Raw genomic sequence first — 72089 nt, 5'->3', positions numbered from 1 at the left:
GCACAACAATCTCCACCCTGATTAAAATAAACACATTCTAAGAATTTCCATGTACCATGCATCAATATGTTAAGAAATGCTCGTGTATAATCACCACACACTCTGTATCAATATTAGCCAATGCCCACACATAAACAACATACACTTTGCATCAATACTAACTAATGTCTACGTATAAACACCACACACCCTACATTAATATTAGCCTAGGTTCATGCATAAAAACACCATACACCCTGCACCAAAGCTATCCAATGCACATGTATAATCATAACACACCTTACATTAATATTAGCCAATGTACGTGTATAAAATTACTATACACCTTACATCAAAGCTAACCAATGCTCGTGTATAATAAGAACACACCTTGCATCAATATTAGTTAGTGCCCATGTATAAAATTAATGCTAGAAAAATATATTCTACCATTCACAATCTGCCCAACCAGGAGCTACCATGTGTCATAGTCCTCTGTAAGACCCGTAAAAATTAAATAATTAATTAATTAATTAATTAATAAGTGTAGGTAGTGGGAGCCTTTAAGGCATTAATTATTGATTTATATGATGTGGAAAAGTACTAGCTTAAGTGGTTGAGAGTACTTTGATTGTTTAAGAGGACTTGGGTTCAAGTTTTATGTATGCCAATTGTGTGTTATTTAATTTATTATTATTTTTAATAATATGCTTGATCATGTTGAGTGATAATATAATCATAGAATTATATTAAATATCATGAAACATTATTTGGTTGAATGGTTGTGCATTGAATTGGCATTGACATGGTCATGAGTCCAAACCTTGGTTATTCTAAATTAAACTTTCCTTTTTGCTAAAATTAGTTTTGGCATGAAGGTGAAAGTGTGGAGAAAACCCTAGATGAATGAGTAGCCAAGGGAGGCAAGACACCATTAAAAGACAAATTGTGAGAGAATAGAGGGGTTTGGAGGCTGGATTTTTGAGAGCATTGTAAGGTGCACGAAATTAAGAAAAAATAATGATTAGTAAGTGAATTAGAGGAGCTAAATTGAGGTGGTGCTAAGGAGACCATTGGTGATCAAAGGGGGAACTCTAGCATTTGCGTTTTTAAGCAAGGAAACTAGGTTAGGGGAGCTTTACACGTTAATTTTATGTTTAATTCTTATTGGTATGATAATTAGAGTACCTTACACGTTAACTTGATTTTAAATTTGATTGGCATTGCTAAATAGGGTAATTTCATGTGTTGATTATTTTAAGTCTGATTGACATGCTAAGTATGGTATGATTATTTATGAATTGTTATATTCCATTTAAAGTTTGTGGTTTTGGAAATTTCCAGAATTAGTATGGTTGGCAATGAATTGCCGCTAGATGATCCTTTTCTTTCTAGGCCATTTAGGGTTCCTGCAGAGGAACCACCTACCAAAAATAGTGTAAAAATAGCCTGTTTGACCAACGTTGACCGCCCTTGCCCAGAGTTGACTGGTTGACCAGTGTTGACTCATTGACTGTCCAGTGAGAGACTGCCACGTGTCAGAGCAGTCTCTCTCTCAAGCCAGAATTCTCTTTCCGCAATTAGGGTTTGGCTGCCGTGAGGGTTGCCGCAAGGGGCGTTTCCCAGGTTCCGATGGTGGCCAGTGGTTCTCCAATGGAGAATGTGTTCTACTTGCGTATTTGATATATTGCATTTTTCCAGTAATGTGGTTCGTGGAAGAGATGCAAGTTAACAGCGAAGCATTGGTGAATGTGGTTGACACAGGGGCTGGCTGCGAGAATCGTTTGAATGAGTGCAGGCAATGTGTGTCACGAGCAGAGGTGGTTTCCGAAGGTCGCAAGATGTTAATGGCAGATTTACGATGTTAATTTTGGCTCGTTCATGGACGTTGTGGTGCTTCAATGTTCTCGACTTATGCAGGTTCACGAACTCGAGTATGGAAGAGTGATGGAGGCAATGGAGTCGAAGAAGATGGAGGAGTGATGGAGGCAATGGAGTCGAAGAAGATAGAGACGCGTCGGAGGTGCGGGAGAGGGAGGCGCAATGAAGAAGATGGTACGGCAAGACGCGTAGAGAGGGAAAGGGAGGCGCGAATAGGACGATGCAGTCCGCTGTCCCGACGAGTGATTTAGATTAGGGTTAGGGTTTTGGTTGTGTGAAGGAGAGAGAGAGTGATGAGGTGTCATGTTTTGGTTGGTTATTTTAGTGAGTGGAAGATTGAAGACGTGACTTATTTTCATTGGTTAATCTAGTAAGTGGAGGATTGCCACGTGGCGAAATTTGGTGGACTAGAGTTTAAGTGACATTAGGGGTGCAACTTAGTAAAAAGAAGGGGTGCAGAACAGAAATAGAAAGTCCAATTATAGAAGGGGGTGTAAACCTAAAAACAGGGGATGCAGTTAGCTCCAGAAATATTCTTTTTTCAGAAATAGATAATCCAATTGGAAAAGGGGGTGCAAACATGAAAATTGGGAGTGCATTTAGTACCTGAACTATTCCTCTCCAAAATTTTGATTTTGGGACTTAAATTATGAATTAAAAGATTCATTATTTACACTCTTAAGGACCTAAATTAAATTACAGTTGCATTATAATCCTCAAAGATGTCCAATAATATAGTATGCCACTAAATATAATTTTTAAGCAAAAAAAATAATATTAAATTCTCAAAATTTAATTATTTAATGTGAGCAAAGGTTCGACTCATCATACCCTCCAAGCGGTTTGGAATCGGGCAGCGCCTGGCGATACGTGTCCCCCGCGAGGTGATTTTACTACAGTAGTATTGGTGTTCTTGATTCTGTGGGCATGATCTACAAGGCTTATGGTGATGCTTCAAAGGTGGGATTGTTGGTGTTCCTTGAGTTGTGGCTCAGAACGTATCCCTTGAGTTGTGGCTCGGGATAGGGGTTAAAGCACGTGGTATTGCTTGAGTTGTGGCTCGGAATAACATCTCTTGAGTTGTGATTTGACCCTACCAAGCCCAATTGCACCTTCAAGCCCAAGCCCAAGCCCATTAAAAGGCCCAATTACAAGATCAATGATGAAAAAGATTCAAAAGGGCCTCCCATTAAATGATCACAAAATCAATGGGCTTCTCACATTCTTTACATGGGCCAAAGAGATCATAAAGACTTGAAGAAGTGCATGTAAATCTAGTAGTGTAGATTTAAATTGGGCCATTGTTTGGGCTTTGCTTTCCAATAATACATAAGACATGAAAGGAACATAGGATGGGTTCAAATTGGGCTCGGCCCAATTGTCTTCATACATGGTCGAAATTATCAAGACAAGAAGGCTCCTTTGCTTCATAGTTTGACTAAGGTTGGTCATCACATCTAAAGGCTAAGAATCTTTCTTGTTCTTCAAGCCAAGATCCAAGGGGCGTGATCTTGTCTCCTTCTCCAAGCTTGATCTAAGGGCCAAGATCAAGGCCCACTCCATCCAATGGCTCGAGATGACGGATGAACACGAGGAACTCTTGAATTATGGCTCGGGTTGGCGAGTGTTGCCAATGTGAGTGTGCTGGTAGTGGCCAGTACAGACAGGTCCAGATAGATTGCCCTCCTCAGTAGTTGACTGATGAGTTTGGTAGTCTTGGGACGTTGCGAACTATGTTCATATTTGGGAACTCCACCTGACGTTACAATGTATGATCTGTAACATGGTTTCCCACACGTGTTCTATCGGTTGTGGTCGATAGGTATGACAACAAGTCACCTTGAGGTAATCACTAGAAGATGTAGAACACGAATAACCTGGTTGTGGCTAGGTGGTATGAATTAAAAGGGATGGAATTCGTTTGGGATGAATGTGTTGCCTATATATATGTGTTATATGTGTGTATGCCATTTTATATGGTTTATCTGTGAAGCTCACCCTATCTGCTTGTGATTGACAATGATCGTGTATGCGATACACGTGAGTAGATGATGTTGATGTAGGTGGTTCTGGTGGAGCTTAGCGGCGGAGAAATGATAGCTCGAGAGTTTTATCTTTGTATTATTTTATGTTTGGAAAAATAATTTGTAAAGGCTTGTGGCTTGTTTGATAAAACTTCATTATTTTATTTTGGGATTTCAGAGTACTTTAGTTATTTAATAAAGTTTTAAATTCCCGCATTTTTAGGAAATGATGCTTTAATAAATGAAGTTGACATAATATTTCTTTACTTTTTATTTAAAATCCGTAATATCTTGACGAGATGTTACATTTGGTATCAGAGCAATGGTTTTCAAAAGATTTTTGGACCTTGGGGAGTGAGCTTGACGTGTTTCGGTTGTAACTTGTGTGTTATAGTTAAGTTCTAGTGCTTAACTCTATATGTCTAAGCTTAGTAACAGTGTCCTTGTTGGGTTTTGTTGAGCAGGCAAGAAATGTTGCCTGTGAGGCTTAGAAAAAAAATGACGCTCTTACCGGGTTTTGGTGAATAGGTAAGGGTGAGGCTCTTTTCGGGTTTTGTTGAACAGACAAGAGTTGTGTTTGTGAGGCTCAGGGAAAACAACACTCTTACTGGGTTTTGGTGAGCAGGTAAGGGGTGGGCTCTTGCCGGGTGTTGGTGAGCAGGCAAGGGTTGTTGTTTGTGAGTCTCAGGGTAGGCAACGCTCTTACCGGGTTTTGGTGAGCAAGTAAGGGTGATACTTTTGCTGAGTTTTGATGAGCAAGCAAGAGTTGTTGCTTACGGGTCTTAGTAGAAGCAACACTCTTACTAGGTTTTGGTGAGCAGGTAAGGGTGGTACTCTTGCTAGGTTTTGGTGAGCAGGCAAGGATAGTTACTTATAAGACCTAAGGAAGTAATGCTCTTACCGGGTTTTGGCGGGCAGGTAAGGGGTATTACTTGTCTTTCCTGATGTGTTGATGCGCAAGGGGAAAGGTTCTTTCCAAGAAGCGTTGGTGCGCTAGAAAGGAACTTGTGAAATGGAAGTATTAAGAATAGAAATTGTCTTGGTAGAGTGATGAGGGTGCACACTCATGACTATATCTGAGATAGTTTCCTTTCTTAATTCTAAAGGTTTTGGTAAAAGAGAGAAAAGTGATAGGTTGAGTTTGTCTCCTATACCTTTCTTGTTAGGTTTGTGTTTGTTTTGTGATATGTGTGTGTTATCTGTAGTGGTTGACTACAGAATAAGGGTCAAACTTGATATGTTGTTTTGTAAGGGTCGGGTATGACCTTTTAGAAAATCTCTTGATCAAAGAGGTGAGTACGCATAAGGATATCTCGGTGGACAAGGAAAAATAAGTTGGTTTGTTCAAGCCTAAGAAGTGAAGTCGAAACTCAAAATCAATGCGTTTGGCGAAGGGATTTTCAAGGATAAGTTCTTATGTCTAACACTACAAGTTTGGTAAGAGGAATTGAATTTAAAAGTTAGAACAAGGAGAGGTGTCAGCGCATGTGTGTGCAGTAGAGTAGAAGAGTTAAATTGATACTATAACTTAATATATGGATAAGGTCGGAAGGAAAAGTGGGGAAACATATAAGGTGAAGGCTAAAATAAAAGGGTAGGGACCAGGAAGGGAGAATTTCAAGATAAAGGAAGTTGAAACTCCAAAATCTAGAGAAAAACCACTATCTTGTCTAAAGACAATTAGAGAGTAACATTATGTGAAAATTTGTACAAACCATTCTCCCATGCCTTTTGACCCTAAGTACCCTTACACTTTTCAAAACAATAATTTGACCAAAATCTAACAACACTCTATTACAAAAGTATAAGAAAAGTCAAATACAAGCTTTTAAAGTGTCTTTGACTGAGGCAAGAAACACCATGGACTTAGAGTCCATTATGTAGTCACCGACACCCACTTCCTAACTTATCCTAGGAGATGTGGGACTTTCCAAGATGTATTATTTTCATCATCCCAACAAAGTTAACTATGTTTTAGGTCCTTAAATTATAACACACTTTGGTTTTCATAAGAAATGCATAGATGCAATCCTCCTTGTCCAATAATGTTAGCAATTTTTTGGCATGACAAATGACGAATCATGCTGACCTTTAAGTTGCTAACCAAAAAAGAACTTGTGGCGTGATTTGTTGTTTGTCACGTCTAAAAGTAGTCTACGTTGTGGGACAAAAATGACTTCATCCATGCATTTCTAAAGTATGGGGACTTAATAGGATCTAAGTTTGAGATAGGGACGAAAACCAAATTCGAGTTATGGTTTAATATGGAAAAAAACATAGTTAAACCAAAATTTTATATATGATTCTTTCTTAGGGATGAACTTACTTGATCAAGAATTATAGTCTCAAAGTCACATTTATGATATAAAGTTAAATATAGTGAATTTTTTAGTTAATTGTAATTCACGCATCCAAAATATGATGTTAACACGAGTTATTTCTTACATTTGTTATGAGAACCCCAATTTGTAGAAAACAAATTTCCTTTTAAAACCTAATTTCCTCAATCATCTTCCTTTCCCCCCTAAATCTCTAACTTATCTATACTCTTTTTGAAGATCCACTACCACAGGAGTGATCTATGCAAAGAAATCTATCAAAGCCCCTGATAAATTTCTCCTTTAAGCGAGTTTGCATTTCTACTCTTTTCTATTGAGCATGTTTTCTTCGCATGCATGTCCATTTTTGGTTGCATTTTGCCTCTCCTTGTTGTTGATGAAAATCCCTTTGGTAGAGGTTCCAAAGTTGTGTTTTTATAGTCATTTAGGTGTTTCTGTTATGAAAATAGAGTGATTTCTTTATGTGAAGTTGTTTAGAGGAAACAAGCAAGTGTTAGGCAAAGTTTATAAGGTTTAAGGTTTAGGATTTAGGGTAAGGAAGAGATTTTGGGTCTGTATTGTGAAGTTCCCAAGTGGGGGTGAGATTGTCCGATTTGATATGTTGAGTGATGGTTGATGTTGTTACGTTATGAAATTGGTATGAAAGTAGTGATGTTGGATGAGTAGAAACTTTATTGATTGATTGTGTGACTAAGTGATTTCTTTGGGTAGATTGATAGAGTGTCTCTGATGTAGTGAGATGATTATACTTATGACTCTATTATTATATGAAAGGTACTACTTAAAGAGAATAGAATAATAAATAATCCCATTAAAACTTTACCTAGTATCTTGTTTTCTTTTGAAATGATGACATATGTGATTTGTTGATGAGCCATTATTTTCTCTTATTTTCTTACCTTTTCGTATCCATCTTGATAGATGTTTAGTACTTAATTATTTATTGTTAGTGTCTTTTCATATATTGGGCTTCATTGGGCCAATAATTCGAATTTTTACTAATTTGGATTTCTTGGTCTAATTTCATTTCTTAATTATTTTTAGGTTTTAGGCTTCAATACTTCATTTTAGGTTGGAGAGTAGGGTGCCACGTCAGTGCTACATCTGCTCCACATCAGCTTGCTTTTCCACGTCAACATTAGTAATGGACCAACTCCTATTTTAGCCCAATGCAAAGTTTTTTAATTTTGATGCTGAGAGTGACATTTTTGTAATCAATTAGGTGTAGAATGATGTTACCACATTTTCTTAGGACTTTAGGGTGTTTTGAGAAAGTATTCTTCTTGATTCTACATTATCTCCCACATTGGAATAACACCCATTGTTGGGTTTTCACGTTTTCTTCTTCATTCTATGTAGCACCCTAGTCCGATATTACTTGGTAAAACAATTATAATTAAAAAATAAAATTTAACTCTTTTGATACTATTCATAAGCGCGGGAAAATTTAAAATTTTAAAAACGTATAAAATAACATTACCTCATAATTTATTAAATACAAATCCAAAATCTATAAATCACTTAAAGGAAATATAAAATATATCAAATCATGTATCTTTAATAGGATTTCCCAAGCTAGCCCTCACTCCAGCTCTATGTCTCGCTATCATAACCTGAAAGAACATATGTTTCCATGTGACTCTTCACATGATCATCGCCAAACACAAGTAAAAAGGGTGAGCTCAACAGAATAAAATATGAATAATCCACATCATCACCTCACCCAAAAGCAATAACTTCGCTTAGCAAGACTCACAACTTAGAGACCTTGTCACATAACGTACATATGTAGCCATAGTCTCCTAACCTATATGAGACTAGCACATCCAATGCACATACTCGATCATGGTCTAAGGGATTTCATATGCTTCCACAGACCTGTCCACTCGTGGTATAACTCTACGAACCTCCTCTTTCGTAGTCCAACTCTACGAACCTCCCCACTCGTAGTCCAGCCTCTACAAACCTCTTCGCTCATAATCCAACATAATTGAACACATCCTATTATAAACATCCTCGCTTATAACATCCTCAAGTGTGAGTATGAAACATACAAACCTCCCCGCTCGTATTCCCACACAAGAGTACATTCGATATGAACCTCCCCATCTGTATTAATCACACGTTTCCAGCTCCATTATGAACCTTCCCGCTCGTAATTCATCCAAGCATATCCCAGACCAAGACTCCACAATTGGCCATGCAAACCACACCACAAACGCACCATGCCACTACATTATCGCTTGGTGTAGCCAGGCGAAGTCACAATGTGGACCACCTAGCGGTCCCCTAATGTCGTCGGGCACCACACTTCATAAGCTACTCCTATTTGAAGCTATCGCATGGAGGTCCAATCTGCCCCGCTAGGCGCCAAACTAGTAGTGTGACTTTACTAGTTTAAACTCATTAAGTCAAATTCTAATACACCAATCATTACAGGCACCTCAAAATATCAAATGGCAAATTCATACAATTCGACATACCTAAACTTTACACTTATAACACATCATGTACCTCAATCATATATATTCACATGCACTTACCAATTCTAACCATGCCCACACTTAACTTAGACAAGGAACACCACATGTTCATACAAAACTTTCAAAAATAACAACTAAATACTACATACACTCAGGCAATGTCATATCTTACCCAAAACAACACCTGCACATTCTATTTATTCCAATGCTTCATACCAATATTAAAAGTCATCACTACATGATCATGCAATCATACATAGACTCACATTACTAGCAACTTGAATTTAACAAGATTTTACCCAAACTTCTTAGAGACTTCAAAACTAGCATCCCCTTGAGACTCATAAGTCATGTAACTCATACCATCATCTCAAACAAAACCTCTTATAATCATTTTATTCCTATGACTCAACTAAATCAAGTTTAGTGTTATTCCATGTTCACCAATAACACATTAGACACACCACTATATAATTCTGCACATTTTATCTTCATACCATTTTCATGATACTAAAGGAACCCTAATAGGACCCCCAACTTGCTGCCAAACACAACCAATCAAAAAGGTTGTTGGACACTAGCTATCGCTTGGCGGCAAGCATGTACCACCATGTGGTGTATCAGTTTTTAGGAAAACCATTCGCATTGAACCCAGAATTAGGCTTCACGCATCATGCATCACCTAATGGCCAAGAACCCCACCAGGCAATTTTTGGGCAGAAGCCCATAAACACGAATTCAACACAAAAAATGAAAGAAAAGAGGCACCCCCAATGTCATACATGTATAGAACAGTTATTTCAAAATTAAAACAAGTAGTGCAACTCTCTTTACATGGAATTCATGCTCCTAACGCAATCCTAGTGATCTTCTTTGCCCCAAAAAACTTAACCCTTATCTCCAACTCCCAAGGATCCTTTCCAACACTTAAACCTCTCTTTTACGTCACCAATTCACTAATTTGCAGTATTGTCTTTATTGCTACACAAATAACCCTTTGTGTTCTCCCTAACTCCACTCTCTCCCTTAAATTTTCAATCCAAAAATATAATTAATTAAAAAGATGAATTTAACTTAAATGGTCATCAATTTTGGCATTTACATGGTGATTTCAGCTCCTTAATGGTTATATATTTGCCCTTCTAACTTCTCTGAAGACGGATAGGGTTTCCTAATCATCTATAAATGTAGCAAAAATGATTTAAGCGTAAAAAGGACTATATCACGCTAGCCAAGGTTCAAACTCACATTCACCCAATTCTCAAGCATATGCACAACCAACAAGCCATTACATGTTTTATAACATTTCTTGTACACATACAATTATAATGCCACATCACATACTCATGCATACATACATAATAAAATAATAATTAAATATTCCACTAATGGCATATACAAAACTTGAACCCAAGTCATCTTAACAACACCTAAAACACTCAACCACTTAGGTTATCACTATTTCTTGTTATAATTAGCCATTTAATTCCTTTAGGTGTATCCTCCATCCACAATTATTATAATTAAATATTTATTTATATTTAATTTTCTCGGGTCTTACATTCTACACATTGAAGTATAGACTTTTCATTTTTTTGCACTTTGCATCTTGCTTAAGTTCCTTCTCTTCACTATGGTGATATATATTTGTTTACCTCTGCTTTGTAATTTCATTCCATGGCTTGCTAATTCAATGTATTGACTTCTTGAAAGAAATGCAATGAAGCTTTGAGGTTCTGTTTGGTATTTTCATTTTTGTTCTCTCTTTATCCCGATTCTATGTTGAATAGATAATCTTGTTCTGTTTATGCTTAATTTATAGATTTGGTATATGTTTTCTTGGTTGAGTTTTGTTCATGCTTAATGAATGTAACTTGACTATCACAAATTAATGGATGTATGAACTGCTTAATTGCGTATTGAAATAAGTTGTTAACCTTCATTTAGTGGGATTTGAACGAGTGGATTGACAAAGAGCAGAAACCTATTTTCATGAACCATGATAAGTGGAATTACATTTGAATTCAAGGAGTCAATACTATTTTAACCTCATTTTAATTGAACCTTTTTAACTGTGTTTTTGAATTGTATTTCTGTGTTTTATGAATCTGCCAACCCCCCTCCCCTTTGTGTTGCATCTGGAATCTTTGATTAAAAACATTGGTCACTAGGAGACAACCTTAGGATCACTTCTTGAGTACTACATTTAAACTGTTTTATTTGGTTGGTATGACCTCAATCATTTCTGTCTTGGACAAATTGTGATTGATATTTAGATGGAAAAGAGATTTAACTAAAGCTAGATGAAAATACCTTAAATTGCACTGAAATTTAGTTTTTGATGCATCACCGTGGGCGGAAAATAATCTCCATTGGGCACCACCACAAAATTTGGGAACAAGAAGTTGTAGGGGCCTCACTCTCTATCTTGTTGGGAATCTATAAAATTTGAAGTTTTTTTATGATGTCTCCATCCCCAAGTATAGCTTCTACAAATGGTTATCAGACTAGATTAAAGTTTGTAAAGTTTGAACTATCTTCCAAAGTGTTTATGAGAAGACCAAAATAATTTTGTAGTATTATACCTAGGTTGATTAGGTCTTAAGCCGAGTATCAATTAAAGTCCAAGTTTTTTTCTTAAATGTAGTGTTAAATATTTTTATTTAGTCTTAAGTTTTACAAAAAGTTATAGTTGAGGGCCTATGTAGTGCTAGGCCCAAAGCCTATTAGTTATTAGGCCTGAGGCTGATTAATTGTTAGGACTAAGGACGATTGGTCTTTAACGTAATGCAATTTAATCACTATGATGAGAATATGAGGCAGTAAATGAGGAATTTAAAGTTGATAACCCAAGTAACTATTCGAGACATGAATTAAATGGAGAAGTTTGATGAGCATTGAAAGAGAAGAGAATCTAAGAAAATGAGAAAATGGGCATAAGGGAGAACCTTGAGAGAGGAGGAGGACACAATACTTTGAGTGCTCTAGTTGATTGAACTTTTACCTTTTGGCTAGAACATTTTGGCCTACCATGGGGCATCGGTAAAACACTTCCCGACTCCCAAAACGTATTTTTTCTAATACATGGCATCACAAACAATTTGATGCCAGTGTGTAGTATTCACACCCTTTGTTGCCATGTGTCATTCTAGGGTCATGACGTATGTCGAATGTCGCTTGGCCGGTTTCAAGATCTCTACAACTAATATGAAGAATCTCCAAAACCCTCTTCATGATACTCACCACCTCTATCAAGCCCCTCTTGTTCTGCATCGACATGTTCGCCGATAAGTGCCTTTGGAGAGCCTCGTCCTTGCTCCGAAGCTTGTGTTGGAAATAAGGGATCAACCACACTCTCCACTGACCCAATTTCAAGCACTTCCCAACAAACTCTTCAACATCTTGCACACGACTCTCCAACTCTTCTATCTCCTCTTTGGGCAATTGATAAGCTTGATAAATACTTGGTATTTAAGCTTATTAACCTCTCTTATTTGTTTTTATTTCATGTGTTTGATGTTTATTTCTTAGGTAGTTTATTAGTATTTTGTGTTTTGTTTAGTTAGAAGTATTTTTCTTTTCTTAGATTATTGTATAGGTAATTGTATAGGAAAATGGAAGACTACAAAGCTGTCTGCCAGAACCATCTCGCCCAGCCAGAGCCTCCCCACCCGCCCAGCGAGAAGTCTGTCTCGCCCAACGAGACACAACCATTGTGTGGCAGTTTATTGATCTCTCACCCAGCAAGAGATAGGGCTCGCCCAACGAGCAGACCGTTTTGGTTGGTTAAGTTTTGAGAATCAAAGGAGAGAAGGCAGTTCTTTTTGTGGTGGAAATGCAGAAAAACTCGAAAGTTTCAATCAAGGGCACCGTGTGGACAAAAACTACAGCGAATTCTTCCATCTACTCGTGTGAATTCATCAAATCCGTATGTTATAGATGATTAGGAGTACGAAGGGATGTATATATTGTGTAGTGTTACATTAAGTTGATTCATGAAATCCAATCCTAATGATGCTCTTTACCGATTCACATCTTAATTTTGATAATTTTGCATGTTTTATTTTACATTGAATTAAAAATGTTTTTTCATAATTGCTAAAACTAGTAAATAACCACAAGTAGATTTACAAACACAAATCCCTTGGAAAAACGGCACTTGGACTACCATTTTACTACTTGTAACGATTTGGTACACTTCCCAAAAAGTTAACAGCGATCCAACATCACGTGGTACTTCTTCATGTCCTTCATCAGAGAAACCAAATCTTCTAAGGTTTTTTAGCTACTCTTGAGTGTACACTTGAAGGCTAGACCTTTGTTTATGGTTGAAATAGCCCATTTCATTACCTCTCCTAATAATGCTCCTATAACACCCCCACTGAATAGATTAGCCTCACTAAATAGATGAAGACTCATAATAACTTGAATTCTCCTTTTTCCCAAGCTGTCCTTTTTCTTATATTTGATTTCTCGAGATTTGATCAACAAATATGATCACTTAATTGTTATAATGTTCTTTGCAGTTATATTTGAAGGATGTTTTGTCATTTATCTCGTCAAGCATGTTGAAGAATGATGTTTACTTGTAATGGGTTTCTTTTTGTTTTTATTTTGGTTTATTTTTCATATATTTCTTCTTATGATTCCTTTTGTTTCTCTTTTACTTGACGTTAATTAGATTTTTAAAATTGTATTTTCGTTTTTCAAATCTCGAAAGTAGAAATTCTCGTAGCAATCAAATTTAAAGATCAATTTAAAAGACAACGAGCTCAATTCGAGATTATCTATCAAGGTGCTTATCAAGAAGAATTAGTGACATTTCAAGGTGTTAAACCAAAAACTAAGGTGAACTTTCAAGGCGCCTAGTGATCTTTCGAGGCACTAAACCCAAAAATTAAGGTGACTTTTCAAGGAACCTAGTGACCTATCAAGGCAATAAAAAATATTGGTGACCTTTCAAGGGGTCCAAGAAGAAATAAATGACAACTTTTTAAAGCTCCTAAAGAATATGAAAAGCGATCCGTTAAAGCTCCCATAAGGGAAAATGAGACGTAAGACGATTTGCATTACTAAACAAAGGTAAAAGGCAACTTATGATAGCAAAAGGAGATATACGATCAAGTCTTAAGCTGAAGTACCAATTAAAGTTCTAGTTTCGAAGACGAGTTTATTGTTAAGTGTAATGTTAAATATTTTTATTTAGCCTTAAACTTTATAAAAAGCTATGTTTGGGGTCTATGTAGTGTTAGGCTCAAGGCCGATCTAGTCTTTAACCTAATGCTAATGAGATCGCTATGACGAGAATATGAGGTAATAAATAAGGAGTTTAAAGCTGATAACTCAAGTAACAGTTCAAGACATGACAAGAGACTTAAATGAAGTAAAGAAATTTGATGAGCATTAAAAGAGAAAAGAGTCCTATAGATCATAAAAGTAGGCATAAAGGAGAACCTTGAGGGACGATGAGGACAAAATGCTCTAAGTGATCAAACTTTTACCTTTTGGCTAGAACAATTTTCATAAACCAAAATAATTGATTAAGTTTAGTACAAAATTAAGTATGGTAAGTTGGGACTTGCGTTTTTAAATTGATAACAAAATAATCTATTATTTTAAAATATAATCGATTATATTTAAGCTAAGAAATTTTCTCATATACGCAAATAATCAATTAGGTTCGGGAGTACTCAACTAATCTAAGTAAAATTGGAGATAATCACTTTCACACTTAATTAGATGAAGGGATAAGAGATTGTTTTAAGCATTGTTTACGATTTGTCATTGCTAGAGATGTCAAAAAAATCCTTACCCGCGGGTATCCGTGGATAAAACCCGCAACGGGTAAGAAACGGATATTAAAAATGGATACCCGCTACCCGTGGGTACGGATATTTTTGATACCCGCATGTTAATGGGGCGGGTATGGGTATCATAGTATCCGTATCCGTGGATACCCGTATCCGCTAAACTTTAATTTAGAAAAATACCCTTATATATATATATATATATATATATATATATATTAGTAAAAAACATTATGAGTCTTCATTTAATAATGTTGGTCAGATTCTTACCCCAATTACTTTCAAATACTGTGGAGGCATTGATGTGTCTCCAAGACTGGTTATGGACCAACATGGAAGGTAATGAAATTAACACTTTTACTTAGATATTTTAATTAAGTGATTGTTAGAAATTTTTAATGAACTTCTTATGTTTTCAGGCTCTTCTAGATTAAAATTGGACAACATGAAACTTTATAAAATGTTACAAGAGGTGTACATTGATGAAGTTAGTAATTTCTTTAATATTTTATTCAAAAATAAACTACAATATAAATTGGTCGTGATTTTTTATTTGTTTGTTTTTCAATAATCAATCAGAGAAAAGAGACTTCTTGATCCAAGCACCAATTATGGTTAAATATTTATTTTTTAAAATACCCGCGGGTACCCGTGGATACCCGCAGATATGAAAAAAATAGATGGGTACCCGCATAACGGATACCCAACGGATATGGGTACAGGTACGGGACGAATATTTATTCAGCAGGTAGGGTAGTCATTGCTTAAATAATCAATTAGATTATCTAACTGAAACAGTTTAGGGTTTTGAAATGAATAATTTAATGGATTGTGTTTAAATTTTAATCAATTATAACAGATTGTTACAACAAAATATATTTTAAACAGAACTTTCTTTTTCATGTTTGAAATACATTATTCTTTCCAAATATTAGAGAGTATGAATGTTAGATATATGAGAGTTTAATAATGTAAAAATCAATTTTAATTGTCTCAAGATTCGTCTAGAAAGATTGTTCAAGATTATAGGTTTCTTATTGTAAATCAATCACAATTAAGATTATATTGTTTCTTTACTTCTTTTTTTGTTTTGAATTCATAATTCTTCGGTGTGAAAGTGTAGGTAAATGATTCTACTTATTACCTTTTAATTTTCATTTCTCTCTTGAGATGCGTTTCAAGAGAAAGTTGTTTTATTTTTGGTCTAGTCGCATACCAGAATCTTGTAATTAGACATTTATGAAGAATTAGTAAAAATCGAATTAAGGTTGTTTGGATTAAATTCAATGAAAATTCTGAAAAAATCAAACTAGTGTAAAAAAAAATTGTGATTCTTTGTTAAAGACTATTAAACAATGCATTTAAAGATTAACATTTTTCAATAATTTTTAAAACTCATTTTTACTATCAATTCACCACCTCTTAATTGTATTTAAGGCATTATAATTTCTAATAATTGGTATAAAGACAATGTAATGAGTGTGGATCTTGGTAGGACAATTGTCAATTCTTTAAGAAAAAATCGATGTGTGTTGTATAATTATACCATTGTGTAGGCCGGAGAGAGTCATAACCAAAGAGTTTGATTCCCAATGAATAATTGTTGAGAGAAAAATGATTGCATCATGTATCAGTTATCCCATGATAAAGATTAGGTAGAAGAAGGTATAATTGAACCGTAACGCTTGAGCCGAATCACTTTAGTATATGTTTAACATTTACTACTTTGGTTGAACATGTACATTCTACGCCAATGACATAGGATGAAGATTGACCCAATAATGAATTGGACGATGCTAGTTTGACACCAATACTACCATAAATACTACCATAAATACTACCATTTGACACTCATATAAATTAATATTTTATTTAAATAATAGTATTTTATTAAGAAAAGTTAGTGTCAAATGGTAGTTATTTGGGAATGGTGGTGTCAAAGGAACTTTTTCCTAATGAATTATACCACGAAGAAGCATTGCCATACATTTCGTTGCCCAAACAAACCATTAAAAGATGAGACCTTTTGAAATGTTGATCCATTTGTATATTTAAAAACTCTAACAAAGTTATGTTTAATTCTCTCTAAGGATAATGGGCCTTACAAGACAATGCATTAAGTGATCTTGGATCTTAACCACTCAATTAATATGTTGTATTTTGCTTTATCAGTTATATTATATACATTCCTAAACATCAGGTTTACTTGAATGGGCCTTGGATTTGGGTGAAAGTCGAGGCCTTTTTATCATCCAATTGATAACGTTGTTTTTTACCTTTTATTGATGTTAAGTTTTGTGAATAAAATCAACTCCTACCTAACTTTTATCTTGTTTAATCATCTAGTTTATGTTATTTTTGCATTGTTTCGTATTTTAGTTGTTTTATGTTTTTTTACTTCTAATCTCTATTATGAGTGTGTGAAATAAAACAATAGGAAGCAATTCTGGTGGAGGAAAACAAGTTGAAACTCAAGAAAGCATGATTGGACATGAAAGATTGACTTTTACACAAATACCCATGTCGAAGGGCACCAAGATCAAGTCCAGCACTGCAAACATCGAGAAAGGACTCACCTATATGTATATACTGCCTTGGACCAACCTTGGAAGGCCAAAAAATGACCATTGGGCACCAAGGTCACTCGTTGGGCGAGCTGGTAGCTCGCTGGGCGAAAATGACAGACCAGAACTGCAGTATTTGAGTCGCTGGGCGAAAATATGGCTCGCCCAGCGAGTTGCATGTCCGAGAACGTCAATTTTAGGCCTCGTTGGGCAAGTGTGAAGCCGTTGGGCGAGAATATCAACCCCAATACACGAATATGGTTATTTAATCATGTTTCTACAAGAGTATTAGAGGATTCCTCATTTTTCACGAATAGAAACACCTTGGGTGCTTGGGAGAGACTCTTGGAGGCTATTAAGGGTGTTGGGAAACTCTCCCTTCTCCTTCTTGGGTTTCCTTCTTCATCCATGGAGGTTTTACCCCTTTTGGGTTGGAGAGGATGATGGGCTACGAAATTGAAGGCGGAGATGCGAATGGGAGGCGTAATTGAACCATGGAGCAATATTCAAGAACCTTGGGAGATGGATTGTTTCTACTTTATGGTTCCAATTTCTTCCCTATTCTTCAATTTTGTAAAACCCTAGGTTCTCCACCATGGAGAGCAATTTCTATTTGTTGAGATTAGATGTAAACCATTGAATTCTTGTGTAAAATTATGTTGTTAATTTATATGCTTTTCCAATTCATGTTAGTATTTGATTTCCTTGCTTAATGCTTGATGTGGATTGTTCCCATGCTTGATTTGTGATTCTTAAGGTATTGGGAAACATCTTTAGAATCTAGATTTGAAATTAAATACCTAATGGATGCTTGTATCTAGGAATAGAACTTGGTTCATTAGTAATCTTAAATTCTTGAAACTAATGCATGATTTCACTTGTTGAGGATTCAAAGAATTGAAACTTGATGAGCAATCATAGGCTCAAAGGCTCTAGGAATAGGATTTGAGTATTCTTGTGAATTGATTTTAACATGAATATGGAATTGAGATAATTTAGAATGCATGAGAATGAAATGGTTGAAGTCTAATCTTGACAAATTGTAAATACACTATGTTAATTTCTTGTTGCACACCAACTGTTTCATAAAATACAAAAAGAGTTTCCATATTGTTTGTGTGAACTTTGTGTCTAATTGAGTCGTGAATTGCGAGAGTTGTCATGTGTTGCACAAGTCCCTTGGAAGAGAACGATAACATACTTATTGCTTGCTATGTGTGACCAGTGTACTTACCGTGTTGGTTTTTCACTCAATTCTCATGTATGTCACCAGTCATATATTCTATACGTGAAGATATATGATTATACAACTTTGTTTTAGTTTATAAACTTTTTAAAATTTCTATCCTAATGTGACTGCTTAAATATTATGATCTTTTTATTACAACTTGTTTTCTATCTTATGACACAATAATGATAATGACAATTTAGTTACTTGTAATGTTTTGTTATTAATAAGTTTGATAGAGCCATAGTAAATGATTCGTCACTCTTTTTGTTTATATCAGTTGATATTAAATTATTAATATCACGATTTATTAAACATTTCATATAATAGCCCGTCAAATTTCTCAATAACATAACTGGATTACCAATGTAACATGGTCAGATAATAACGTTACTGCTAAAAGTGGTGATGGAGAACAAAAATTAAGAATTTTAACTGGTCAAAATTTGAACTATGGTATGAAAAAGAATCCAAAAGGTTTCAAGAAGAAGATAGTACACCATCAATCTAATGAAACAAGTATTTTCTTTATTTGGATGCAACTTATAATATTCCGTACATGCCTTTTATTTCATCAAAACTATTTTAATTCATAGTACAATATATGCTTTGTCTCTCGTACTTTGTTTCACTCTCTTCATCTTTAATGTATATTGTAAGAAAGGGAAAGATTAATGATGGAAAAAAAAAAAAAGCTCTCTTCTTGAGATTTGGTTGAAAGCAAATTCAAGCTCAGACTAAAAAGCATGGAAGCATTGAATGAGACCAATCATTACAAGGAAGCACATTTCATATTTCAGAAAACGTGGAAAGCAATTTGCTAAAAAAGTAGATTCCGAATCTTTCTTTTTTCTCTTTTTGCCAAGCATCACTAGGCAAAGCATGCAGGTAACTAAGTCAACTAGCATGCCATGCATTATGAAATTCTTTCTACTTGTAACATCATCTAATCAAGTAAATATAAAAGCACTTATATCCCTATTTCTTACCTGAAATTCCTTGATAAATTATCAACTCCGATACTCCTGTGATAGTTTTTTCGAGAGAGAAATCACTAAATAGATACAACAACAAATAAGACCATACCTAAATCCATACCTAAATCCAAACAAGAGACTTCACATTCAACTCAAAACCTTAAGACAATAAATTTATAAGTTTATATGATACTTAACTTTTTTATCTAACATGGAACTTAGACTTATTTGATTTTCAAACAATAATTTCATGGCTAGTTGTTTTTAATGTATTCCTAGTGACCGATTAAAGTAAAATTATGAAGAAAATCATCATGTTGATACAAAGGGTAGATTTCTTTTATGTGAATAACCAGAACCAACAGGAAATTTACAGAGCAGACAGGATTTTACCACAGTAATGGAAAGTACAAACTTGATAAACCTTCAAAGCAAAATACAGATAACTCAGCCGTATGATTATGCTGAAATAACTATTAATTACTTCTCAATTATTAACCCCAAAATTTGTCTAGCAAAATTTTTCACATACAAAACAAAAAGAGGGAAAAGTGGATTGAAACAATGGCATGTATGTTCCTGAAAAAGAGTCACCAACTAAACTTTTGTATTGCCACTGTAATTTGAAAGTTGCATGCATGCTATTACTACTCTGTTGCTGTGTTCTCTGTCACCCCTTCATCATTTTCTTGCTTGTCGAGTTGGCTAAAGTTACCTTTCTGCTTGAACAACTGAGTGTGATGGTGCCTACAATAAAGACGGTGTTCATGGGCAACATAATTTGATGGGCTAATTACACATCCTCCATAAGTGCACCTGAAACAAGCCTTATGGTAAGATGTTCCATCAACAGCTACCTGATGAAAAGGAAAAGTGGATATTAATATAAGACATAATATGATGTAAAACACTAAAATTGTTGCTCAAGTTAACAACAAATGTTTCAAAAATGGATCTTTTACTCTCTCTCTCTCTCTCTCTCTCCCTCATCTTTATGTCTCACCAATTCACCCTCATAATGATAACAATAAAAAAGACATGAATTTAGACATTTGCTAGATTGGTTCTCTCTATTATGAGTATTAGAGGTTTGGCTACATTTTTTCATTTCTGCATGAGCCGAATTTTTAAGACTAAATAAGTTCTTGTACAAATTCTAGATCTAGATTTGAATAAGGAACACTATATAAGTTCATACATGGATCCAAAATTCCTTAACAAATGTCCCTCCTTCAAAAGCTGTGAATATAAGACTCCCTTTCGTAGGAGTAAAAGTTTCAATGAGGTTTGAACTCGAGACATTAGGTTCGTTCCAAGATTCTGATACTATTGTTTCATAAAAGTTAACCCATTCATACAAAGATCCAAAATTCCTTAACAGAACTAATAGCTAATACTGTAAAGCAAAGAAATTAGGTGTCCTGTGTCTTCTTTACAAGCATAAAGGTCCAACTTTGATGAAAGCATATAGAGAACTAGAATTTAAGGATTCTGGGAATTTATTATAATTTAGATCGATCAGTTTTGCTTGATATGAAGCAAAAATATTGATAAATATAGTTATGTACCTTTTCAATTGGGTAAACTGTTTTCTTGCAAGCAACACATTTTTCCTGGGTTCCAGCAAATAAATTTGAAACCTTGCTATTGGTTTGGACCTGAAAAATCCCAGAGAGAATTTACATACAAGAAGAGTCAAACAGAAATGTTTAAAAACAACTCCATTTGAGAAGACTGAATAAAATTCTAAGATGAAAAGAAATATTTTTGAAGTTAAAATGATGTGGAAAAACCTGATCAGCAGATCTTTCAAGTCTAGCAGTTCTTGGAATACCTACAAGCAAGAAATATAGAAGTTAAAGAGAAAACAAGAAGATGAATTGTAAGTATTGTGTGTGAGAAAGAGCTAAATAACAGCAACTCACCTTCAAAACTTTTCTCCAAGCTACCAGTCTTCTTAAAGAGTTGATCAAAATGAGGCTTACAATATAAAACTCCCTCAAAGGAACAATAGTTACTCAGCTGCAGGGATGAATGAAGCAAAGAGGATTAAAAATGTATCCACCAATTTGATCTTTCACAATTTCAATCTTTAGGCTTCAGACAAAAACAACCATTTGAACTGGCACTATCTCCTATTTCATGTGACCCGATTACAGATTCTAACATTCAGAATCAGAACATCTAAAATCATTGAGTCAAAAAGCATACAAATGCATGATCATACAAGAGCAAGAAATTGTAGGGTTAAAAGACAAATTTGGGATGGCAAATGACATTGAAAAGAGTGTGATTTTCTTCATTTCTTTGTTACAGAAATGGAGAAAAGGGGCAAATAGCAGCTGCATAACCCGAGCTTCAATCAATAAAAATATAAAGCCTTGATTCCATTTCTTTAGATCAATCAAGAACCTTCTACTACTCAGGATCATAAAATCCTTCTCAAAATCATGTATTTACTTCATCCTAGTCAATCATCCTCAATGTTATGACTAAACTACTCATTTTCTCTAACAATTAGATTGAAATTATGTCAAAACCCTGTGTTTTATAAATGCTAGAAATAGAACAAATTCTCTACCAGGCAATCCAAATCAAGTTTCCTTATGAAGCACTCACCATTCACTGAAGCAATAACATGAAGATTAAATCATCACTAATAGAAGAAAAGAAACCAAGTGAATAAAAGAATAACAAAAAAGATGAAAGTTTTCAAATAAAACATGTGGGGATCAAACTGAATGCATCCTTCTCACTCATACATAAAGCAAAAAACTGGAGAAAAATAAAGTTTTGATCTTGGTGAGTTGTGAAGCAAGAGAAAAAAGTGTGATCAAACCTTTAGGGTACCCTTGCAGTGGTAGCATCTGAAACAAGATTTGTGATAGATCTTGTTGTCAGCAGTGAGCTGATCCACCAAATACACTGTCTTCTCACATGCTTTGCACTTCTGGGTAGTCCCTGCAAATGATGCCATCTCAAGTTGAACAATTCAGAACCTCACTGAATGAAGAGAATACCTTTTTCTTTTGTTCTTGCTTTCCTACACTCCCAATTTCTTCTTTTCACTTTTTCCTTTTCACACTCAGAGTTGTTGTGTGTTGGTAGAATTAACAGCTCAGATTCAGACAAATTCAGAGGAGCAGTTGAAAATGCTTGTCCTCCATATGATGCACCTAATTTTCAAACTTGCTAGAGACAAAAATAAAATAAAAAGCTAAAAAGTTTCACTAGTAAATCATAACGATGAATAGAATGGTTTGGTGAGTTGTAATTTGGTGATGACGTATTTGGGCAATTAAATGACTATGGTGCCACTTATGTTATGATGTTTACACGCAGCATGTATATCAAATTCAGTAGTGACACTTTTCTTTATATTTTGTACCAAGATTCGAACATATCATGATGTTTAATGAAGTTGTCGTGTTTCCACTGACCTTCACAGTAGTGGGTGTGTGCAGCACTTATTCACTCTTTAGTTCTCTCAAAATAATAATGACAATTAGGTTATACTGCAAAATTTAAGATATTGTTATTTTAGTTTCTACAATTAATAAAAATTAAAAATTTTATAAAGCAATATAGTATTTCACTTATTTAATTTAAAATTAAAAATCCTGCACTCTTATTAAATTAAAACATTTTTACCTATTAAAAATATAAAAATAATGAAATAGAACAAATAGAACATCTATATTACAAAGTTAATAAACAAAGTCTTAATTTTTTTCACTTGGCCATTTTAAAATTTCTTTGCAACTTTTATTTCAATAGAAAATTATTATAAAATATATATTTTAATTAATATTTTATTTTATTATTATAATGTAGAGTTTTATTTAAAATTAACTATCTTATAAATTGTATGTTATAAGATCAAATGAAAATCTTTTACATGTTAACTTATGACTCCAAACATGATTCTTATAATAGAATTGCTTAATATAGGAATTTACTTTAGGTTTTTTTTCTTTCTAATTAAATATTAATGTCGCAACTTTTTTATCAATATATTTATTTTTTTCCCTTAATTTTGTGTTGTCATCTAAAATTTGATCATAATTTTTTTTTTATATCAATGATAAGTCAAGTTTGAGTTAAGGTTATATATTAAATCAAAATAGATAATATAATAATATATAAGAAGAATGATGCATAAGTTTATTATTTTAAATTTTTTTAATCAAGAGTGATATCACATTTTTTTTAAATATGATTGATTTCTGATTGATTTCTTATATATTTTTCATTTACTCTCTCATGCACACTAATACTTAACCAGTTTTATACTTTATTTTTTTTAATCTTAAAAATTCAACATATATAGGAGAGAATTGACTACTATGTTGGTCAATCAAATGAGATTTGGAGTTGCATATGTTGTTATGAAAGTGAATACTTCTTATTGATCAACCACTATCATACACATTTTTTGTACTTAAGTTTTTAAATAATTGTTTTTTTCTTCCATTAATTCAATTCACAACTACTTATTCTATAAAAAAATACTCCAAAGGTTATTAAAAATTCGATTACGTTTTCTATGGATAAAACACGCAAAAGAATAATTCCAACATGTTTTTGATATACCAAATTCTAAAATTTGAAGTAAGTTGTTGAACAAAATTACAAGATGATAAAAACAGATAGTTCAAAAATATATAATTTGGATGATCCAAATAAATCAACAAGCAAACAAAATTTGAATGAATTAATAACTATATGTTAGATTTAACACAAATAAAGTCAAATTGTAAAATTTTAGGTTGTTGGGAACATTTACATAAATTCCTATACATATTTTACACCAATATTCAATTAATAACTCTCTGGTTTAATTAAAAAATTGAATGTTTTTGCCCAAATTTTCCATTACATTTTTTTCTATAACCTTTGTTTCTATTTATAGCTCCTTTTTCTTCTTTTTTATGAAAGTACTACTTATTTCTTAATTATGAACATCTTTGTCGTGATTCACAATTTTGCTAGTTATAATAATTTTATTTTCATATTCTAAAAATGATATTAAGTTATATATATATATATATATATATATATATATATATATAAAAGCTTAATTTAATTAAGTTATAATTTGTGTTAGTAACTATATCCATTACTTTAATATTTAATACATTTTTATAATTAAAAATAATGGTCTGATGGCATGTTGATGTGTATCCAAATTTAAAAAGTTATTTGTTGATGAAATTTATTTGAATTAGCCATTTTCACTGGTATTATATTTTCTGTCAAAATTCTTATCAATTGATAGAAATAAAAATTACAAAGGAATGTGAATATATGTTTGACCTGTCTTAATTTTCTTTCTTATTTTAATTTCTTACTACGAGCATTGAACATATCAGACGTAGTATTTTTTTTCGCACATCTCAAGTACTTTTGTAATATTTTAGTATTTTAAATATAATGAATATACAACTTTTAAGGTTCATATATAGTGGTTATTGATCACATTCTCAATAAGAAAAATAAGAAACAGAGTACTAACCACTAAACTAAATACACTTTTCTGTGTGTAAAAGGTGCATTTAAGCATAAATTATAACTCGTGTAAATAGCAACCAGACAACAAAATGATAAGCATTATAATAGTCTTCTACCCGAAGATCAAAGATGACAAAAATATGTGTATGTGTGAGAATTTGATAAAATTCCCGCGAATATTTAGTATTATAATATTACTATTATCAGATATTTTAATATCAGTTTATACGAATATCATATTATTTCTATTCATGAATATTCGTTGCTTGTTAAAAAAATAAAATTACAATTTTTTCTTATTAAATTATTTTATTTTAAGTTGCTGTCTACTATATTTTAATTATCTACGTTGGCTCCCAATAACTTCTTTAATTCCGCTAATAAATTTATATCTAGTATGATACTCACATATATAAAAAATATAGTATAATGTATCAAACAAATTAGCAAGATTAAGAGGATTTGGAAATTTTACATGACTAAAATATACCGTAGAAATTATTAGCTTCTGCAAGTACATGACAATAAAAAGCATGGCGAGATTTAACTTTGGTTTGGAAAACATGGTGCTTCTGCCATTTCTTTTGGTTTCGAAAAATTTAACTTTAACCCGCAGATTTAAGATTTGGAGATCTTTATTCGACATGATAGGCTGAACTCATCGTGAGCTTGCTTCCCAAAGCCCCCTGTAGTGTTTGCCAAAACCGAGAAATAAACTGTGGATCCCTATTTGATATGATGCTTGAGGGCACTCCATGTAGCCTCACAATCTCCTTGATGTACAATTGAGCCAACTTAGTCATAGACATTCTCAGGTTCATCGCCAAGAAGTGGACACTCTTAGTCAATCGATCCACTATGACCCAGATAGTGTCGTGTCCCCTAACAGTTCGTGACAAATGGGTCACAAAGTCCATCGAGATGCTGTCCCATTTCCACACCAGTATGTCTAAGGGCTGCATAATCCCACCGGGTCTCTGATGCTCCACCTTTGTCTTCTGACAGTCAGACAGGCAGACACGTACTATGTCGCCTCCTTCTTTATGTCTTGCCACCAGAAATTTTCCTTGAGGTCCTGGTACATCTTAGTCATGCCCGGATGCAAACTAAGATGACTTTTGTGTCCTTCCTCTAGGATCAACTTCTTCACCTCAACATCGTCAGGCACACACACTCTGCCCTGGAATCTCAATATGTCGTCATTACCCAAAGCAAAGTCCTTTGCCTCTTCCGACCCCAATTACTCTCTCACCTTGTTCAGACTAGCATCCAATAACTGTCTTTCTCTAACTGAGTTCAGGAAGTCACTAGATATGGTCAAATTACTACATCTAATGAATCATGATTCCAACTCCACCTGCAGTTTCATGTCTCTGAATTTTTCCAATAGTTCCACCTCTTTGATCATGAGGTGAGTGGTGTGCACCGTCTTCCTACTCAGAGCATCGGCTACTACATTCGCCTTCCCTGGATGGTACAAAAGCTCAAAATCATAATCCTTCAAGAATTCCATCCATCTTCTCTGTCTCATGTTTAACTCCTTCTGATCAAATAGGTACTTCAGACTCTTGTGATCACTAAATACCCGGAATTGAGCACTGTAGAGGTAGTGCCTCCAGATCTTCAAGGCAAACACGATAGCCGTCAACTCCAAGTCATGAGTGGGGTAGTTTCTCTCATGTACCTTGAGTTGCCTCGAAGCGTAGGCCACTACCTTCTTCTCCTGCATCAACACACAGTCCAACCCTAGATGAGAGGCATCACAATAGACCTCAAAAGGTCTTCCAATATCGGGAATCACTAGGATTGGAGCACTCGTCAACCTCCGCTTAAGCTCTTGGAAACTTTTCTCACACTTGTCCGTCCAAGTCAAAGGTTGGTCCTTCCGTGTAAGTTGCGTCAAGGGCGCCACTATCTTGAAAAATCCCTCAATAAACCTTCTATAGTACCCTGCTAAACCCACAAAGCTTCTTATCTCCGTTGCTGATTTGGGACTTTCCCACTTCATCACTGCCTCTACCTTTGCTGAGTCCACTGCTATCCCTTGGGCGAATATCACATGCCCCAAGAATTGCACTTCGTCCATCCAGAACTCACACTTGGACAATTTAGCATACAGTTGTTTCTTCCTCAGAATACCAAGCACTACCCTCAAGTGCTCGACATGCTCCTCCTGAGTCCTGGAATAGATAAGGATGTCGTCTATGAAGACTACGACAAACTTATCTAGGAACGGTCTGAATATCCAGTTCATGTAGTCCATGAACACCGCTAGAGCATTGGTCACACCAAAAGGCATAACCACACACTCACAGTGTCCGTACCGGGACCTGAAGGCCATCTTCTGCACATCATACGCCTTCACCAATATTTGGTGATAACCCGACCGCAAGTTAATCTTCGAGAACACCGATGACCCATGCAACTAATCCATCAGGTCATCTATTCTCGGGAGGGGATACTTGTTCCTGATCATCATTTTGTTTAACTGCCTGTAGTCCACACACAGGCGTGAACTCCCATCCTTTTTCTTTACCAAGAGCACTGGTGCTCCCCAAGGTGACGTATTAGGTCGTATAAACTGTTTCACCAAAAGCTCCTCAATCTAACTCTTGAGTTCCACTAACTCCGCCGGCGCCATCCGATATGGGGCCATCGACACCGGGCCGGTTTCCGGTACTAGGTCAATAGAGAATTCCACTTCTCTACTACGAGGTAAACCTGGCACTTCTGCCGGGAACACATCCTCAAATTCATGCCTGACTGGTATAACTGACGTCCTCTCCTCTTTCTCCAACTCCAAACGTGTGAAGATTATGTAACATTGTGCACCCCCTTGTAGTTCCTTCACAACCCCCTGAGATGTTAACAACTCAGGCTCCTCTGAGTTGGGGAAAAGTAGCTTCTTCTCTCGACAATCTATAAGAATGGGATTGGCAGAGAGCCAATCCATTCCCAAGATCACCTCTAACTCCTATAGAGGTAAGCAGATCAGATTTACTTTATACCTGCGTCCCTCTACCTCCACTGGACACCTAGCACACACGGACGATGTTCTGACCATACTCGATGCCGGAGTAGACACCACAAGTTCACACTGTAGCTCACACACCAGCAGACTCAACTTTTTCACACATGCATCTGACACAAATGGGTGTGTCGCTCTAGAGTCATATAACACACAACAAGCTTTTCCAACTATCATACAATGGCTTATAACGAGGTTACCTGAACCTGCTGCCTCCGCCCCGGTCATGGCGTACACTCTGCCACAGTCGCTTGAGGCTTGTTGCCTCTATGCCTCTACTGGTTCTACGCAGGAGTCTGTATTGGAGGTCGCGTCACTGCCCTAGTAAGGGTGGGGCAGTCCCTCCCAAAGTGACCTTCATTGCCACAGTTGTTGCACCTCTTGAAGCCTGCAAGCTGGGGACAGACATTTCTCTTGTGCGGTCCCCCACACTGGTAGCACTAAATCCTGTCTTGTTGGAAAGAAGACTCCCTAGACCCCTGAGACTGGAAATGGGGCCTAGTATAGGGTTTCCTCCTCTCTTCTTGCCTATGCTTGGACCCAGATGGTCCTCCCACTCTCTGCTGGGATGGGTGCTGAGTTTCCACCTCTACCTTCATCTTCTTCATGACCCTTGCCTTCTCCACCAAGGCGGAAAAGTCCTTGATGGATAGCGGGGCCACCATCAAACGGAGATCTCCACGGAGGTCGTTCTCGAACTTCCTGCATCACCACTCTTCATCCAGCGACATGGTGTAGAAACGATTGAGATGCTTGAACTTTTCTGCATACTCAGTCATAATTTTGCTTCCTTGGGTCAACTGCAAAAATGCTACCTCTTTAGCATATTTGACGCTGTCCGGGAAGTACTCGGAGAGGAACTTCCTCCTGAAGACATCCCAAGTAACTGGTTCCTGCCTCTCCTCCATAATGGACTTCATGTTGATCCACCAGTGCTCAGCCTCACCCGTGAGCATGTACACTGCGAATGCCAGTCTACTCTCCTTTGGGCACATCTTAGCATCAAATATCCTCTCCAGGTCCTTCAGCCATTGGTCTGCTGCGTCTAGACTGGTCTTGCCTCCAAATTTCACTAGGTGGTGTTTCAGAAACTCCTTCAGACTCTACTCCCTGGTCGTAGGTCATGGCTCCGAGCCAAAAGCAGGGACAACTACCCTGTTCTCCTCCAGCTAGCGGAGGGCCTCCATACGTTGTCTGTGAGCGTCCTTTGCAGCCACCCTAGCAACTTCCATCTACTACATCACTAGTTGTTGCTGCTCTAGTGCTACCGCCTGTCGCTGCATTGATGCTTCGTGTTATTGCATCATTGTCGTACTTTGCTGCGTCATAGCAGCTACCATTACTTCAATCGCTTTGGCGATATCTGGCACATCGCCCTGGGAAGATTGCGGAGTCCTACGAGATGGTGCCATAGTTCACTAGCACACAGGAAATCACTTGGTTAGGCTCGATAGGACAAGAATTAGCTAAGAACACACAAAAAGATACAGACAAAACTAAGTGGACACCAAGTCCACAGACCTAAGGAACGATCGCTCTGATACCATAAATGTAATATCCCAAATAAATAGATAAACCCATTTAATAAAAACACCACATACATAATATCCAGAGAGTACGAAGATTTGGTATATGAAGTACTCTGTACCCCAACATATCCATAAAACGTAAAAGAGGCCCCACACGGCCTAAAATAGAAAATACTAGTGAACTAATGGTACTAGATCTTGTACAGACAAGAAAAACATAGCTAATAAATTCTTCAGCGATGGGCCCCATAGTGGGCCCAATACCCGTCCAATCCATCAAGTTGTAGCATTCCAGCCATCATTACCACTGCCAAGAGTTCTCCCATCTGCTCACATCAATAAAATTGATGATCATCGCAATGGAGGAAACCACACACAATCATACAAACACGCGAAAGGGGTAAGCTAGAGCACAAAATAATTATATTATAACACACAAGGTCCAATCACATAGTCAAGCATAATTAATGGAAAACCACACAAGAGATACCAAACCATTACCACTCCAAATACTAGAAAATCAGGATACGTATAATCAAGCGCCACCACAAAATAGTGGAATTATGCTCTAGCGGTGAGGCGTCACCACGAGGCCTTCGCAGAATTACACCCTTACAAGAGGCACCACCACGTGGTCTCCATGGGATTACGTCCTGGCCGTGAGGTACCACCACATTATCCTCGTGGAATTACGTCTTGTTGTGTAGGCACCACCATGAACCCTCACCTCGAGGTTCGTGGAATTAAGTCCAATGAATGAGGCACCACCATGGACTCCCCCTAGGAGGACCCATGGAATTACGTCCATTAAGGGGCACCACCATAAGCTCTCCCTACAAGAGCTATGGAATTACATCCTACTCACACTTTGTACACGTTTCACCAACCAATCAGAAAGTTCCCTTAATACAAACATCATGCATAAACAACAATTCATACATCTCATGCTTCTCGGTTCATACAACAAGCAACCATACCAATGGGCCATTCACACTGAGCACAAAACCTGCCCCAATCTCGCTCAAACGAGAGACCCTCTCGCTCAGGCGAGTTCCTCTTCGCCTAGGCGAGAACTCGAGCCCTTGAACAACGGTCACTACGGATTCTCACTCAGGCGAGTTCATCCTCACCTAGGCGAGATCACGCCTCGCTCAAAAATAAACTTTAGTCGCCTGGGCGACAGTTTGCACGTGAAAGCCTGGGCGAGCTCTGTCAGTCTCGCCTAGGCGAGACAAGCTCGCTTGGGTGAGAAAGACAGTGTCCACCACTGTACACTTCGTAGAAACACAGAACACATGCCAAAAGAAATCATGTTCTCACTTCTATCATACAATCAACCATGAGCATACATCACACATATGATTCAGACCCAGAAGCATACAAAAATTACAGATACTATAAGCTCAAGCTCCCCTTACCTGGAAAGGGTTTAGCAAACGACTTCGACACCTGACTCAACGAACCTAACAGCTTCGAAAACGAACTCTCAAGAGGTGACAGGAGAACGAGATTTGGCTAGCTTGAAAGGGGCGTAGGATCAAACCCTAGCAGAGCTCTGGAGGAGGTATGGAGCGTGACGGCTGCGTTCTCTGTAGAGTGAAAAGAAAAGATTAGGCTAGGACAGACTTAAGGTATGTTTCCCCTCGTTTGGCCAGCCCTAGGTCAAATCAACTTTGAAGCGGTCCTTAAGGATTAGGCAGAAAATAAATGGAACTTAAATAACTAATGTGTAAACTTAAGAGAAAAAAAGGTATGCATTTTCTACAAGAAACATATCAGGTCTGAACTTAAAAAAGTAGCCATTTTCTAGAGAGAAAAAAAACTTTATTTTTCTACTATTGTCCTCAAATTATATATTTAGTCGTTTAGGTTCATATTTAAAAAAAATATATATTCATTTATAATCTTACTTGAATTGTTTACCTACATTTTAATATAAATTTGATTACATTTCCCATGATGTCAATCTTCAAATTGTCAACTTTTATAGATCTTTTATACTTCCCTTCAAAATTAAGTTTGTTATTCATCTTGTCATCTAATATTTCGATTGTCACTTTCTCTGATTATAAATCTACAAATTACAATTATCTTCAATTCTGATCGGAAGGAAATGTCCTTAAGCCTAATAGATGCTTAAAATATTTAGAATGAACTTCGCTGTAATCGTAAAATTGTTTTAATTCTCATTGGGCAGGGTGTTGCTTTTAAATGATAATTTTTAGATATAAAATATAATGTTACCATGAGATACGGACATCTATTGATCAATGATTCTTTTATTTGTCAAATCATGATTAATGGCAAAACCCTGATAACATGAATTATATCAGTAAAACTTTATATTAAATAGATATAAATTGACCCAAAAAAAATTAGGGTCAAAATAATAAAATGAATTCATTAAGAGAACACTAACATATTTAAGACTAATATACATTATTTAAAAAAAAACGAAAAATCTTCTATGTGTTCATTTTAATATAAGTTAATTTGTATTTGTAGAAAAAGTAATTAATATTTTTTCTTCTAAAAATGCTTATAGAGAAACTTATCAAAGCAAGATAACATACATATACAACTAGCATAATATAGATTAGAATTCCCATTAAAATGATTTGGCCAACACCACATTACAATTCCCTTCAATATGATTATCAGACAATTAACACTTCAGGCAAAGCCTGATTATAGAATTGCATTTAAACATCTCATAGAATCGTCACAACCAACCCCTTGGAAAACTCGGTTGAACGAGTCCTATCTGTTTCTCACACAAAAACCACGAAATTGTAATCATCACACAGCATATCTGAAATGGTTAAAAAACTAATAACTCACATGCAATTTGGTTCAAATATTTTTCCACTTATTCTAAAATGGCCAATAATAGTCCGAATTGTTGCCACCAAAGTACAACAAAACACAAAACTAACTCCCATATTCGCTTTATCAAGAAACTTCAGAATGTTACTGTTTCTGTGCTTCTTCTCGTGTAGCTCTAACATATATTTCGTAACAGCATCCTGAAACATTATAAACAAGCAAACAAGAAAATTGAAAAGACGGAACAGGAAGAGAAATTAACATGATTGTTTCAGGAGGAGTAACATACTACAGACTAGCGTATATTCAAATACACACAGATAGGTAATACGGAATATTTAGTGCATGTAGAATCGTCTATTAATAAGTGCTGTCATCATATTCACGCATGTTTCCAGTTGTGAACAATGCCAGAACGCAGTAAAAGGGGTCCATGAAAAGAAACAACTGAGAAATCAAGATTTAAACAAGCTAAAATATTTTCACAAAAATCTGAAACATTTTAGCAAATACTAGAATATTCTTTTCAATGCTAAAGTTACTTACATTTGAGGAAACGATCTACATAGAAAGGAGACATGTACACAGAATATTACTCAGGAAAGAAATACGTCCTATTGGCTCTATCATAAACAGGCCCTGTATGTAACAATGATAATATCTAAAATCCAAAAGTTACACACGCAAAGGACTAAACAGTACCATGTCCTCTTTCCAATTTCAGAAATTTTTTTCAAAATAAATCGTTTGTAATCTATCATATTCAGTAATCCAAATTTACTCCTGAAATAATCATGTTTCAGCAATCAACTGCTGAGACAATAAGGCCAATTGTAGTTCCAAATCACCGAGGGCTTTGCCTAAGCCAAAAATCAAATCTGGCTTAGACCATTTCCATCGAAGTTGCTCATGTGTTTGACCTCGGAGAAACCAATTTCAAACAGATTTGAACAATCTATTTTTCCTTTGAAGCTTACTCAAAAAAAAGACTCCCCTATGTGCATTAGGCTGGTTAATTTAATTTGGAAAACACCACTACGACCTCTTCATGTCACACAATCCCTCCTCAAACAACCAGATAAAATTAAACCATAAAAGAAAAAACTGATATCTTATCAGACAAAACTTAGATCAAATTAATTTTAAGAAATTACACGGATTATTTTTTCTAAAATTGGGCAACTTAAATCAATGGAAGCTATTGATATTGGAATAAAAAACATTCACAAGTCGTTACCTGCTTTGAGAACTTAATAGAAAGAATATAAAAACCATGATCTAAGTTTTCATCAAAATTATGGTTTTCAAAGTTCGTTTATTGGGAGTACAAGGATAAATTTAACGTTTAGAATGATGCATGAATCAGAGTAAGGCCAACAAATTTAAATGAAACAAAAGCAACATTCAAAGAAAAATCACGAGGCCCGATCAAATGATTTAGCAACTAATAGAGTTAAGATTCCAGACTGCTTCACAAGTACGTAAACTGTCACAACAAAGTCCAGTTCAAACAAGCATAAAATCTTTTAGCTCATTAACAAGCGATTTCAATCCTTAAAAGATAACAAAGTACCCCTCACAGTTCATTTTTTCACATCGAAGTCTTTCAACTTCCATTTCCAAACTCTCACTCCTTCAATCAAAATCAGAGTTTAAAGACAACATACCTGCAACAACAACAACTGTCAGAACATCTCCAATTCTTTTGAGCTTTTTTACACTCTTCTTATATGATTTGAAGGGTTTCAGAATTGAATCTTCGGCCAAGAGCTGAAACAAAACCCAAGCAGTAAAAATGAATGCACAAGCAAACAAAAAAAATCACAAAACTTGTGTCTGCTAAGCAATACAAATGTGCCAAGACCGATGGGCATGTTAACTTAAGTGAGGTTTTACATGGAATTCGCAAAAGGTCAAAAATAATATATATAAAAAGAAAAAAACGCAAATGCTTGTTTTATTTCCTTCAACGATACCACAAGTAGAAAATGCTCTACCTATTCATTGCAATACCTAAGTCAAAAGACTGATTCGTGGAGACAGATCAAAATCACATTTCAGAAATTTGCCTAATCCTAATGCCAATATTTGTTTAAAATCAGAATCTATTAAAAGAAAACCCTCCATTTTTATTCATTAACTTCATGAAGGAGGTCTTTTTAAACCGAAATTTTTTTCCCTGTTTAAATCAAAGTAATTATGAGTAGAAGTAGGTGATCTAGATGCACAAAATTACTTGATCGTGAAAAAATAATAACAAAAAAAAAAAAAAAAACCTTACAGCTTTTTCACGAGGCCCAGGTTCAACGTGGAATCGACGGCGCGGAAAAGCAGCGGAATCTTCAGTCTTCTGATTTCTCAAAATGGATTTTCAGTATAAGAAAAAAGAAAACCGAAAGTTATATGAAATTGGTAATGATTATGATTCAATTTGTTATAGAAAAAGTATAACGATACCTGGGAATGAGATCGAAAATGGGAAGCAATGGCTGTTTTGTTCAGCAAGAACGCCATTGTTTAAGCGTTTTGATGCGAAACGACGTCGGAAAAAAGCTGAGATGGTTGAAGGAAGAAATTACGAACCAATAAAACCACCCTAGACATGGGAATTTTCCGTTAAAAATGTACTTTTATTCTATTATTAATTAAAATGTGTTTTAAATTATTAAATTTTGCAACTCCCTGTGAACTTATTTTATATTTTTTAATTCATCTTAATCATAAAAATATAAATTTAACTGTACTTTTCTCACTATTCTTTTATTCCTCTATTATTTAATTTAACAATTTTGAGTTCGTCATATTTCTTTCTTCTTTTTTTTCAATTCATTAGGTCGTCCGTGTATTCTTTTATTTATTAAATTGTACTGTTTTTAAAATCGAAAGATACTGAATAACTTATTGGTAAACTTAAAATATAAAATAATGTTAAATAAATCCAAGAAAAAATATTAATACGAATATATTGAATGCATTTGTCTTCTAACATGTCTTTTGTCTATGATAAAAAAATCTAAAAAGACTTCTTCTAACGCAATACTAGACAGTATAGCAAAGCCCGTATGATAGATTTTAAAAAGATTCACTTAAATCTAATTAAGCTGTAATGATAAATGTTTTATGGAAAATAATTTTTTTACAAACAAATTTTTGATAAAGTTGACAAAGTTACCTGAATAGGATAACTTTTTATTCTTTTATGAAAGTTAAAAAATAAAATAAGAAAATTTTAAGATTATATTTTACCAAAAATAATCTACTATATATCTAAGAAAATGTTAGGATAATGAAGTTACTGAATTAGACACTCCCGTTTATTTTAGTCATTTTGGTGTTATAGTGTTTTTGGTGGTGCAGAGAGTTAAATGATGTGATGGACATTTGCTATGACATTTGAAAATTCTTCTTCTGCAAGGCAAGTTACCTGCGTCGTTCTTCTCCAGGTTTCCTTCTTTTCCCTTCCTCCTTCTTCTGTATTTCTTCATCTTCTTCTTCCTTCCTTTCTTAGTTCCGTAAGTTCATTTTGTTATATTTGAAAATTCTTCTTCTGCAAGGCAAGTTACCTGCGTTGTTCTTCTCCAGGTTTCCTTCTTTTCCATTCCTCCTTCTTCTGTATTTCTTCATCTTCTTCTTCCTTTCTTTCTTAGTTCCGTAAGTTCATTTTGTTTAACTTCTGAACTACATTTTATGTGTTGATCTTTGCTGTTGATATTTTATTTTATTTTCTTAAAAGTTAAATATTTTGTATTTACTGTTTTTTGTTCTTGATGCATCTTTCTTCTCTATCCTTTGTTTTTTTACTTCGTCATTGTGCTGTATTATGTTTTAAAACACGTTTATAGAAGTTTCTTTTTGTTTTAGATATTATTTGTTAATCGTTCTTAGAAGACGTTGTGATGTTTTTGTTGAAAAGAAATTTCTGATGTTATTTTTTGTTTATTTTTTGTTCCTTTTTTTTTTCCTTTTTTTTTTGTACTTTGTTATTGTGCTGTATTATCTTTTAAAAGACGTTATAGAAGTTTCCTTTTGTTTCAGATATTATTTGTTCATCTTTTTTGGAAGATGTTGTGATGTTTTTGTTGAAAAGAAATTTTTTTGGTTATTTTCAGGACTTTTTTTTGTTAATTTTTTCAGTTTTATATGATTAGAACATATTGAAGACTATTTTGTTTTGATTTTTTTGAAGAAGATTCGTACCTTAATATTTTGTTTACTTTATTTTTGTTTTCTTTATTTGAAGTCGTTGTGTGTTTGGTTGAAACTTAACACCTAACTTATTGTCACATATTAGATGGCAAAAAAATTTGATATGATCAAGGATATTGATGGAAGAAGGGAGACGTTGAAACTTGCTGTTAGAATCGTAGATTTGTGGTATGTTGAGTCCTGGGATTCCAAATGAAGTATGGAAATGGTTCTGATGGATCAAAAGGTAATGTAAAGTACCATATTTTAGCATGTTGTAAATTTTACTTTATTAGATGACAACTATATTTAACCATATATGTTTTAATTTGTTGTTCAGGGTGATGTTATTGTTGCAATGATTAAGAAGGAAGATATGGGTGTTTGGGAAGAGAAGCTAAAAGAGGGTGAAAGTTACATAATGCATAACTTTAAACTCTTGAAGAACAGAGCTCAATATAGAGTTTGTTAGCATCCATTTAAGCTGTTGTTTATAGGAGCAACGTCTATACGACCACAACCCATTGCAAGCATACCTAGAAAGCTTTGGAAGTTCAAAAGTATAAAGGATATCATCGATGGAAAGTATTGTTCTGATTTGTTGGTTGGTAAGTTTATTGTTGTATCGTTATGTATGTGTCCTATATTTTGTTTTTTTTTTAATTTATTAATTTTTTTGCATGTTAGATGTGATTGGTATGCTGGACAATGTAGAGGAGAAAGGCCATTCCAAAAATGTTGTGTTTGACCTCAAAGATTTGAGGTTTATTTCATTATGTATGGTGTTTTATATTTACAATAGTTTTTTAATTATTTGATAACTATTTTGTAATTTGTTGTTGTTATGTCATTAATGCAGTGGTGCTATAAATTTTACATAATAGTGTCAAATAGTGTCTTAAGGAAATTATTTGGGGATCCGGACACTTCTTAAGGAAATTATTTGTAACCATCCTTATGTCAAATAGTGTCTTAAAACCTGAAGAGCTGTGGAGTAAAACATGGGAATGGTTGTCTGATGGAATACTATACAACGAACGGATTATTGCTAGAAATCAAGGTACAATCAATTAAAGCATATCAAATGTATGTTTCATGTTCCAAGTATGTTAACTGAATTTTTGTGTTGCAGAACTCATTCTCAATATTGAAACTCTTCAAATTTTGACTTTGATTGAGATTGAGAAGCTCTTGCAGAATAACAGGAGAACATTAAAGGAATGGCCATCTATGCCTTATCCCAATGATTTTGTGGTAGATTATTGTGGAAATAGATTGGTATATGCAGAACTTGATTACAACAAGGATCATGAGCTACATGTATTTGAATCTAACTTTAACCGTATGACAGGTTTGTGTTCTTTTCTCCATGCATTATTCATGAAGACATTAAAATTTAACTTAATAAATTCTGACCAATTGCAGAAGAGCAAAGACATATTTTTCAACAGATTATAGATGTTGTTCATCATGATCAAGGGGGGATGTTCTTTTTATACAGTTATGGTGGAACCGGGAAAACTTTTATGTGGACTACCTTATCTTCTGCTCTTCGATCTGAAGGAAAAATAGTGTTGACAGTTGCATCAAGTGGTATAGCTTCATTGTTATTGCCTGGAGGTAGGACAGCTCATTCTAAATTCAAGATTCCCGTTCCTACACTGGAGCACTCTATTTGCAACATTACAAAAGGTAGTGAACTATCAGACTTGATGAAATTGGCAAACCTAATAATTTGGGATGAATAACCAATGGCTCACAAGTATTGTTTTGAAGCATTGGATCGTACTTTAAAAGACATCATGAGGGAAAAGAACAAAACTGATTCAATTTTTGGTGGCAAAGTAGTTGTTTTTGGAGGAGATTTTAGACAAATACTACCTGTTATTCCACGTGGAAGCAGGTCTGATATTGTTCATGCTACTATCAACTCATGCTATCTTTGGGATCATTGCCAGATTATGAATTTGACAAAGAACATGCAGTTGTTGCAAAATGGGTTACAACAGTCTACTATAGCTGAAATTGAAGAGTTTTCTTCCTGGATAATAAAAATTGGCAATGGTGCATTGAATGAACCAAACGATGGATTAGTTGACATAGAAATCCCATCAGAATTACTAATATCAGAATATAATGATCCTATCCAAGCCATTGTTAATAGCACATATCCAGGATTAGTGCAAAAGTACAAAGATGAAGGGTTCCTCATATCAAGAGCTATTCTAGCCAGTCGAATTGAAACAGTTGATCAAATTAATCAATCTGTTTTGGAATCAATTCCAGGTCAGTCATTATTCATAATTAAGAATTTACTAAATCATCACTAAGATTTGTCAACTTAATCTGATTCATGTGTTTCAGGAGAAATTAAAGAATATCTAAGCTCCGACTGCATAGATACCTCTGAGCCAGCTGAAGCTGAAGCATACGATGGTATTACACCTGAATTTCTAAATTCTTTAAGAACATCTGGACTGCCAAATCATAGTATCAAGCTAAAGGTTGGTGCTCCAATTATGCTGTTAAGAAATTTGGATCAATCTCAAGGTTTGTGTAATGGTAGCCAATTAATAGTGACTAAACTTGCAAACCATGTAATCAGTGCAAAGATTATTAATGAAAAATCAAAAGGAACTGAGATTTATATTCCACGTATGTCCATGTCACCATCCCAGTCCCCTTGGCCATTCAAGCTGATTAGAAGACAATTCCCGATCATGTTGTCTTATGCTATGACCATTAACAAATCTCAAGGACAATCTTTAGATTGTGTTGGGTTGTATTTGCCAACATCAGTTTTTAGTCATGGTCAATTATATGTTGCAGCTTCTAGAGTTAAAAGCAAATCCGGATTAAATATTTTAATCCATGACAATGAAAACAAACCTTTGACTACTACGACAAATGTAGTTTTGAAAGAAGTTTTTAACAATGTATGACTGTATTGTATGGTAACATACCTGTGTTCCTGTATTTTGTGTAAAATTCCTGTCAGAGGCTACTTTTGAAGATATCAATCGTTGATTGTGCTGCATTCATATGCTAAATTGGTGTCCTGTTTTAAGTTTCTGTTTGAATGCATTGAAGGAAAAGATGGAGATGTAAGTAAATTGGTTCCTTCTGTCATTATTTACGTTGGTTTATTATATCTTCTTTTTACCATTTTTATTCCTTGAATACGTGCTTATTTTGGCAAATGCATTAAAATTCTAATCTACCATACACCAAAAAAACCAAACAACATATAATAAATGCATAGATTCAACAAACGACTGTTATTACTTATTATTCACACCAACATAATTATTTGGCACACCTACCACAATCAAATCAAATAGTGCCCATGTACCGTCGTATAATAATTACTTATGAAAAGAAGTATTTGTCAAACTTATATTCAGCCCAATTGATACTCAATATACTTACTAAACACACCACCATAATTATGCCATGGACCTTCATAACATAACTGTCACGTTATTAATTTTTTCAGGTAAACCAAGACTCTAAAACCTATAACTAGCCCAATTAATAATGACTATTTACTAACCAAACACCCATCATTCTTCACCGCACCTCCCACATAGTTGACATTATTATTGTTATAAGCTCTAGAAATCGTGATCCATTTTCATATATCAAATAGCTATTGTAATTATGACTATCATACCTATATTGAGTACATGAAATCATGAACTTTCAAATTACTTTTTCAATTCAGTTACAGATAATAATATTAACAAATGTTAACATCTTTAACTTATTATAGTTTATTTAAATATTTAACATTATTATAAATCTTAGTTGTACAAATTGAATTATTAATTTTGATACTACACATTATTTAATTAATTTAATTTTGTATAGTAAATAATTTTCTCAATCACAATACTTATATCAATGAAGTCGGATGTATTTTTACGTAATAATACTTATAAATTTCCAATTTTATTTACCAATTGCTATTTAGAATAGTTCATTAACTTTTAATTTTTCTTGCTCTACGTTTCATATAATACAAAATATAGTAATATATTATTTTAATTTATTCTAAGTTATTTGATATTCAAATAATGTACAAGTTCACAATTTTAATTTCCCGATATATTTTTTTAAATTATTCAAATCTTTCTTTTCTCTAATAATCTACTTAAAATAATATAAAGTAGTAAAATTAAATTATTTAACATTCACGAATCCCAAATACCACATATAATTACAATACATACTTCATTTAATATTATATATTCTGGTCTTCATAAACAAAGATGACAACATACCATAAAAGGTTAATATTCAAATACAAAATATTACACAAACATTAATGCCAACATACCAAAAATATCAATGTTGACATACAAAATATTAGTTCTGTTCAAATAAAGAAAACTAAATAGACATTGTTCATACGTGCCATACATTCGTTTTACAGACCAAAATAACTACGAATACTTATAGTTGCTAAATCTTCAGAATTTGGATGACATTGCTTTGGTCAGTCTGCACCATAAATCTAACACGATCTCCAGCAACCAACCCATTCTCCTGACAATATTTCTTCCAACCACAAGTCAGATAACATTCAAATGAACTCCTGCCTGTCCATCGAATCTTGCAGTTCCAGAATTGTGAATGGCCATTCGTTAGAACATAGTTTTTTCTCCCTTTCACCAAGCCTTCTTTGACAAATTTCGCATCCAGATACTACATTCAAAGAATTTGTCTTAACAAGATAAATATAAACCAAAATTATTAAGTAATAACTACAACTATCAGCCATACCAAAGAAGATGACCGAACATCATAAGAACTTAATATTTTTTAACAATCAACAAAACTAACTTCAACTTGGTTGCTACCACCAGCCTCCAAATCTCTCCTATAATCAATTTCAACTCCTTCCACCGAGAAGATCCTGTGAACAAAGACATTGTTTCCTACATAATTTAAATGTAGGAAACAAGGAGAAACGAACCCATAGTATGCAACATACTAACAAAATCCAAATAATACCATCCTTCCACCCTCATCTGTGTCCACAAAAATTTCAAATTTTTTGGCCAAAGGATCATACAACTTGACCGGATGGTTAAACGAAATTTTTTCCTGACAAAACATTTGGAAGTACTCGGGCAAGATTATCAACAACTACCAGAATAACCAACAAAATCCCTATATTAGTAAAAATAACACGAAATGTAAAGTAAAAATTAAAAAAAAATACTAAACTTACATACCGTGTTTGGAATGAACTGCACTCTAAAGGCTTGGAAAAATCTGACTGAGGACAGAGGGTCACATGCTAGACCATTGTTCCTTCTACCAGGATACACCACTTCATTCCAGTCCAGATCGAACAACCTCATACGAAAGTAGCGATCTCCACAGTAAAGGCTAACGACGTAATACACATCGTTTTGGTCATAAAAACCCATCAACTGCTCTACCACACGGAACTGTCTCTGAGGAAGAAGACTTGGTTCAAACTCTATGTTGATCACGTTTCCTCTAGGATCACTGAAAAAATTTGTCCCCAGCAGTAGAGATTTGCCCCATTGTTCATAAAATCCTTCTTCAAACTCCAAAAATTCCTGTAAAGCATAAAACCACAAACTTCCTTCAAAATAACAATTGTATAAAACTTTATGGACATGGTTGAACCAAAGGATGGCAGAAAAATATAAACTTTCGTCCAAAAACTAACTGTATACATCAAACACACAAAACATTAAAAAACCAAACATGCAAACGAACTAACCTCTAAGGGTTCCATCACCATCACAGAGTTTTGGTAGAAATTGGTGAAGCTGAAATCTTTGGAGGCAGACATTGATAGTCGGACGGTTCTGTGACTGCTGAGGAAGACTGTTTTTCTTCTTCGTTTGTGAACAAAACAACAGCCACGATATCTGCTTTTAACTAAAATAAAGGAAACGTTTTGTTGCACATCCAAACGTTCTGACCTTTAGAATAAAAACTTCCACAATATCAGTCTGAGAACGTTGACAAGACTAACCATAATTCCTTTTGCCGCCAACTCTTCGTATTCCCATAAATATCTTATTTCTAATTTAATGATATTAATAATTTCAACCAAAAAAAATAACGTCTCTTATTCAATTTCAAATATCTACTAATAGGTTTTTTGATCAATTAAAATCTTAATCACCTTATATTCCAAATTAAATAGTTATGATTTTAAATTTAAATTTACCAACAATTAATAAACTTTTAAATTATTAACGTTACAAATATAAACAAAATTAAGAAATTTAAATATAGTACATCAAATTAATTAATTCTTCTTAGTTATAATATATTATATTTACTTAATAATTATAATCATTTCATATACTGAAATTAACAAATCAACCATTTCAAAACATTTAAATCGAAATAAATCATTTATATCCAATAACATTAAATAACAATATATATTACAACAAATCAAATTACATATTACAGATATACTTAAACCTACATTACAACTAGGGATGGCAACGGGGCGGGGCGGGTACGGGTATCATGATCCCATCCCCATCCCCATAATAAAAATTCATCCCCATCCCCATCCCCAAACCCAACGGGTATACAACTTTTGACCCATCCCCATCCCCACCGGGTAACGGGTATTTTCTTATACCCATACCCATACCCATTTTTTTATTGTTCCATATATCAATTAAATATTTTTTATAAAAAAAATTTAAAAATCACACCAACGGAATCATGATACTATCAAAATATTCAATATTAAAATAACATACTCTTTTTGATTTTCATGATGTCAAATATTAAGAAAAATATTATAATAGTATAAATCTCAAATTAAAGTATCAAATAACAACTAAATAAAATTCAAATAATTATATAAAAGCTAAAAAATTACACATTACTAAAATTTTATAATAACCAAAATATTTATTAATTTTACAAATGATCAGTGGTTTCATTTGCATTCGATCCACCTACACATAGAAAAAAAATGAAAAATTAGATATGATATAATAATTGAAATTGAAAATTTTAATTACTAGAATATAATGTACCTTCTTCATCAGATTCATTTTCACTCATGAGAACATCTTTTCCTTTTAATTTTTTAACACCTACAAACACCAAATGTAGAATATTAGATGAGAATTCACAAAAAATACTAACAAAAAATATTAATAAATTTGAGTAACTTACCTAGATGGTTTGAGTTCCATATCCAACTTCTTGTACACATCAAAGCCTCTATAGTAAATAATTAAACATTATCATGAAACAAAAAATAAATAATAAATAAAATTATCATAAAGGAGTAAAGATAATTAAATGTGTGACCCAAATTTGAGAATATCCATTTGAACATAACATAACGAAAAAAAAAATGTATAATTAAGATTATGATAAAAGGAAAAGTACCTTGAAGATCTGCTTAAACCTTAAAGAACAAGCCAAACAATTAAAAGAGAGTAAAAAAGTGTATAACCAAAGTAACAAAAAGAAGAGCTACAAAATAAGAGTCGAACATTTTCATGAAAATAAATAAATAAATAAAGATAATCAAATGTGTAACCTAAAAATTATTTCATAAAATGAAATTGAGGAACACCTATTTGAACATAACCATGTACAGAGAGTAAAAATTATGTAATAAGAAGAAGAAAAATTACCTTCAAAATTAAATCTTGAAAAACAAACCAGACAATTGAGAGAGTAAACAAAGTGTATAACAAAAAACAAAGAGAATGAGAAATATGTTATATATATATATATATTATATTATATTATATTATATTATATATTATATTACTATGTATATATATATATATATATTATATGTGTGGATATCTTATGTTTATATATATATATATATATATATATATATATATATATATTTTTTTTTTTTTATAGATATATATTTATTTTAAGTATATATTATATTATATTATATAATAATATAAATATAATAATATATATTATATTATTATGTATATATATTATATGTATATGCGTAGATATTTTATGCTTTTATATATATATATATATATATATATATATATATATATATATATATATATATATATATATATTTCTTTTAAATTTTTATAAATTTGTCATGTTATAAATTTGTTTATAAAAGATCTCACTAGTTAAATGATTAATTTGTTTTATACGTATATATTATATATATTAAATTATATTATTATGTATATATATTATATGTATATTATATTATATTACATGTATATGTGTAAATATATATATATATATATATATATATATAAAAGTATATTTTATTTATATGTATATATACTATATTATATTATATTATATTATATTATATTTTATGTGTAAATATATTATTTATTTATATATATTTTTTAGATTATTTAATAAATTATAAATAGTTTAGTAATTTAAGCGGGGACGGGTATTTGGGCGGGTATATATATATCCCCATCCCCATCCCCATCCCCAGTTGAAAATTTCGGGTATTACCCATACCCATACCCATACCCAGTCAAAGCGGGGATTCCCCGTCAAAACGGAGACGGGTTCGGGTGATACCCACGGGCACGGGTTTATTTGCCATCTCTAATTACAACTAATTTATTATCAATTATACTAAAAACAAATAATACTTCATTTCACCTAACTATATCAATAATATATCCTTAAATTCATGTAATCGGTGCATATAATTAAATTAAGTATTGAACTCTTCAAAAAAAAAATTTCAATAATTATTTATTTATACATAAAAATATCAAAATAAATTTTTCAACATAATCAAAGTTTGAATGCAAAAAAACACGACCTGTGCGTATGCACGAGTCTCCTACTAGTTATTTGTTAAAGTTTGATAAAAAAATTTTTTTGTCAAAATGTATTTTTCATATTAATATCATTTTTCATATTTTATATACTAAAAACGACTATATTTATATAAATTGCTTAAATTGTTTTTATGACTTAATGTAAGGCCTAGTTTCTCTTCTCTGCCCTAATGTTTAAGGGTTGGCCTTAATCTGTTGGGTCTAAAGGCTGGTCCATAGGGTGCTAAGGCCCTAAAGCTGCTAGGGTTTCCCTATCAGTCTCACTTTTGCAATCTGAACCTAAACACTGCCTCCCTTCCCGTTTCAGAGCTCTGCTAGGGTTAGCCGTCAACCCTCTCCAAGTGAACTTCAATCGGACCTCCACTTCACGTAAGTTTGTTCTAACTCGTACCTTAGTTCCATTTAGATCCTTCTTCGTGGTTCCAACTAGGTCAGTCATGGTGAACTCGTTTTGAACTGGTTTCACTGTTTCCCAACTCACTAATCTACTCTAGGAGCTGCTGCGTTAATTGTTCGTACCCAAGAACCTAACTGCTAGCTTGTTTTCCAAGTAAGGGAAGCTAGACCCTCTTGTTTGGTGCAATGGTTGTTGCTTTGGTTGTGTTTTGTGATTTTCGTGCTTATATGTTGTTGTGGGTGTATGGTATGGTTGGTATTATTGCTTGGGTCTGGATTGTGTTTGTGGCAGAGAAGAACAGTGGCAAGGTCTGATACACTCGCCCAAGCGAGCCTGTCTCGCCTAGGCGAGACTTGCATGAACAGGCCAGGGCTGCACTCGAGCTCTTGCTTAGGCGGAAGCTCTTGTTTTGAGCGAGGCACCATCTCGCTCAGGCGAGAGACGCTCGCCTAAGCGAGCACGCGTGAAAGCCTTGGCACGTTGCTTCTGTTTTAGCCCAGGCGAGGAACCTCACCTTTGGGCGAGGGGTTGTCTCGCTCAAGCGAGAGGGGCTCGCCTAAGCGAGCCATGCGAGAGCCTCCCAACATCCTTGTCGCGATCTCGCCTAAGCGAGGGTACTCCTCTCGCCTGAGCGAGGGCTCCTGGCTTGAGCGAGATTCGCTGCGGGTCACACTGTTTTCTTGTTTGGCTAAATTAAATGCTTGGTTTATGTTGTACTCTTTATAATGTATGAGGCTTGTGAAATGAAATGCATGAGATGAGCTGTGGCTACAAGCTTGATTGTTGCGATTGTGTGATCTTGGCATGAGGAATACATGAGATGGTTGGTATTAAAGTAGTGTGGTATTGGCATGAGATGGAATTCACAACTATGGGTTGAGAATGATGGATGGGTATGGATTTACCGGGAAAATGAAAGAGGAGAAACAATAAAGAGTTGGTGTGATATGTAAATGTATATGCATGTTAATTCCTTTTAATTTATTGAGCATGATTGGTCTGTGTCAGTGCATAATTCCTTGGGATCTCTAGGTGAGATCTTCAGGGTCGTGCTTCAGTGGTCGGGATGTAATTCCATGGCCCCTGATAGTGGGTGTTCATGGTGGTGCCCCATCTGTATAACTTGGTAAGGATTCAAGGTAAGGATTGTATCTTGACGCTCTAAGGAGTCAGTTAGTCTCACTTAGAGCGGACTGACTCCTGTGGTGAGAGTATCAGAAGGCCTAAAATTCATTAAGGGCTAACCTTGTGGTGAGGAAAATTGATTCATTGTAACATTTGTAACACATAGCTCTGGGGTGAGCAGAGGTATCCACCACAAGTGCAAGCATTCGCTGCATCCGACCAGGTTATATGTATCCAGATGAGTCGAGTCGAGTCTTAGTGTATTATTTGAGAAGTCATAACATGCTTGGTTGAGATGTGTGTATTGGATTGTGAAAATGTACCTGCTTGTATTGATGAAATCTTTTGGCTCTAGCTTACCCTTTCTTGTTTGAATGCCTTGTATGTTATCCTTCTACTCTTGTGATGACCATCAATTTATTGATGGGAGTAGAGGCGAGAAGTACTCGTGGCCAATAGAGGGGAGAGAATTTCGCTGCATAGTCCACCTGGGTTGGACTCGATGTTTTATTTTATTGGGCTTTTCGTAGGGCTACGACCCATGTACTCGTTTGACTTATGATCTCTTTCTATTCCTTTTAACTTTATAACTGATTTTCTTGTGGCACCGTGGTGTGTCTCATGTTGTAAGGAGTTGGATTTAAACTCCAGGACTGCGCTATTATGCTATCTCGTGCGACGTGTCCGTTAATTATGTTTGTTAATTTAATGGGACGTTACACTCAATGTCTCTATGATAAACAAAATTTCAAGAAATATAATACACTTATGTTTAACTAATCTTAATTCATTATATATGCATATATAATTTGAATTGTTTCTTTTAACAAAATTAGAGACTTTTTTGGAATCAGAACTACCGATAAACATTGTAAAGATAAAATCAACATATTCTTTGTTGAGCATTCACAATCATAATCCAACTTGAAGTCTACACAAAAATGTTTTGCAAAATATTGTCTTATATAATAGCAAAAATCAAGTCTTAAGAAGTTATATAAATATTTCAAGAAGATTGAAGAACACACATCAACAATACATATTTCTAAGCTTTATTGTGCAATTGTGTTTTTTAGTCCACTATAGAGGTATAAGATATTCAGTACAAAACAAAGTTGTCACATTATCACTAAACAAGTAAAGAGAAGTATTTAACGATTTAAAGATTTAGGGTTAAGTATGTTTTTAGTCCCTGAACTTTGGTCAAAAATTGGAATTCGCCTCTGGTTGAAACTTTGATAAATTTTGGTCCCTAAACTTTAAAAATGAATGAATATAGTCCTTTTAACCCAATTATGTTGACTCTTTTTCAACAGGTGGAATGTATTTCATGTTAATATTGGAGTTGTTTATTCTGTTTGACACATTTTCGGCTCAATATTTATTGAGAAATGCGTTCGAAACCTAAAAAAGAAGTTCACAAAATTGGGTTTAAAGGACTATATTAATTCATTTTTAAAGTTTAGGGACCAAAATTTATCAAAGTTTCGACCAGGGACGAATTCCAATTTTGAGTCAAAGTTCAGGGACTAAAAACATACTTAACCCAAAGATTTAACTAGGAGTTCAAATATAATTATTATAAATTATTGTTTATTATTATTGTTTTCATATAATAATACCATAAAATAAATTAATATCAATAAGAAAAATGAGTTAAATATGATTTTATAGTCCCTAAAGTTTGTCCTAAAATAAAAATTAGTTTGTCTTAAATTTTGATATAATTTAGTTCTCAAATTTTAAAAATAAATAAATATAATATTACTTATACAATTATGTGAAATTTTATTGACATTTCAAATATCAATATAAATTAAAGTTTAAGTTGTTTACAACGTTTAACATATTTCAACTCAAATATCAAATCTTAGCCTCAAATGTCATTTATATCATTCAAAGTTTGAAAATCAAAATATATCAAAGTTTGAAAGATAGACAAATTTCAATTTCACTTCAAAATTTAAAGATTAAAAACATATTCAACCGTCAAGAAAATATACATTTAAATTTATAAAATTAAAGTTTGATCTTTTCTTCCGATAACATATACCATAACATATAACATAACATATATATATATATATATATATATATATATATATATATATATATATATATATATATATATATGACAACAAACATGTAATATATTATCTTATTTAATTTCAATAATAACAAACAAAATTCATTAACAACTACACATCTCTTAAAAGAAAACTAACTTTAACAGAAGGATAAATGTTTTGGGAGCCAATCGGTTTAACTTCTTAAGTTGCTGATTTTATCCGGTGCAAATTAAATCCAATTACTTTTTTGGATTAGATCATCAATCCCCCATTAAACGAGCTGCTCCAATTTAATTTTGACAATGATGATTCTCAGAATTAATTGACTACATTTCAAAATGTATTAATATCCTTCATTGAAAAACACATTAGAAGATGATGATGCAAAAGAAAAAGATCATTGAGTATTTTACGACTCTTAAGAAATTGTTTTGAAATACAAAATTGTTAGTTAGAAAAAAGGCGTTAGATAGATAGCTTTTTCTTCTTTCCACATGATATATATGCATTAGACTTTCTAATTAGCAAATAATTTTCAGTTATTTTTTCTTAAAAAAATTAAATGATAAATAATTAAATGATTTTTTATAAATTAAAATTAGTTTATATATAAGTAAAAGTATAATTTAAAAAAAATTAATACAAAAGGAACTTATATTATTAACATGGGTGACCCCGAGGTTGCCACGCACACCAAGTGTTTGCGGTTAAGAATGAAGTTCGTGAGTAGCTATTAACCCTTCCTCTGCTTTCTTTCGACAACACAACCACAAAACAAAGCAACAATGGCTCTCCCTTTGAGAGTCGCAACTGCTGCTTCTGTTTCACGCATTTCAATACCCAAAAACCCAGCGTTCATTTCACTTCCACATTTCAACTGCACCCTCAAATTCCTCAACTCAGCTTCTCTTCATCCACGCCCCAACGTTCTTCCCACGCGGCCTCACCACTACATTCGAGCCATCAGCGAGGCAACTGTGGAACCTGAAATTTCTAAGAAGCAAAAAAATGATTCACCAAAAGATTGGAAAATTAAAATGCTTTACGATGGAGACTGTCCCCTCTGCATGCGCGAGGTTCTCCTTTATTTGTTCAAGTCATATTGTTTAATGATCGTGAGTCGTTTCTTTGAGTTTTGACATTGATAGAGTACTGTTTTTGCATGTTGTTATGATCAGGTGAATATGCTTAGAGAGAGGAATAAGAGTTACGGCACAATCAAGTTTGTTGATATAGGTTCTGATGATTACTCTCCCGACGAGAATCAAAGCATTGACTACGAAACCGTTAGTCTTTGCTCTACGTTTTGTACTGTGCCAATAATAAGTTCCCGTTTTTTCTGTTTTCTTTGACTTATATCAATCTTAAATTGTATTTAGTTAACAAGATTTTAACAAGAGTGGAAAAGTTTTTACATTGACAATCAATCATAAATTGTATTTAGCTATTACAAAAGTCAACAAACTGGTCTATTATGGAGTGTAAACTTTACTTGCAGACTTGATATTTTATTTGGTTTTGGGCTTTGCATTGCAACTACTTTGCCTTTGATTCATTCATTAAATTGTTGAAACGTCCGAAAAAATTGGTTGTTTTTTCTTTTGAAGATTCTTATTATACTAAGATATTTGTTTTCACATGTGCTAATTGATAGATGTTGTGTAGTGCATATATATGTGAGGTTTCAAGCATCTCTTGCAGTTGCGTCGAGATACAATACAATGACTGTTTGCTTCTACTTTTTAGGCTATGGGAAAAATTCATGCTATTCTCTCAGATGGAACTGTGGTTACTGATGTTGAGGTGTGGCTTCTTTCCTAATCTTCATTTCCAGCCTTGGACAATTCTTACCACTTCTCTGTAATCCTGCTTCACACGTGCTTTGGAATACAAGTGCTTTGGAATATTTACATGAGTCTAAGTTCAGAATTTTTTATGGAATTGCGGAGAATTCAGAAATTAGAACATTACTGCTGACAGTTGAATGACTCTCACAGTTCATTGTTGATATGCATTATAGTGTAATACTACTATGACTTGAATATCAATATCCAGTTTCCAGATAAATACACCCTGCTGCTGAAATATGAAATCTTTGTACCGAATGATTGATTACTGACCTTCATTCAATAAGAAAAAAGGCTTCCCAATATATATCCTATTAAGGGATATATAATAGTGAAATATGAATCTGTTTTTGTTGGGTAAAATTTGTTTGTTGCTTTACTGTGCAATAAAGATTTATATATTTATATATGTTTGTGTTTAACTATGACGGGTATTCTGCAGGCGTTTAGGAGATTATATGAACATGTTGGTCTTGGTTGGATTTATGCAATTACCAAATATGAACCAGTAAGTCTTCCTTTCATAGTTTTGAAGGACTTGTTATCTTGTTCATCTAGCATGGACAAATACTTTCACTACTGCTTACTGAAGAATAAGATAGCTTATATCTTTATATATTATGTTATTAATTGAGAAAAAAACATTTGCAGATTGCTAAAATTGCTGATTCTGTATATGGTGTCTGGGCTAAATACCGTCTTCAAATTACAGGTAAAAGAAATGCACACTAATAATTTTACACCAAAATATTCCTTTCAGGTATACTGCCATTGTGATAGACTAAAATCAAACACACAAAATGAAAGGAAAAAGGTATTGTATTATTATTCACAGAAGTACTCAACAACACACCTAAAACAGAATTGTAGTTAAACGGATTAAAATAAAACCAGAAATGCACATGACCTCAATCACTTAGACCCTACACTTCTCAGTTACGATTGTTTCAACAAACACCAAATTGCCCTTGTCCCTCACTCTCCCCATGCACTCCCTTGTAATTGTCTCTCTTCCAGGCTCCATCCTATGAGTGGCATATTAGAAACCACCTCCCAAGTAGTTAGCATTTATCAGGGTTGGGCTTTCTTCCTCCTTAGATAGACCTTCCAGGTTTGATAGCTACTGTGCAGGACTAGGCGGACTTCCTCATGCTGATTATTAGCCCATCACATTGTTAAGTTGCTACTTCTGCGACCTTACTTAGGTTTTGACTATAGTTGGGCATGAGCTGATGTACTTGTGAGTCTTTATTTAGTTGGAATAATCTGGTCGTGTTATAAGTCTCGGAATCTTAGAATTATTGTGATAGGCTCTCCTCTAATTTAATATTTGATGGCTTAATCAATCCATCAATGAGTAAAGACTATCACTTTTAGTTGTACTATTTATTTGTAACTATTTCTTTGGTAATAATTTCCGCTCCCTGAAAGCCAGACATGCATGTCTCTGTGGTTATACTAACTAGTATGATTATGCTAAGATTCTGTCAACTTCTTGGTTAATTTTTCCATTTTTTGGTTTCCAGGACGGCAGCCTATACAAGAAATATTAGAAGCTCGAAAGAAGAAGGTAGATAGACTCAACACAAAAAATATCATATTATATTCAGCATGGAACATGTCTGCAGAATAAAACATAAAACAATCAAGATGGCAAGGAAATTTTATAAGGAAAGAAATTTTGAAGTTAGAGACAGTATGAATTTTGAAAGAATGGGATTCTTTGCCCTCGTATACATTTGATGGTTCACATTGAATTTATGATCCATTGCCTTTATCAGTAGTCTGTATCCCTTTTACCATTATACCTGAAATTAAGCTGCAAAAATTAAAGACAAATTGTGCCTTTGCCGGTCAATGAACAAAATAGCTCTTAATTCATAACCTAGTTGAGAAAACACAAAAATATGGTATATACATGGATGGGAATGTCAAAGAGTTCATCAATAATTTGACTTTTAAGTATTTGTTCTGGACACATGTTTTTTCTGTCCTTTTACAGTATAACTTTGATATGCTTGATAATATAAATTTTTTAACGAAGTGTTTATCTATTATTTTTTCTTTGTAGGGTGAATTATGCAAAGACAGCAATGCTTGCAAGATGTAAATTTCCTTAGTATCAGATTCCAAATTGTTCGTTATGTGATTTGTTTCCAAATTTGGTCGTCATCCTCTGAAGCAGGGTTTTATATGATCTCATTTACAAAAAGAAGCCAACATAGATTAGTGTTAAAAACATTTTACGTCTGTCAGCATATGCAATTGATTAACGTTTTCAAATTTTGCTGCAATGCATCTGGCATACAAATAGTAGTGTAAATAAAATATATTTGTATTTACCCTGTACTCTCCATTAAGTCTTAGCAGACTGGTCAAGATTGTGCAAGTTACATGACACCAATATCTGTATTCTGGTGTACTTATCAGTTATCACAACAGACATGGCGTGGACATATTGAGAAATTTATTTTGCCTACACATACATACATGTATATATATACATACATAAACATATATTGTGTGCATTCATTTACCTACTGAGGGTGGCAGATAGTGTTTTAATGTTGGAGATTCCCTTACCTCTGCCAGCAGAATCAATTATATTTAACGCGTCATTAAAACCTTCATAACTAGGCTGATATATTTCTCTGGACTCCCACCTATTTTAATATCTTCACTTTTTTATCTTTGCTTGTTAGCACCAACTCACCACCAAACTCTCATCACTTTGTATCCCTTCTAGACTCCTTGACAACCCCACACACGCACAATTTCTCATGTTCTATCTGAAGCAACAGAAATATAACACTTTGGAATGTTGAATTGCTTAACTGCAAGAATGGGTCAGAAATTACACAGAAAAATAACACTCGGATAGTACTACCACTATAACAAAGGAAATCAGCTTTAACTAATGCCAGTGTTAGGTTTACTTTTGACAAATCATTATAAATTAAAGACATACTTGAACCGTGCTAGGTTTACTTTTGGCAAATCATTAAACTAAAGACAGATTTGAAATATGTTCTCCATAAGCACTGTTAAGGATAGAAAAAATAAAATAAATTTCTTTATATGCTAAAATTAATGTATCTTAGGAAACAAAAATGTAGAGAAGTTACACATGAAATAATTTTTATAAATGTTATTTAACTTACAAAATAGTTGGTTTCATCTTTTATTTAATTTTTCATGGAAGTATTTATGCTATTTAATGTAATACCTTTAATAAATGTTACAGAGCACAATTAATGTCTCGTAGTATAATTTATTAGGGACATGGTGACACAATATATATTCTTATATAAATGTATATCAATATTTTGTCAATACATTTACTCTGAGATATTTGGATTTAACAACTTATTAACTTTGTTTAAACTCATCGCACCTAACCGAACACTCAGTAAATAACGATCTAATACTTTTCTCATAAGTTCATCAGAAATAAAGAGCAATGTAATCATAACTAATTTAGTCTTTATTGGTTTTGCTTTCATATTCTTTTCTCACTATACATAACAGTGTTATGTTACTTTATATATCCAAATCATGAACCAAGTGAGTCTATTATACCAGAAAACAAATGTGTCTAATGCTTATTTAGAATTTATTTTAATGGTATAGGGCTTGGCTTATTAACTTTGTCATAATTGGCCTACTTCTGGAATTTCTCCTTTTGTTCATGTTGTGAAGAGAAATTAGACTTTAAACAAGTTCTGCCAAAGTTTTCTTCATTGATTATTCCATTACTAAAAAGTATGTGTATACATATATTTATATATTGTTGATCAGTGATCAAACATATAATGTATCAAAGAAAACCAATTATGATCTGTTTCCCCATCATAGAGCAGCAGCAGCAACAGTACAAAAATAAATGTCATAATCGCTGTTGAGCTGGTGCCAAGAAGTTAAGGACCACAAAACAAGGTATTGAAATTATACTCACCAAAATGAATAAAATAGGAATCTATGGTCATAGTTAGAGTTTGCCAAAAGGAGTGGTCCATAACACTCTTCTTTTGCACTCTTTGGTCCCATTTCTGTTATCACCCCAAGCAGATTTCAGCAACGATTATTACATTATTTTGCATAGTTTTGTAAATCTTCTCCAAAATACGTAAAACTCAAGAAAATCAAGTCTCTTGTTAGAGTAGCTATGAAATGGAAATGGTAATGGTAATGACTCTCTTTATATTAACCAGAACAAAGGTAGAAAGTCTACATGACCCATCACAAACCAGAACACACACACACCCTCTAAAGAAAACACTTATAGTAGTCTAATAATAGAGCCAAAAAAGTGCAGACACATTGATTGCCATAGAAAACAGAGATGCACCCACATAGCAGTACAGTGCATAATGAATGAAGAAGAAATGGCCATGAGATTTGGTTTTCTAAGGGCACTTAGTCTTGTTGCCATGGGTGGTCATGCCAGTGTAGCAAGTTCCACAGAGTTCCCTATTTCCAGAGGTACCAGGTGGGACACACTTGCACCTCACACAGCACGTGCCACATGCCCTAGTACACACGTTCGGCCTTGAATGAGCACTGCACCTTGATTTGCACAACCCTCCACAATCTGAAAAGTAACCCAACACCATCAAAAACTTCATTTTTCTTTTCTCTCTTTTTCATTATTGCTCATGGCTTCACCATTTAATAAAGGGTATCTACAAAACCATTATTTTTGTTATTGACTCAGATTAATTACCTATGTTTTGCATTAGCCTTCTGTTCCCGCCTCTCACCACAACCTGCAGAAAATTCAAGCAAGAAGTAATGGAACGAGACTTTTAGTTCATATAATTTTTTTATCATTAAAAGTTACACTTTTTATCCTTGAAAGTAGACTTTGAGACACCCCTTTTGTCAAATATGAAGATTAATATAAAAAAGACATATTTATAAGGGAAAAACATGTGTTAAAAGCTGAAAAATACAAAGTATAGTTTATTATATAAAGCGTACTGGTTCTATGGGAAACTGCAGTTCTTCTTCTACTGTTTCTTCTTCTATCTTCGGATCAGATGAAATCTGCATGAGAAACCCAGAAGATGAAAACTTAAGATAGATGTAAATAAGGTCATTCTCAACTGACAGAAGCTGATAAACTAAACCATGCATAATATTTTTGGAACTATTCTTTTAGTCATTAATTACTGTGAGATAACACTGTTGTGTTGGTGTACCTTAACAAGACACACCAGCAGCAACATCCCTAACATAAGAAATACTCGTGGCGCCATAGCAGACTCAGAATCTAAAGGAAAAAAGACTTTTGAAGTTTGAACTTCAAATCTCTATGAAGAGAGAGAGCCCTGTGACTATAGTAATGCACTTTATAGTTCACGCATTACTATAGCATTATATAGAGGAAAGAAAACAGCAGCAACGGGATTTTTCAGTGAAATTACCAAATGACCAAGACATCTAACATTAATATCTCACGTTTTTTCCGGAAAAATGTTTTTTTACACTGGATGCACAACTTAAAAAATCATTTTTAATAATATTTTAATCATTAATTATTGTATTTATAAAAATGAGAAAGTAACTAAAAGTAAAATAGTAATTGTAAAATATGTGTAAAAATTTGTTAAATGTAAAAATAATAATTTATTTTTATGATAAATTATTGACAGGCCGGGTTAAAAGATTTGCAGTCGGAAAAGTTATTATGTTAAAATAATAATAACTAAATTAAACTTTGAAGGGTTATCTTTACATTTCAATACTTTATATATAGTATTCTAGATGTCAGAGTTTGTACAAGTAATGATAATGTCTTCGAATTTAAAATGTTGTCTTAAATTTTTAAATTTTGCTCCTTCCATTTTATTATAGTGTTAAAATAAAGTTATTTTCATTTGAGAGAGGTATTAAAATATAACTTTTCAGTGTGTCAGTGCCATGTAGTGTGGGAATGGGTACTACTAGTATTAGGTTTGCATAACCTTTTTCTTAATACGACATATGTTATATTAACTTTATGCGAATAAATATAATTATCAATAGTCTTAAATAAATTTTAGAAAAAATATTACTTCATAGTGTACATTTTTCGACAGATAGATAGAGAAGAAGAAGAAATACTAAATATATACAGATCATGCCGTGAAAAGAAAGAACGAAATACACTTTAGAAGTGCTTAAAATAAAATTAAGCAAATAATCATAATTACAAAATTTACGAACTCTTATGGAATAGTATGATTAAAGTTTACATGATAAAATTGTAGACCGTGTAAGGCCCACAAAATAATTAGTATTTATTTATCGTACTACTAGGCTAACACTATAACGCCATATGCAAAATTATTTATCGCACTACTAAGCTAACATTGACACCGTCGTGTCACATTGATATAGTGTTACATGACACTAATTTGATATGATACCTCAAAGTTTTCTTTTACAAAAACAAAAATTAAAAATTAAGAACTTTTAAAAATTACAAATTAACATGTAATATTGTATTTAATATCATGTGTACAATATTAACGAAAAATAGATAAATTACATCAAATTTTTACAAATCAAGATAAAAGAATAAACTCGAACATCATAAAAACTTGATATTTATGAATAAAATAAAAACTAAATGATTAATTAAATATATATATATATATATATATATATATATAATCTCCAGATATTTGTGACTCAAATATCTTAAAATAGCATCAATATATAATATATAATCTACAGTTATTTGTGAGACTCATATATCCTAAAATAGCATCAATATATAATATATACTTCGAAAATTTGCTCGCTTCCATCTTCAGCTTTAATAACATTGATTATTATATCAAATATAATTATAGCTGTTAATACTACTTGTAAGAGTTAACTAATACATTTTACTATAATATCATTTTATAACACTGTAATCATTATGTACGTAAATAAAAATGAATTCAAATTCAATCGTATATAATGTCAATATATGAAGGAATTTTCTTTTTTTTTTACTTATCTTTAATTAATTTATAACAAATATTTAATTAAATTTGACAGAAAAATTAGAGTTCATTTTATCAACAAAACTACCAACAATTTTTAAAAAATTCAATAATCCACGGATTGGCCGATGAATTTTCAAAAAAATTAATTACCAACAAACTTTTTAAAAAAAAAACTCATTTTTTACGAATTTAAAAAAGAAATATCAAGTACCAATAAATTTTATTATGAAATGACACTCATTTTATTGATAAAATTTATTGACGAAAATATTTGTCAATAATAAATATTCTAAATTACTAATGAATTTTACCAATATATTTATTATCGACGAATTTTACTAACAGATCTATTACTAACGAATATTTTTGTCAATAATAAGAATTATAATTTATCAATGGATATATTACCGACGAATATTTTGTTGGTAATTAAAATTCTTAAATTCATTCGTAAATTATATTTTATTGATCATTTTTTTCAATAGTTTAGCAATTTCTTGTAATGCTTGTCTTTGTGACTAAACACAGTGAAGTTTGGTTCCTCTATTAACATGAGTTTTTTGTTTATCAATATCATCCAAAACTTGATACCAACTTGAGTATACCTACACCACCCATGAAGTGTCATGCAACTGTCCATTTATGGGTACCTCAAAAGCCAATCTTTACACATATACATTTATATAAGTGATTCATTTAGGATCCATCACTCATGAAGGACCACAAAAAGTAGGCATATGTCATGCATCATAACATTAATCATATATCTATTTGTAGCACATATAATTTAATCTCACCTTTTATAGACATATGTATAAAAGCATAATAATATAACACAACATCATCATACTTTTAACACTTTATGCCTTAAGTGAGTTACTCTTATTTGAGCAATGCTTGCAACATACACAAGGAAATCTCCATTTCCCGTAAGTGAAATTATTGTTACTTGAGTAAAATGTAACTCAAGAGCAACACCCTCTCATGGTCCTTCTCGCTCTAGCCACTACCTTGTTACTTGAGCATCAAGGGCTTAAACATAATTTGAGCATTACAAGTAACACTTGAGCATCACCACTTTATTGGAAGAAATCCAACAAATTTCAAGACTCATCCACCTTCTTATGATGCTTAAGCCATAAGTCACATCGCTTAAGTGTCTTGTGTGATGCTTGAGTGATGTACTTCTAAAGGAGAGAAAACTGTATAATCTTCTTTCTCATTTATGCTCAAGTCATCACTTCAATGACTTAAGGTGGTGAATGTAATGATTACACACCACACATTCTTGTTTGAGTGGTAACATGTTGCTCAAATGATATAAGACCCAAAAGCAACATAACACATATCTCAATAGAAGTTTTCTAATGTTTCAACATCATATCAAACCCACTTTATTACATCCAAAATCATGAATACATTATTGTAATATAGTAACTCAACTTTAAACTTGTTAGAGAAAAACCCATCAAACCTTATAAGTTTTCATTAATGCTTTTGAAAAAACAAAGTTTACAACATAAATGTTTTGTTTAAAAGACGCAAGAATTGTGAAACAAATCATATGAGATTATATGAGTTTCAATTGTGAGACAACATGTTTGAGTTTCATCTTAAGAAAAAAATAGATTAGATTATATGCATCCATGCAATCAACAAGTTAACAATTGTAATTGATGAACTTGTTCTATATTGTAGTGAATATTCCTATCTCTATGTGCACCAAGAAGATCTCACAAAGCCCAAGTCAAAGACCTCTTGAAAGGTGTGCTAGCTTCACAACAATGAACATTCTAAAATTCCCTATGATAAGTCTAGAATGACGATTTGCTTCCTAGAGTCTTATACTTTTTCCTCAATATGGATAAAAGCTCCCTGATTAAGATTCAATAAGTCATGTCAATTATCATAATGTTGCCTGAAAGGAAGATTAACATTTAATGTTGCATGAAATGCATTTTAAGCATCCCAATGTTCATGCGCGAATAAGCGAACTAGTGAAGATGAAGACTTAATGTGAGGACTCACAACGGGCATAAAAGGATTTGCAACAACTCTTATCTCAACTCAAGTTGATTATAGAGAGAGCACTAACCAAAAACTAGAAGAGAATTCATTTAGTTATGACACCATGAGATACTAATAATCTCTAATGAGCAAACCTTTGTGCTCTTTTCTTTTATCACATCTTTATACAAATCTTTTTGCTTTAGTCGTTAGTGGTTGTTGTACAAACTATACTCTATCTTAATCAAAAGAGATTGTGTTTTAAACAATACTTGGTAGCATTCAAAAAAAAATACCCAGTGTCTTAGTTTGGAGTGGTTGCATTACTTAGTGTCTTAGACAAGAGTGATTGCATTCCAAATGATACACAATGAGTTAGCTAAGAATGTGTGATTCCCAAAGAATGCTTGGGTTTCATGGTCAGGAGTGATTGTGTTTCAAATGATACTCAAGTTCTTAGCTAGGAGTGATTGTTGTTCAAATAATACTTGGATTGTTTTAACTAGGAGTGAATGAGGTCCAAATAATACTCATTTTTATCTTTGTAACAATAGTCTTCTTAGTAAAACTTAATCATATTGATTAGAAACTAGAGTAGTCAGTTGATTACAATTGGATAAAATCTTCTTTTCCCTTATCTCCTTGCATTACTTGTTATTACTTTTCACCTAACTTAAAGAAGACTCTTGCAAAGCACAACAATGCATATGTAAAATTTACATGTATTTTGATTATTCTCATTCGACGCTATTTTTAAGAAAATTATTCTTGTATGTAGGGATGTCAAAAATATCTGTACATGTGGGTATCCGCGGATAAAACCCGCAATGGGTAGGAAATGAATATTAAAAATGGATACCCGTTACCTGTGGGTACGGGTATTTTTTATACCTTCATGTTGACGGAGTGAGTATGGGTATCATAGTATCCGTATCCGTGGATACTCGTACCCGCTAAACTTTAATTCACAAAAATACCCTTATATATAAATATATATATTATATTAGTAAAAAACATTTTGACCTAATTTTTTCTCAAGAATCAATCAGAGAAAGTGGGCTTGTTGATCAAAACACTAATTAAAGAATTTTCATTGTGTTGAACGCCATTTTATATTTATTTTTATGACTATTTGGACTTGTATGGACTTGAGTTTGTTTGAACTTTATTTAAAATTTATGACAGTGATATATTTAATTTAATTTTATTTTATTTGAATTTATGATTAAATATTTATTTTTTAAATAATTTTGTAAATACCTATAAATACCCGTGGATATTCGCGGATATGAAAAAAATAGACGGGTACCTGCATAACGGATACCCAACAGATATGGATACGGGTACAAAGCGAATATTTATCCAACGGGTAGGGTGCGGGGGAGCTACTACCCGTACCCTACTCGTCCGGTTGACATCCCTACTTATATGCAAAGTAGGAACTATCGGCATATCATCACAGATACATTATTCAAAAGTTTCAAAATACTTTAAAACACAATTCAACATTCCCTTCTAATGTTTTAGCATGCTTTCATAAGTTCCATACAAATAACATATTTCTTCACTTTGCACTCATAAACACGCTTACCAAAACTTGAATTCAATTGTTCTAATCAAATCTTCATCTTGATATACTTAATTTGTAATGGAAAAATGCAAAGAAATAGAAGTATTCAAAATTGAAAATTTTAAAATAAACTAAGAAATAAGTCTCTAACTTCTATATATATAGATTCCATTTATTATAAAATAACATTAAAATATTTTAGATCGTACTGAGTTTATATAAAAATAAAAATAATACTAAAAAATAAAATGTAAATTAAAGGGTTAATATTATTCCATGATTATAATTTGAATGCAACAACAATACACATTCGAATAAAAATTGTTAAAGTAAAAAATATAAATTGATTTAAATTTGTTGCAAAAGAACAAATTAATTGTTCTAATTTTCCAAAACAATCATAACAAACCAATTACATACATTTACATTTGAAAAATTATATTTTTTATATTTCATTTATTTTAATCTCTTATAAAATTACTTAGCATATAATTACATTTTGTTAACAAAAAAAATAGCAAAATACATATAAAATATTTTCCTTTCCAATGAATAAAAAAAGGATAAAAGCATATTCAAAATTAACGTTTGTAAAAGTTATTACATTTCTTAAACATATAAAAAATGTGCTGATTCAGGTTTAATAAGAAATGTTTTTAAAAATAACTTTAAATTTAACTTAATTTAATAAAATTAACGTATACACTAAGATTTAAATCTTTGTATACTATATAATTTGAATTTGTCTTGACTACAAAAATATTTAATTTTAGAAAGGGTTAATTAGTTAGGGTTATAATAATCTCCAGTAAAATACAATATATCGGAGGTTTTAAAAACTCCAGTTAAGTACCGGATTTTTTTAAAGAACCCCGTAAAATTTAAATTTTAATTAATTTTTTCATTTTCTTTTTCTTTTGTAATTTTTAATATTTTAGAAACATTGGTGTCTCGGGAGCTGCAATGCTGCTTTCCTTTATCGCGTGGTCGTGTCTTAGAGGAGAAGATCGTTCTCCACTCTCCACCGTCCTCTACCATTGCTGCACATCCTTCTCCACCGTTCTTCCTCACTGTCTCATGGAAACTTCTACGTAATGAAGCTTGAGGTAACGAAGATTGCTCTCCCTTGCTTCCTATTTCATTTTCATACTTCATCTCCCTATTTCGTCTTTCGATTTTTCTCTTTCGATCTCCCGATTTCGTCTTCCAGCATTTCAATCTCGGTTTCGTTTTCATTTCATTTGCTATTGCGTTCGATTTTTTGCTTTCGATTTTGCCCTAATTTTGTTGCTCTTTTTGATTTTGTTACTGTGTAGGATTTTGCCACCGCCAAGTAACCATGCCATAACTATTGCAATCAGAGTGCGTTTGATTTTACCACTGCCAAGTAATCGTGCCATTGCTATCGGGGTTTTCGGAACCCTATGCATTACTGGGGGTTTTCAGAACTCCATGCATTAATGGGGGTTTCAGAATCTCAGACATTAATGGGGTTTTCAGAACCCCAGGCATTAACAGGGATTTTCGAAACTCCGAGTATTAACGGGGATTTTCGAAACCCCCGGTAAGTTGCCCTACTTCCAGAGGTTACTTAAAACCCCCGATAATCCGTTAGCCACACTTGCTCTTTTGAGAAATTTTAAACCCCTGATAAAATCATTAGTAGGATTAAAACTTCAGAAACGCCAAATATAATCTCCTCTAAAAACAATTATTTTTGTAGTGTTTATTTTCAATCAAGATTTTAAGTGTTTTCCACTAAATAATGTTATAAAATATTATATAATTAAACGTCAAGTACGTAAATCATTCCAACATTATTTAATATAATATTATAATATTAGTAAAAATAAAGTGTCAATCTTCATAAGTAGTTACAATAAAATAATAGTAATACAAAATTAATACTGAATTATTAGTTCATCATTTTGAAATTGGCTCAAATCTCTTTATCTCCTATATTATTATGAGTATAATTTAGTTTATAGTATATCAGTGAAAACAAATACAATTTCAGATAATGTGCCCATTTTTATTATATAATAATAAAAAATAAAAAATTAATTATTTTGATATTTATTAAAATAAAATTTTAAAAAATATATGCTTTTAAAAAATAGTTATAATAGATGAAAAATTTAAAGGATAAATTAATAGAATAATTTATATTGATAAGATAAAATAGATAGTAAAATGTGTACATAAAAAACGATACAAAACGATTACCAAAAACAATTTATATATATATATATATATATATATATATATATATATATTTAAAATAGATTTTCTTTTTCAATTAACTTAATTCATATTACGATAAACCAAATTAACTTAAATTACTGAGATAGCATATGTAGATAAATATTATAAGAATTAGAGCCGTCAAAATGGGTAATCCGACCAGATCGGACTCGACCTACCACGAGTTAATCATTTAGTGAGTCAACCCAACTCAACTCACTTATTAGTGAGCCAAAAAAATTTGAACTCGGTCCGGCCTACCACGTGTTGGTGGGTTAAACGGATTGGCTCACAAACTCACTTAATTAAAAAAAATATAATTTTTTATTTTTGTTCAGTCAAAACTAGATTATAATTCTAATTAAAATCTAAATAAGCTTTAATACAATCCAAATACAAACCAACATCACAAAAATACAAATTATCTATGTGTTGACTAAAAAAAAACAATCTAACATGACCCAAATGCAAAACACAACTTAACAAAAGACACTTGTGTGACCCTTTATTTACGAGTTGGCTCACCAACCCGGCTCACCACATGTTCAATACGGGTGAGTCGGGTCAAAAATCAATCCGTATTGAAATTTGTAAAAAAATTTCAACTCAACCCGGTCTGAACTCGTGGTGAGCCGGGTTGACTCGTAGATTCCAACCCATTTTGACAGCTCTAACAAGAAAAGTACAATTTTATGATCAGTTGAGCATTCGTTTCCTGAAACATGAAACACGAGTTGAAAATATACAATCATACAATCCTGCATGACAAAAGTAAAAGTAATTAATGTGTAATGTTTGAGATAACAAAAGTAAAAATAATTAATGTATAATGTTATGCTTTTGTTACCTCTATTATAATTTATAAATTTTTTCCCAAATTACTATTACAAAAAAATAATACTCAACAAATTAAAAAAAATAAAATTACTTTTATATTTCCAAATTAAACCTACAATAACTTATTACACAATACTAACTTTTAAATTATTTTCTTAACATCTTATTTATCCATTTTTTAAAAAAAATGAAAAAAATAACCGGTTCAGAATTCGGTTTCCTGGAAACTGAATTCCGACTAGGACAACAAAATTAAATTGACCAATGAAGCACAAGATTCGGGTACTTAGGGACCGAATTCCCAATTTGATTTCCAAAAGCATGCTATCTTAGGTAAATATTATACATAATGTGCTATAGGGTAATTTTTAATTGGAACGGTGCTAGATGGAAACAAATCTTACAAAAGTAGCACGATTTTGAAAATTAGGTCAGAATTCAGTCTCCGGGGAGCCGAATTCTGACCTTGCTTGGACTGTATCAATTTGGTCATTATGATCATTTAAGTGAATTTCGTGTTGAAATTATTCAAAATAATCATCAACCTCCTTTATGAAGAGTTAGGACATCCTTCTTTTTCTATTATGAAAGATGTTTTCCATGTTAACCAAATTTTGTTAAAATATATATTTTATGTTTTTATGAATGAATGTTTTATATGATTAAGATTTACTATTACTCATGTTGGAAATGGTGATGAAATGCATTTCGATTTTACAAACATAAAAACATTAATTGAATATAATGAAACATTATAGTACTTTCTTTTCCATTTACTTCTCATAGTGGTGTCTAGTTTCGCACTATGCCGCACTATGGGCGATGTCTCTTTAAAATTTTTTGAATCAAAACAATTTTTATTTATTTCTTAAAAATTTTGATGTTTTTTTTTACTTCTTTCATATTATTAAATTTTATTAAATATACTTATATATATTTTTACTTGTATATATCATTTTTATTTCTTTAATTTTTTAATTCTATTCAACATACTTTCTCATATTCAATTATTTTTATAATATCATTATCTGATTTGATTCCAACTACGTTACTACTAAGTTTGTTATTAAAAAAATTATTTATTGTTAGTTGTAGAGAAGTTTTTTAATTTTTTTTTCATTTTAACAAATTTATTGAAAAAACTTTCATAATTTATTTATTTTTTCATCTTCTTTTGTTTAATATTTCAAAATAAAAGTATACATTTTAAAAATTCTATTTTTACAACGTCAACATGAATATAAATATATTGTTAATCTAATACACATATAACTCTTTCTAAAATTATAATTTAAAACTACACAAAATTCATATAAAAAACTATAGTTTACATAAACATTTTGTTTACTTTTTTTCGTTCCTTATAACAAAATAAACTAAAATTTTTGAAAGAAAATAACAAAAGCCAAAAATATCTTTACTTTATTTTTATAATCTTAAAATATAATATTTCTTTATTTAAAATATTATTTTTTAATATAAACAAAAAATAAAAAGAGAAATTAAATTCCAGTTCAGAATTCGGTTTCTCAAAAACCAAAGTCTGACCGATTTTGTTAAGCAGTATCAGAGACCTAGACGAAGATAATGATGATGACGATCCAGTTCAGAGCCCTCAATTAATACCTAAACGACATCGAAGAAGACCTCCTTGTGGCACAGGCTCTCATAGATAACTTTCATGCCCTATTATAAGAAACTAAAATCATCATGAAATTTTTAGTTACTTATATGCATTATTATTTAACTAATTAATATGACTAAAAAATATTTAATTTTTATTCGAACTAAAATCGTTCCAATATGATACGACTTCTTCATTATCAATACAACACTGAAGTCTCTCCAATATGGGACGACTTCTTCATTAACAATTTAATATTGAAGTTTTTCCATATTGACACGACATTGCTTAAAATGTTAATTAAAGTCGTTTGAATATGGCACGACTTCTTCATAACACAGAAGTCTCTCCATGTTAACACGACTTCAGTTTATTTTAATCAAATTCGCCTTAATTTGACACGACTTCTTCGAGATGAAGTCGTGCCATTTTTTCACAACTTACCTCTGCCGAAAATTGAAAAAAAAAAAACCGCACCATTTTAAGAAATTGGAAAAAGAATTGTTCCAGTTTGGGAAAGAAACCTGATTTTGATCTTCTTGATGAAACTCTTAAAAGAATTTGAAGAATGAAGTGGTAGGATGGTGACATTGATATTAACCGGAAGACATTGATTGCAGACAGCTGGAAAAAAGCTGGAAGAGTGGTTTTCACTCAATCCATGATTTCACATTTCACACAAAAAGAGAGAGGTGACCCATTCTGACTCACACCACACCAGACATCCCTCTCCAAAACAAGAAACCCAAATGCTGGTACATTGTAGTAGGACACTCTTTTCTCCTCTCCCATTACTCACTTATTTCACCCTGCTAATTAAAAATGGAGCTAAACAAATAAAAAAATGATAACCATAACTAGAAAGTGAATCATCTTATTTACTACAATTTTTTTATTACTTTCGTATTATTTATTATCATAATAGAAAAATGATAAAAAATATTTATAATGGATTAGGAGTAGTCACTCTCATAATAGATTACAAATGCATTAAAAAAACATATAATGCTTTAAAATAAAATATTTTATTTTATGTTTAAGGAAGAAAAAGAAATAAAAAACAAAGAGATGAAGATGATTTGTCCAGTATTCTCAATTCGTTACTAAAAGTTATGAATGAGGTTTTATGAAATTGCATGATTATTAGGATGCATGAGTTCAAAAGGTATTTTGTGAAAATCAGCATGTTTTTGTTATTTTTTAGTATGTATTTACGTTTTGTTCTATTATAGTTGGAGAGATTGTTTGTGAGAATGATGTGTTTCACCAGGAAGATTATTCTTTGAGGACGTTTGTTCTATCATAGTCAAGAAGGTTCATGTGTGACGGTGATGTATTCGTCAAAGTTTGGGAGGTAAGGCGTTGTGTGATTCGTGTGATTTATTTATTTATTTATTTGTTTTATTGATTTATTAAAGGAAATGATTATTGAGATAAAAATTATTTATTTTAAAAGGACTTTGAACTTTAATTATATTGAAAGTTTTATTTATTGTTTTAAAAGAAAATATTTTGACTTTGTTAAGTTAGTTTATCCTTCCATTTTTTTTATGTTTTTTTTTTAAAATGCAATGATAGTGTAATGTGTTTTTATATTATATGGGAGCGAATGATGATTAAGGTGAAAATGCATAATAATAAAGAATGAGAGTTGGGCAAAACCGAAAAATAATAGGCAAAAATCTTAGATTTTAATTTTAGCATTAATTTTTCATTTTATCAATAAAGTTTGGATGTAAGACATTGTTTATTTTTAGTTGTTGGCTTTTGTTACTGCATGGACAATATTATATTATTATGGGATTCGAGTTTCATCTTACCACAATTTTTGAGCTTGTCGAATGGCTACTCCACGATCCAGTTCGTTATGCCTTCATTACCAGATACTTGATGGAGCATGGGGGGTTACCTGCAAAAAAAACACTGACTATCAAGTTAGCAAAACCTCTGAAAGTCAAATATCAGATTATGCACTAATGAATTGCGTACCTTTAATTGTTAGGGTCCACTATTATTTATAGGGGATTAATTTCATTTTACTTTAGTTCAAACCATGGGCTGAACTTTGACTAGGTTTATTTTGGCCCAACTTCATTGGGCCTACTTGGACCTAGTTGAGCCTAGGCTACAGGCCCATTATTCTTCTACAGTGTTTCAACTGGTTTTTTCCCTAAGTTAGAGTACACGACATTCTGGACTTTCATATCTATGATCGGTTAATGTATATATCTTCTCTATAGTCGAGGGAACCAAATAGTTACCCAGCTTTGCTGCTATGTAAGCGAGTTTATTCATACAAGGTGTGGTTAGCAGTGATATACTTTCTTTATTTGGTATGCTGCTATGTATCTGGTTGTGGTGCTCATAGTGTATATTAAGCCTAGTAGTTACTTAATACACTAGTGCATTTTGGACTTTCTAACTCGGGCTTTATGCCTTAATTATAGTGGAAACGAGGCATATAAACACGCGGTGACAGTTTTATAATTTATGCAATGTTTTATGCCTCAGTTACTAATTGACCCGAGGTAGAAACTAGTCTTATGCCTTGGTTCTGATGGACCCGATGCCTAAAGCGTTGCATTTTAAATGGGTTCATGACGTTGTTGTGTTCATGACTCTGGTTGTAGTGGTTATGGAGATCTCATAGAGGCGTTGTTATGCAATGAATCTCGCAATTAGGGTTCGTGATGGCTTGGTTGATGTTGCAGCGTTGAGTTTTTTGGCGTGGTGGACGTATGTTGGCCAGGTTCGTTGTGGTTCGTCTACGTGGAAGAATCCATGGCGCGTTCTAGGTCATTGGGTTCATTCCGTCTTATTGCAACGAGATTTTGGCAAAGAATTGGTTCGTTTCGTGAGTGCAGAAACGTGAACGAAGCTACGTCAATGGTGGTTCGAAGGTATTGCGTCGTTCTCGATTTGCCTGTGGTCACAGTTCTCGATTTGCTCCGTTAGCACTATTCCAACGTCGTTTGTGTGGTGAAGATGGTGTGGAAGGCTGGAGAAGAGGAGAGAAATATCATTTCTACAACTTTTTTTTAATTTTTAGTGCATCTTACAACTCAGTTGTCATCCGAACTAAGGCAATAATGATGGGATATACCTTGGTTGAGAACCGAGGCAGAAAGATGATCCTTTTTTCCTTGGCTGCATATATGCCTTGGGTTTTAATCCGATGCCAAATAACCAAAATAACTACGATAGAAAGCCTTTCCTGGTGACAATTTTATAAGTTAGCGATTTTTGGAGATAGGGCCAATCTAGCAACTATGGCACAACTTTAAGAAGGGTGACATTTATTTTAAAGTAACAGTTTGAAATGGGATTATTCACGTAGTTATAAATCTTAGAATAACTTAAATATGTAAAAATTTAAAATGTTACAATTATATTATTCAAATTATTTATTTAAATTTAGAAAGAATTTTGTGAACTTATACTTATAAATTTCTTTTTAATGGTATAAAATCACAATATATTAATTATGGGTTAGTTCTTTATGCTTTTTTTTATTCACCTTTTTTATAACTCTCATTCATTGGTACAACAACTTCTCATACCTCATTTTTTACATTTTTCAACTTTTTTTCTCCTCTTTCTCCTCTCTCTTTCTAAGGATGAGAAAAAAAATCATATTTTTGAAAATTAATGAATAAAATTTGTAATAGATATTAAATGAATATCTTAACAAATCTATGAATGTATGTAGATAATTAATACAAAGTATTTAATAATTTGTTTGTTGACAAAATGGATATGACATCATGGTACCCAACACACATATATTTATTTGAGTATTTTTTTTTTAATTCAAGTAACCAAAATAAAACATCTTAATAATGAAAGAAATATTTAAAATTTGATTTTATATATATATATATATATATATATATATATATATTAAATTAGACCTATGATATCAAAGTTAATTTGTAAAAGATTAATTTTTTAAAATTTATATTTTAACAACAACTTATTTAAATTTTCTTTTTTAAAAATAATTTACTTGTATGAACATTCCATCGAGTAATTTAATTTAATTTGTACTTAAAAATTAAATTTATATTTTAAAGAAAAAGAATTCAAATACTTTTTTAAAATTTAAAATAAAATAAAATATAAAATTATCTAGAAATATCCCGAGGTAGTTGTGGTACTACAACAATTTTTATTTTACGCAACACACACAAAATTTGTCCACATATATCTTTTCACCGATAGTCATAAGATAATGTAACACCTAACAAAATAAGTTTTTCTGAACAGGACAAATAGCGAAATAAAACTATCCATATCCGACATGATCCCTTATCGTCCTACTCCCGTTCAACTAAAATCAATCTTTGTCTTGTTTTCTTTCTCTTCTTACAAGCTTACTTTGATGTGCATTCTAACCTAAAAAATTATATTCTAGACGTGATAGTATAAATATTTTGTTATAAATGAGTTTTATTATATTAAATCGCATTAATATCTAGAAAACATTTTTCTAGAGTTCTTGATAATTGACGTTATCATGTTTTTATTTTTATTTTTTTTTCTTATTATTTTACCATTTTCTTTTAGATATTTCAGATTTTATTTAATAAATTTTGAAAAGATAAGTATTTGGCTTATATTTTGTAAATAAGTGAAAATCTCATATATTTAGGAAGATTATCAACAAAATCAGTGGAGTGCTAAATATTAAAAGAATATCAACAAAATCAATTGTCCATCAAGTTGGTTACTTCAATTACCAGACAAAATATTTGAAGAATATCTCAAAGATATTGAGCTTCAGAAGATTAAAAGATGTATATTCAAGATATTCCAATACAAAATCAAGTACAAAGTTGCATGTGTAACACCCCTTCCGAGATGCCACATGTAATTTTATTATTTCCAAAATTTCAAAATATAAAACTTTAATACCACCTATTAAATAGGAAACTTCACAACATTTTTCGAGAACCAATTGCCAAAAGGTGCATCTGAATAAAACTTTATTATTCAAAATAAGACAATAATAAAATAAACCAACTTGGTTTAAGTTGTCAAAACCAAAACTCACTATAAGTCATTTCAAGTTCAAAACTCAGCCAAACTAATACATTTGCCTTATTCAAAAGTAACACTTCCAAATGTTTTTCATAAAAACTCCCATAAAGCTTTCCCATGAGCTCCTCATAGCTAAGCTTTTCCACTAGCATTTGCATCCATATATACTCCTGTACAACATAAGTCATACGATCCTTGCAGGTGGAAACCACATCCACAAACATGCAAAGGTGAGCTAACCATGTATCACATCACATAATAGGAATATTAACATGTAACTCACGTTGCATATTATAATGTAACACAACTCATTCAAAAAAAAAATGACCAATACATGATCTCAATATCACAACTTGAACTCGTCAGAATATTACCACCAAATAATATTAACGGTATGTCATTGTCTCATAGCCAACCATTACACTTTTCCTGCACACTAACGCCTCTTGGAAAAATCATTTCCCCTACTTTCCATAGACTTACTAGCAACAACTCCATTCGCTCGACAAAGCCTTGGGTGAAGCACTCTTTCCAAGCTTATGCCAAAGACTTACAAAGGAACGAAACCTTTAACATCCCTAAGGATTATTACTTAATTAAATAAATAAATAGAAAAAGAATGAAGTTCAAACGTCGTAATATTATTATTCCCAAACGCGGGAAATTTAAAATATTTAACAACGCGCCAAAATTTATAAAATCGTAGTATTAAAACATTACAACTTCCAAAATCCATAATCATAAATGAAAACATAATTAAAAGTCCCTAGCTCTAATCCCAGCTAGCCCTCAGTCCGTCGTCTAAGCATCCTCAACATCACATGTATCATCATCTACTCTTGTGTAACGAATCACACGATCATCACCAATCACAAACAGAAAGGGTGAGCTGATAATATTAGAAATAGCATATACAATAACAAAAAGATAAGTAATACACCCATCTTATTCTTCCTAATTAGTTCTTTGTCAAGACCTTAAACCCCAAGGCTTTTCCGCCTTCAAAACACACAAATGTTTAGTCTTGGACTCAGGAATATGATGCTCACACGAACCTGCCCGCTCGTGGTCCTGCCTCTACGAACCTCCCTGCTCGTAGTCCTACTCTACGGACTTGCCCGCCCGTAGTCCAACACATGTGATCTACCAGCTACGTA

General features: G+C 32.8%; 5 protein-coding genes across 7 annotated transcripts; 1 reads left to right on the top strand and 4 right to left on the bottom strand.

The window, feature by feature from the left end:
• Positions 1-19741: 19741 nt before the first annotated feature.
• LOC114196277 (LIM domain-containing protein WLIM1-like) lies at positions 19742-22487 on the bottom strand. Its single transcript, XM_028086870.2, has 5 exons — positions 22122-22487; positions 21208-21304; positions 21076-21116; positions 20851-20940; positions 19742-20139 (listed from the first exon to the last, which is right to left on the bottom strand). Exons 1-5 carry the CDS (start codon positions 22257-22259, stop codon positions 19930-19932), a joined length of 576 nt encoding a protein of 191 aa, XP_027942671.1. The 5' UTR covers positions 22260-22487; the 3' UTR covers positions 19742-19929.
• Positions 22488-27398: 4911 nt separating this feature from the next.
• Positions 27399-28049, bottom strand: LOC114163424 (uncharacterized). Its single transcript, XM_028047741.1, has 2 exons — positions 27855-28049; positions 27399-27767 (listed from the first exon to the last, which is right to left on the bottom strand). Exons 1-2 carry the CDS (start codon positions 28047-28049, stop codon positions 27399-27401), a joined length of 564 nt encoding a protein of 187 aa, XP_027903542.1.
• A 3955-nt stretch (positions 28050-32004) lies between these two features.
• LOC114162443 (succinate dehydrogenase subunit 7A, mitochondrial-like) lies at positions 32005-34810 on the bottom strand. 3 transcript variants are annotated; one of them, XM_028046338.2, is made up of 4 exons: positions 34634-34809; positions 34458-34526; positions 33844-33946; positions 32005-32376 (listed from the first exon to the last, which is right to left on the bottom strand). In XM_028046338.2, the coding sequence occupies exons 1-4, from the start codon at positions 34688-34690 to the stop codon at positions 32321-32323; spliced, it is 285 nt and encodes a 94-aa protein (XP_027902139.1). In that variant the 5' UTR covers positions 34691-34809; the 3' UTR covers positions 32005-32320. The 3 variants fall into 3 exon arrangements, 2 of the variants coding, with proteins under 2 accessions (XP_027902139.1, XP_027902140.1); XM_028046339.2 differs by having other exon boundaries at positions 34458-34523; positions 34634-34785; XR_014984480.1 differs by having other exon boundaries at positions 32164-32376; positions 33750-33946; positions 34634-34810.
• A 14718-nt stretch (positions 34811-49528) lies between these two features.
• On the top strand, positions 49529-53096 carry LOC114162607 (Putative thiol-disulfide oxidoreductase DCC). The gene is made up of 7 exons (XM_028046549.2): positions 49529-49859; positions 49962-50069; positions 50530-50586; positions 51073-51138; positions 51282-51342; positions 52157-52200; positions 52702-53096. Exons 1-7 carry the CDS (start codon positions 49569-49571, stop codon positions 52738-52740), a joined length of 666 nt encoding a protein of 221 aa, XP_027902350.1. The 5' UTR covers positions 49529-49568; the 3' UTR covers positions 52741-53096.
• A 1714-nt stretch (positions 53097-54810) lies between these two features.
• Positions 54811-56002, bottom strand: LOC114162842 (snakin-2-like). Its single transcript, XM_028046821.2, has 4 exons — positions 55832-56002; positions 55611-55676; positions 55354-55396; positions 54811-55221 (listed from the first exon to the last, which is right to left on the bottom strand). The coding sequence occupies exons 1-4, from the start codon at positions 55886-55888 to the stop codon at positions 55037-55039; spliced, it is 351 nt and encodes a 116-aa protein (XP_027902622.1). The 5' UTR covers positions 55889-56002; the 3' UTR covers positions 54811-55036.
• Positions 56003-72089: the final 16087 nt, after the last annotated feature.

This window comes from Vigna unguiculata, chromosome 9, assembly GCF_037176805.1.
Source record: "Vigna unguiculata cultivar grain cowpea cultivar isolate G323 ecotype 2 chromosome 9, ASM3717680v1, whole genome shotgun sequence".
In the NCBI taxonomy this organism is placed as follows: Eukaryota; Viridiplantae; Streptophyta; class Magnoliopsida; order Fabales; family Fabaceae; genus Vigna; species Vigna unguiculata.
The sequence above is the reverse complement of the archived record's forward strand: the minus strand, read 5'-3'. Positions and strand labels throughout refer to the sequence as shown.

Excerpts from the sequence above, each read along its gene's own strand:
- LOC114196277 (XM_028086870.2), bottom strand. The coding sequence starts at position 22,259 with ATGGCATCATTTGCAGGGACTACCCAGAAGTGCAAAGCATGTGAGAAG. Across the intron at positions 21,305-22,121 it reads ACTGCAAGGGTACCCTAAAG|CTGAGTAACTATTGTTCCTT; the intron begins GTTTGATCACAC and ends TCATCCCTGCAG. Across the intron at positions 20,941-21,075 it reads TTGAAAGATCTGCTGATCAG|GTCCAAACCAATAGCAAGGT; the intron begins GTTTTTCCACAT and ends GGGATTTTTCAG.
- LOC114162607 (XM_028046549.2), top strand. The coding sequence starts at position 49,569 with ATGGCTCTCCCTTTGAGAGTCGCAACTGCTGCTTCTGTTTCACGCATT. Across the intron at positions 50,070-50,529 it reads AAAGCATTGACTACGAAACC|GCTATGGGAAAAATTCATGC; the intron begins GTTAGTCTTTGC and ends TCTACTTTTTAG. Across the intron at positions 52,201-52,701 it reads TAGAAGCTCGAAAGAAGAAG|GGTGAATTATGCAAAGACAG; the intron begins GTAGATAGACTC and ends TTTTCTTTGTAG.
- LOC114163424 (XM_028047741.1), bottom strand. The coding sequence starts at position 28,049 with ATGACCGGGGCGGAGGCAGCAGGTTCAGGTAACCTCGTTATAAGCCAT. Across the intron at positions 27,768-27,854 it reads CTACTCCGGCATCGAGTATG|GAGTTAGAGGTGATCTTGGG; the intron begins GTCAGAACATCG and ends TTACCTCTATAG.
- LOC114162842 (XM_028046821.2), bottom strand. The coding sequence starts at position 55,888 with ATGGCGCCACGAGTATTTCTTATGTTAGGGATGTTGCTGCTGGTGTGT. Across the intron at positions 55,397-55,610 it reads TGCAGTTTCCCATAGAACCA|GTTGTGGTGAGAGGCGGGAA; the intron begins GTACGCTTTATA and ends AATTTTCTGCAG. Across the intron at positions 55,222-55,353 it reads AAGGCTAATGCAAAACATAG|ATTGTGGAGGGTTGTGCAAA; the intron begins GTAATTAATCTG and ends GTTACTTTTCAG.
- LOC114162443 (XM_028046338.2), bottom strand. The coding sequence starts at position 34,690 with ATGGCGTTCTTGCTGAACAAAACAGCCATTGCTTCCCATTTTCGATCT. Across the intron at positions 34,527-34,633 it reads ATTTTCGATCTCATTCCCAG|AAGACTGAAGATTCCGCTGC; the intron begins GTATCGTTATAC and ends TTGAGAAATCAG. Across the intron at positions 32,377-33,843 it reads GACAGTTGTTGTTGTTGCAG|GATGCTGTTACGAAATATAT; the intron begins GTATGTTGTCTT and ends ATAATGTTTCAG.